Source organism: Hevea brasiliensis, chromosome 2, assembly GCF_030052815.1.
Source record: "Hevea brasiliensis isolate MT/VB/25A 57/8 chromosome 2, ASM3005281v1, whole genome shotgun sequence".
NCBI classification, from domain to species: Eukaryota; Viridiplantae; Streptophyta; class Magnoliopsida; order Malpighiales; family Euphorbiaceae; genus Hevea; species Hevea brasiliensis.
This window is the reverse complement of record NC_079494.1, coordinates 107,626,212-107,695,943: the sequence shown is the minus strand read 5'-3', so window position 1 is coordinate 107,695,943 and position 69,732 is coordinate 107,626,212. Positions and strand designations below refer to the sequence as shown.

The 69,732-nt window shown below is 33.4% G+C and overlaps 8 protein-coding genes and 1 pseudogene across 23 annotated transcripts; 4 read left to right on the top strand and 5 right to left on the bottom strand.

The window, feature by feature from the left end:
• Positions 1–5,814: 5,814 nt before the first annotated feature.
• LOC110643336 (peroxidase 31-like) lies at positions 5,815–6,966 on the top strand. Its single transcript, XM_021795688.2, has one exon. It carries the CDS (start codon positions 5,888–5,890, stop codon positions 6,875–6,877), a length of 990 nt encoding a protein of 329 aa, XP_021651380.2. The 5' UTR covers positions 5,815–5,887; the 3' UTR covers positions 6,878–6,966.
• A 1,254-nt stretch (positions 6,967–8,220) lies between these two features.
• On the bottom strand, positions 8,221–15,287 carry LOC110643338 (chaperone protein dnaJ 16). Of its 4 annotated transcripts, none has more exons than XR_002492617.2 (13): positions 14,688–15,287; positions 13,265–13,388; positions 12,955–13,037; positions 12,734–12,845; positions 12,551–12,655; positions 10,760–10,810; positions 9,739–9,828; positions 9,537–9,645; positions 9,285–9,433; positions 9,151–9,204; positions 8,821–9,048; positions 8,640–8,738; positions 8,221–8,473 (listed from the first exon to the last, which is right to left on the bottom strand). XR_002492617.2 is itself a non-coding variant. In XM_021795690.2 (12 exons), exons 1-11 carry the CDS (start codon positions 14,822–14,824, stop codon positions 8,833–8,835), a joined length of 1,230 nt encoding a protein of 409 aa, XP_021651382.2. In that variant the 5' UTR covers positions 14,825–15,287; the 3' UTR covers positions 8,221–8,738; positions 8,821–8,832. The 4 variants fall into 4 exon arrangements, 2 of the variants coding, with proteins under 2 accessions (XP_021651382.2, XP_021651381.2); XR_002492616.2 differs by having other exon boundaries at positions 8,828–9,048; positions 14,688–15,286; XM_021795690.2 differs by having other exon boundaries at positions 8,221–8,738.
• Positions 15,288–20,130: 4,843 nt separating this feature from the next.
• Positions 20,131–22,234, bottom strand: LOC110643321 (vacuolar protein sorting-associated protein 25-like). Its single transcript, XM_058138084.1, has 3 exons — positions 22,120–22,234; positions 21,957–22,032; positions 20,131–20,384 (listed from the first exon to the last, which is right to left on the bottom strand). Exons 2-3 carry the CDS (start codon positions 22,000–22,002, stop codon positions 20,263–20,265), a joined length of 168 nt encoding a protein of 55 aa, XP_057994067.1. The 5' UTR covers positions 22,003–22,032; positions 22,120–22,234; the 3' UTR covers positions 20,131–20,262.
• Positions 22,235–24,605: 2,371 nt separating this feature from the next.
• Positions 24,606–35,610, top strand: LOC110643326 (phosphomevalonate kinase, peroxisomal). 3 transcript variants are annotated; one of them, XM_021795673.2, is made up of 11 exons: positions 24,606–24,728; positions 24,924–24,972; positions 25,292–25,442; positions 25,742–25,839; positions 26,070–26,179; positions 26,266–26,318; positions 26,735–27,106; positions 32,425–32,529; positions 33,077–33,304; positions 34,443–34,565; positions 35,229–35,610. In XM_021795673.2, the coding sequence occupies exons 2-11, from the start codon at positions 24,965–24,967 to the stop codon at positions 35,490–35,492; spliced, it is 1,512 nt and encodes a 503-aa protein (XP_021651365.2). In that variant the 5' UTR covers positions 24,606–24,728; positions 24,924–24,964; the 3' UTR covers positions 35,493–35,610. The 3 variants fall into 3 exon arrangements, with proteins under 3 accessions (XP_021651365.2, XP_021651367.2, XP_021651366.2); XM_021795674.2 differs by having other exon boundaries at positions 24,617–24,728; positions 24,875–24,972; XM_021795675.2 differs by lacking the exon at positions 34,443–34,565.
• A 5,261-nt stretch (positions 35,611–40,871) lies between these two features.
• LOC110643327 (probable galacturonosyltransferase-like 9) lies at positions 40,872–42,755 on the top strand. The gene has a single exon (XM_021795676.2). It carries the CDS (start codon positions 41,275–41,277, stop codon positions 42,436–42,438), a length of 1,164 nt encoding a protein of 387 aa, XP_021651368.2. The 5' UTR covers positions 40,872–41,274; the 3' UTR covers positions 42,439–42,755.
• A 1,735-nt stretch (positions 42,756–44,490) lies between these two features.
• Positions 44,491–45,620, bottom strand: LOC110643337 (germin-like protein subfamily 1 member 1; annotated as a pseudogene).
• An 837-nt stretch (positions 45,621–46,457) lies between these two features.
• Positions 46,458–51,642, top strand: LOC110643325 (protein WVD2-like 7). 9 transcript variants are annotated; one of them, XM_021795667.2, is made up of 9 exons: positions 46,459–46,634; positions 47,304–47,421; positions 47,634–48,296; positions 48,429–48,854; positions 48,961–49,025; positions 49,853–49,949; positions 50,075–50,146; positions 50,368–50,475; positions 51,209–51,642. In XM_021795667.2, the coding sequence occupies exons 2-9, from the start codon at positions 47,380–47,382 to the stop codon at positions 51,233–51,235; spliced, it is 1,500 nt and encodes a 499-aa protein (XP_021651359.2). In that variant the 5' UTR covers positions 46,459–46,634; positions 47,304–47,379; the 3' UTR covers positions 51,236–51,642. The 9 variants fall into 9 exon arrangements, with proteins under 9 accessions (XP_057994054.1, XP_021651359.2, XP_021651358.2 ...); XM_021795666.2 differs by having other exon boundaries at positions 50,365–50,475; XM_058138071.1 differs by lacking the exon at positions 50,368–50,475 and having other exon boundaries at positions 46,458–46,634.
• A 3,029-nt stretch (positions 51,643–54,671) lies between these two features.
• On the bottom strand, positions 54,672–57,806 carry LOC110643316 (formin-like protein 4). The gene is made up of 3 exons (XM_058138057.1): positions 56,669–57,806; positions 56,247–56,629; positions 54,672–56,150 (listed from the first exon to the last, which is right to left on the bottom strand). Exons 1-3 carry the CDS (start codon positions 57,563–57,565, stop codon positions 54,824–54,826), a joined length of 2,607 nt encoding a protein of 868 aa, XP_057994040.1. The 5' UTR covers positions 57,566–57,806; the 3' UTR covers positions 54,672–54,823.
• A 7,628-nt stretch (positions 57,807–65,434) lies between these two features.
• Positions 65,435–66,996, bottom strand: LOC110643344 (two-component response regulator ARR5). 3 transcript variants are annotated; one of them, XM_021795699.2, is made up of 6 exons: positions 66,783–66,996; positions 66,533–66,687; positions 66,365–66,444; positions 66,174–66,251; positions 66,017–66,087; positions 65,435–65,920 (listed from the first exon to the last, which is right to left on the bottom strand). In XM_021795699.2, the coding sequence occupies exons 2-6, from the start codon at positions 66,669–66,671 to the stop codon at positions 65,545–65,547; spliced, it is 744 nt and encodes a 247-aa protein (XP_021651391.2). In that variant the 5' UTR covers positions 66,672–66,687; positions 66,783–66,996; the 3' UTR covers positions 65,435–65,544. The 3 variants fall into 3 exon arrangements, with proteins under 3 accessions (XP_021651391.2, XP_021651389.2, XP_021651390.2); XM_021795697.2 differs by lacking the exon at positions 66,783–66,996 and having other exon boundaries at positions 66,533–66,776; XM_021795698.2 differs by lacking the exon at positions 66,783–66,996 and having other exon boundaries at positions 65,435–65,928; positions 66,017–66,070; positions 66,533–66,776.
• Between the last annotated feature and the right edge of the window lie 2,736 nt (positions 66,997–69,732).

Below are 69,732 nucleotides of genomic sequence, written 5' to 3'. Positions count from 1 at the left end.
TTTATATTTAAATCTTTTTAATTTTTTACATTATAAACTAAATAAATGATTTATAAAAAATTTATAGTAATTTGATAATACTTAGGATGAACAGGAATACTCAGGATGAATTGGAATTTAACTAAAATTGCTTCAAATCAAAATCGAGTTAAATTATGAGGCCGTCTAAACCTATGATTTCAATCTGAAACTCTAACCGGTCCATGATCAAATCTATTTGTAATCGTGGTACTAAATTCATTTGAAAATATACAAATCATGTAGTGTGATATTTTGCCAAAGATAAAATATTTCATTAATAATAAAAATAAATTTTGAAGTCCAATACATCACAACACAAACAACTAGACCGATGAGTTTGAAACAAATAAATATATTTTCTCATACAAAAAAAATAATGCTTTAATGGGACTCAAACCCTTAATCAAGATGTGCATTTTAAAACAAAAAAAAAATCATATGAACAAGAGCAACAGTACAACACCTTTAAATTATATCTATCAAATTACTTTATCACTAGAAAACAAATTAGGATTAGCAACTGACCTAATCGGTTGTTAATCCATTAAAATCGGCTGCTAATAAATTTAGCAATCGATTCAGTCATTTGCAATGAGTCTGATTGTAAACAGCAACCGACAAACAAATCGGTCGCAAATAGTAATGGAAACCAAATCAATTGCTAAATTAATTAAACTTTAAAAATAAAATTTTTGTAAAAAATTATCAGTTGTCAGTAACAACTAAAATTTATTGCTAAATAGCAACTGAAATATAATCAGTTAAAAAAAATTTAGTGTCTTCAATTTTATAATTTTACAACCATTTTGTAAATCGGTTGTTATTTACAACTAATTTAGCAATTGAAAAATCGATTGCTAATTTAAAAAAAATATATAAAAAAATAAATTTTCAAATAAAAAATAAAAATTTAAATAAATAAAATTTTTAAAATTACTAAAATAATAAATTATTAATAAAAATTAATATAAATATACTATAAAAAATTACTAATAATAACAATTATAAAAAATATTAACAAAAAATTAAATATAAAAACATATTTATAAGATAAATTACTAAAAAATTACCATATATATATATATATATTATAACAAGAAAATTACTAAAAATTAATACTATGGATAATTTACTAATAAAAAAATATTTGTACAAATATTTTTATTTTATGTAAAAGAAAAATAAATTAAATAAAAAAGATGAGAAAGAAAAATAAGATGAAGAAGAAAAAACAAAGAGAAAGAAAAGGATAAAAAAAATAAATGAGAAAGAAAAAGATGATGAAGAAAATAGATGAGAAAAAAGAAAATAGATGAGAAAGAAAAAGACGATGAAGAAGAATATATGAAAAAAAATAATAAAAAAATAGATAAGAAAGAAAAAATATGAAGAAATATGTTAAAAAAGAAAAGATGATAAATAAAAAAGATGAGCATGTGTCACGACCCAAAATTCTAAATCGTGACCGGCGCATAATTTAAGTATTCTTAAATCATGCAAGCCTTATCAGAGTATCTTGAATGAATATATTGTCACTTACTAATCCCAAAAATAGACAAAATCCAAATAAACAAAATGCTGAATAAATATCATAATTATCCCATAGGTAAACTGCGGAGTCTCTACAGATTTCAATAAAAACTCAAATTGTTCAATAAACTAAATTAATTATTAGCCCGAGAAAACATGAATTCGGGCATACCATGAGAACAAATCAAAGTTGTCCCTCTCCAGAAAATGGACTGAATATTTGGATCAGCTGCAGAGTTCTACTGATCTGAAACAGATAACAGACAGAGAAAACGTGGTTTGAGCTAGATGCTCAGTGAATGATAATTATAGCACACAACGGAATAGGAACAGGCAGACGCTTGATTAATTTCACAATAAATTTTCTATTCAATAAAATCATGCTCATGCTGTCAAAATCATTAATAAAATAACTTCATAAAACATATATATATAAAAGAAAATTCATTCAATAAAAATTTTAGGGTACAGTGCACCAGGGTGATGATACCCCACATCACCAAAGGCCAGATGGTAAGCGCGCTACCAGATATCAGATACCTTCCTCCTCCTTCACAGATATCAATGCATATGATACTAATGCAAACCATAAACTGCAATGATGCATGACTCGACAATGCAACCTAATACCGTGATAGTCCACACGGCGGGGCCAGATAACAGAAACAGATACTGGGCACAGGTACCAATTCAAAATAGAAAATCAATTTGTACAAATCAATCAAAATCAATAAAAACTTTTAGATAGCAAATAATAACTGATACTGCAATTCCAATAGTATATTTCAATAGTTTCAGAGAGTCAATAAAATCAAATCAATCTCAAATCAATTCAGTAACACATCGGTAAATTTTATAGTCAAATATCAATCAATATAAATACATTAAAGGCCTGTTCCCGGAATCCTAATGGGTCTAATGCAGAGATAGTTGACAAAATCAATTATTTAGTCAAAATCGAAATAAAATTCAATAATAAAATAAAACTCTAGAAAATCACATAAAATAATTGTTAAAATATTAATTTAAAATTTCATTTAATAACAAACTTAATGCTAAGAAATTTTAAAAGGGACTAAAACGGTGCCATGTACTATAATTACCACTCACCTGGAACCTCCAAAATAATAGCTAGATTCAATAAAAAAGAGACAATTTCAGCTGACAGAATAAATATTTGAATCTCCTACATACCCAAAATATAAAAGAAAAATATTAAATAATAATAAAATAAATTAATTTTAATATATATATATATATATAAACCTTGGACGGACGTGGGCGAACAGGTACAAGGACGTGGATGAATAATGGATTATATATATATATATATATATATATAAACCTTGGACGGAACAGATACAAGGACGTCGACAGTGATTCAAATGTCGACAGGGATTCAAATGTTTTTATATATATATAAAATAATTTTAATATATATAATCTAAAATCAAAGTTATCGTTTCACAGTAATTATGATCAACCTAATTCAGTATCAATAGTCAAAGAGAAGAAATAAATTTCTAGAGTAGTTGTAACAAATCGAGGAAAGAAAATAAAATCAAATTCACCCATTATTAAATAAGGAATGAGAATTTTTACCTTGAAAATAGAATCGAATGTGATGAATGGAGAAGTAAAAATTTAGGGATTCTCTGTTGAGAGTTTTTGATAGAGGTGACAACCAGGTTTTGAGAGCAAAGTTTAGCAGAAGAGATGATTAGGGTATATATATTTATTTCAAGAGTTCTATTAGGTGTAGAATGGGATAAGAGTTATTATTGAAATGGGTTGTTCAGATTGCATATATATATTTAATTTCAAAAATAATATATATATCTAAAAATAAATAAGCAGACCATCCAATAAAATATATATATTTTTTTATAAATATATTAAATTATTGTTAGCTAATTAAAATAAAATAATAATAAATAATAAATGTATATGAGTTTTCACAGCATGAAAAAAAAAGAAGAAAATGAGAGAAAATTGAAGAAAAAGAGAAAAAATAAGTAGTGGGAAAAAAATAAATAGTAGTTTATATAAGCGAATTAGCAACTGATTATTGGTTACTAATTTCTTTTAAAAATTAGGCGAGAATATTTGGGGGAAAAATTTTATAACCAATTTGCAATTGATTGCAAAATCTATTATTAATAGTAACTGATTTCAATTGATTGTAGAAATTGATTGCTGTTAGCAACTGATTTGTAAATTAATTACAAATCAAAATTAAAAAAAAATTAAAAATGGTTGAGAATTCTGGGAGAAAAAATTAATTGTAAAATCGGTTGCAAATAAAAAAAGAAAAAATTTGAGCAAAAATTTTTGAAAAAAAATTTAGCAACCAATTTACAATTGATTGTAAAAATCAGTTACTATTAGCAATCGACAAAAAATCGATTGTAAATAACAATCGATTTTAGCAATCGATTGCAAATCGAATGCTAAATTTTGCAACCAATTATAGATCGGTTGCTAACTCTAGAGTCAATTAAAATAATTATTTATTTAACAATCGATTCCCTTAATCGGTTGTGGTTAACAAACAATTTTAAAATCGATTGTTATTAGCAATAAATTTTAGTAATCGATTTCTTAATCGGTTACTAATTGTATATTTAAAATTTTTCTAATATCGATTAGCAACTATTTAGCAATCAATTATAAATTAATTACTATTAACAATCGATTTTAGTAACCAGTTATAAATTGATTGCTAATAACAACCAATTTAACAATTGATTTTTTAATAAATAACTAAATTTTTTTAAAATTAATTATTTTAATAAAAAAATTAAAATAATAAATCGATTGTAAAATTAGTCGCTAATAATAATCAATTTCAATTAATTATAAAACTGATTTTTTTTAGGTGTATCTTTTTCGTATCTTAAAATCAAAAAGCAAATAATCCAATAGTTACCTTGGTTAAATGGCTTTTCTATTTTCAGAGCTTCACAAGAATAATTATGGATAGAAGTGATGATAAATTTTGTTTTTATAAATTATAAAATTGTTTCAAGAAGTTGTGGAGACAATATTCTGAATTACAGCATATATTATCATATAGATAATTTTTTTATTGCGTTCACATATTCACTTTAAATATTCTAAAGGATGAAAAAAAATATATTTGTTACTAGAAATATATTTTATTTCTTGAAAGAAAAGCTAGCTATGAGTGGTGTTCTAAAGAAAATATATAACATTTTTTTATAACATGAAAAATAAAATTTTAGAAATTAAATATAGGCTCCCTGGAAAACACTGGTTTTGAATTTTGAGATATATGGAAACCTCCTCTAAAATAATAAAATATAGAGTTTCAAATTTGAGCTCATCCAATAGAAATTCATTAATGAAATTATAGAATTCTCTTTCCCTCTCGTTTTCGTTGTTTCCTTGGCCTAGGGCTTTCGTCCCTTCCTTCTACTGTTTAGCAGCCTCCTCTGTCCCTTAAGGGAAGGGAGGCATCCTCCTTCACCTGATAATGGGTTCGTCTCATCCCCTATTTTGGGCGGTATTTATAGATATGACGTTTTTGGTGTTTTGCAAGTCCAAAGCTTGAATCGATGAAGAGTTTCAGCTTGGGCCTGAATAACCTTGTCACTGGCTGCATGTGTGTTTTCTAGAGGTTGTAGAAATTTCTATGGTGGGTAAGAAAGCCTTATGTGTTGGTGTGTGATCCTTTGGTTTTAATTATGGCTTGAGAAACAATCGTCTAGTGGAGTTACTCATGGGGTGCAATCTGGGAGATTGGTCTGGAAGGAGTGAGTGGGACGTCAAAGGATCCTTCCACTGATATTTTCTGCTTGTCTTGGTCGCAATGCAAAGTTTCTTTGGACTACCTGCAAATTTATCCATTCACCATCTTAGCTCTGGGTCCTTTTGTTAAATTCGAAGAGAGTGGTGGTCAAAATTACTAATCTTCACCATAGTTTTTAAATTTGAGGGCTTCTGCACTTAACTTTGTAATTTTATTACTCTAACAGTGTATTTCTTCCATGTTGATTTGTGGACATAAATAATAAATCAATTCACATAAATGATATATCGTATATTTTTATCATTTTCTCGATATCGTTACTAACACATTATAATTAAAGATGTTAAAAGATTTATAGAGAAAAAATAATCTATTCTTAAAATTCTAATTTTATCAACAAAAGGGAGCCAATTATTTATTAGATCTTTGTCCAAATTCGTGTCATTCTTTTCCTTTAAAGCCTCTTTTCCACACAAATCCCCCTCTTTTCTCCACTTAGCCAACAAAAATCTCCCATGTTCCCTTCACATCCTTCTCTATTCTCATTCTCACAAACCATCATCCATGGCAGCTCCTCCTCTCCTCCTCCTCGCATTTCTCACGTTCCTTCCATTTTCATTTTCCCAATCCAAACTCTCCCCTGACTATTACAGTAAAACATGCCCACAGTTCCAAGAGACAATGGGACATGTGGTCTCCGAGAAGCAATCTACTTCTCCCAACACTGCCGCTGCTGTTCTCCGCCTCTTCTTCCACGACTGTGCGGTGGAAGGCTGTGACGGTTCCATCCTTATCTCCTCCACATCCTTCAACAAAGCCGAACGCGATGCTGAGCCGAACCTGCTCCTCCCAGGGGATGCATTTGACGTTGTCGTTCGTGCAAAAACCGCCCTCGAACTCCAATGCCCTGGCATTGTCTCATGCTCTGACATTCTTGCCACCGCCGTCCGCGACCTCGTTTCCATGGTGGGTGGCCCTAAGTACAGCGTGCCTCTAGGCCGAAAAGACGGCCTCGAATCCAACGCTGCCCGTGTTGAAGGCAATCTTCCCTCACCCACAATGCCACTTTCCAAGATCATATCTCTTTATGCTTCAAAAGGGTTTTCAGTGCAAGAAATGGTCGCTTTAGCTGGTGCTCGAACAATAGGGTTTTCCCAATGTAAAGAGTTTAGCAATAGGCTTTTCAACTTCAGCAAATCTTCTGATTCAGACCCTGCATATTCCCACAAGTACGCAGAAGCGCTAAAGAAACTATGCGCTAATTACACCCAAGACCCCTCCATGAGTGCTTACAATGACGTGATGACCCCAGAAAAATTCGATAATATGTATTACCAGAACTTGCAGAAAGGGTTAGGGTTGCTTTCAGTGGATCAGGACCTGGCTGTGGATGAGAGGACCAAGCCCTTCGTCGACTTGTACGCCTCAAATAGTACCGCATTTTTTCAAGATTTTGCGCTTGCAATGGAGAAACTCAGCGTTTATAAGGTCAAGACGGATAGGGAAGGAGAGGTGAGGCGCAGGTGTGATCATTTTAACAATGTTAATCTTTAATTAATTGATTATATTTGAAGGTTCGATTATAAATTAATAATAATATAGGATTGTTTGTCATTTATTAATTTTTCTGGTTTATATTTAATAATATGCAGAATTTTGAATATGCTTTTCAAGGTGACTATGCTTATGCTCTAAATTTTATTGATGTAAGATTATCACTCTTTTATTGATCTGTCAATGTGCTGAAGAAGCTTCAGCTAAAATTGGGCAGATTCAAGAAATATTTGCAAGTTAATTGGAAACTTTAACCAATGTTGAGATTATATATATATATATATATATCGTAACTGACTTGTGACTTTGACTTCATAATGCATAAGGATCAATCGACAGCAGGCTTTGCCATAAATACATATTGGTTTTATTTGGCGGGTAGATTTACAATTTGATAGATGTTGCAATAATTTGTTCCTTGATTCGGAATGGGAAGTGCAAAAATGAAAAAAATTGTGCTTCCATGGATCGATTTAGAAATATGTAGAATAGCTCGAGGACTGTTAATACTGTTGTTCCCAATTTCCCATCCCGTAGAAAACATGACTCTTGCCACTTTGCTGAACATGACTCTACCACTTCGCTGTATCTTTGTGTCTCAACTCTCAGGGATGGGATTTGAACTAGAGATAATCACTATTTGGTTTGAACTGAATAAATCAAATCAAATTTAATTTATTTTTAAAATATTTAGATTTAATTTTAAATTTTAAAAATTTTAATTATTTTGATTCTATTTTAAAGAGAAAAAAGTTGATTGAACTAAACTAAATCAAATTGCTTTATTATATATATATATATATATATATATATATTATAGATTAATAATTATTAGATTCAAATCAAAATCAGACAAAATAACTTGAAAATCAAGTATAAATAAAAATAAAACCAATTAAAGCCCAAAAACCGATCAATTTGAACTAAACTGAGCCAAATTAGAATAGTTTGATTTGATTTATTTTTTTATACATTTTAATTCAGTTTAATTTTTAAAATATGATAATTCAGTTTTAACAATTCGATTTAGTTTTTACCACTCAGCCCCATCCTGAATGAGTTTAGAATGCATAAATGAAACCCCCAATTCTACCAGCCAGCAGCCATGGATTTTTGACATCAGAACCTCTAGTGCAAATATGGTAAGCAAACAAGAGATCCTATCATCATTTTGAAGCCTAGGCTAGCACCAAGTCTACCACCCTACTTCCATGAAAACGAAAAGCTGGTATTATGAGGAAAGTATGCTAACTCAGTGCCTAAATACTTAGATTAAAAAGTTTTACCTTCATAAAATCTTGTAATCAAAAGAATTCAATTCTTACGAGGGTAAAAATCTGGCCTTGTGAAAATGGTAAATCACATCAATGCCGTTGAGTAACAAAACCACAAGTAAAAGAACGAAAATGGTCACCTCCTGTGCAATAACAATGCTAGAAATTATCAAAGGTGAAGTAAGTGGCCTATTGTCCAGCGCTCCAAAGTTACAAAACATGTCAACATATAAAAAGTGTCAACTCTTTCCTTTTCCCATTAGCTGATGAACGGGTCTTCATGAGCAAGTTATGCAAATTTACAGATATGCTTGCTTACAATCTGAGCAACAAGGAACACGAGAATGACTGATACAGTAAAAAAAAAAAAAAAAAAGGAATTTTACAACAGCAATGAACTGCTGTGATCCTTCAAAAAGCTGGTGAAATGGAGCATTTCCACAGCAACAATGATTTGCACTTAAAGCAAGGTCAAGGAATTACTTAACCTCATAATTTGTTGCAGAGCATCGAACCATCAGAACAAATTAATGAGTGCAGACACAGATATTATATCCCATGTATATGACTCCGCTTTCTCCATCCGTCTAGATGATATCAAAACAGTAAAATTAGAACACTTTTAAATGTAAATACAAAAGATATAATGACAACAAGCATATATCCTACATTTTACCATATTTAGCAAGGCTTTCTCTTGTCAACTTTTAGGTGGATATTGAACCATTTCTTTTTCTTAGTTCTATCCCTTATTGAAGGTTTCTTATCTCTCAATGGTCCATCTTTGCTCTCTCTGAAGGGGCCCTTAACCCTGCTCTTACTTGTACTCCGCTTCATTGGTGGAGCAATTGTGTATGAGGCATGAATTTCATTCCTTTGTTTAAGAAGCTCATCAATCTGCAAAAAATAAAAAAGATTATAGATCAGAGATGATCAATTCACTTAATCTTTGGTGATCCTACAGCACATAGAAACACAACTTTCACTGGTCAAACTCACCTCTTGCATTTCTTGTGCATATCTACCAGTCATTTCTGTAAATTGTGCCAACACCTGTCAAAATTCCATGTTAATATTAGCAAAAATAAAGGTGATTATAATATGGATATACGCTGCTCAAGTTAAGCACAGACCTCCCTGTATTCAGTTTCGAACTTGGATATCTCTACCCTTTTAGCAAGAATTTGAGCTTCAACATCTCTAAGTTTTTCCTTTTCTTCTGCAAAAGGTGCAGCACAGAGAGATTCTATCGAGTAGCTTGCACTCTTAAAAAAATTGTCACCTGGAAGCAAAGAGCCAGAATAAGAAGACTGCAGTCAATTTCATCCAAAAACATAATGAAGAACCTTAGCGACTGAAAAGAGCAATAAAACCTTATAACTGACCATAGACAGCAAAAACATGGTTGCCAGCCTTCAGTTCAGTTATTTCACAAGGCTGAAAACCTTCCAATTTCTTGAAGAAGGCAGCATCAGGATCCTTTGCGGCTGCAATCTGAAGCCACAACATTCCAAAAAACAAATGGAGAACAATGAGTGACATATATGAAAAGGTGATCGCAATTCTTTTACAATGTCACCAGCTCACCGAGTTGACCGTGTGATCCAACCGATAAACAGGAAATCGAAGGAAATACATTCCAGCTGATGTAACCTTTCCAGTTTTGGTACTGTCCTCCTACATCCAAAAATTATGAAGAAAAGGTTAAAAATAAGTAAACTGAATTTGTTATGACATCTAGGACATAGTTAAGAGTCATCTCAGGACAAGTGTCATCATTTCAATGAAAAATTTTAATGTTGTTATTATTCGTATTGTGATACCACAAGTCCCACATGAAAAGAGACTATTGAGATCATCTGTATATATGAGCCTTTGGGCCCTAGTCAAGCAAACTCCCATCCCTATTGTGAGACCTAATCCAAATAAATGAAAGAAATTTTCAAGTTTACCAGATTGAAGAGGAAAATTTTGACCTTAAAAAAAGCCACAAACAACTTCTAACTGGGGAACCAAGAAAAAGAAATGCTACGTAATTTTTTATTGGATAACCAGTGAAGAACTTGAATTTTATTTGATGATTGACAAATTAACACAAGTTCTGAATTTGCGTATAAATCTACACTGGGCCTTCACATTTTTTGCATAGAAGAGAAGTGAACAAATGTGCAGGACAAGGGAGTTCCTGCTACAACCAAAAAGAGACAGAAAGAACAAACATATCTCTAAGGGGCCAAAACCATCAGATAAAGTATGCAAAAGACCAAATGTAGGCAGAAGATTCCCACAAAAAACCTTCTGGACAGCAATGCCTCTTTTGACAAAGAATTATCCATCTTAACTGGGGATCTAGATAACTGACACTTCACAAAAGAAGAAAACTCAAAATCTCTTTAGTGCTGAGCAGAAGTCTATGCATCCAGACGATACTCTTCTAACAAATGCACATTTGCAGAGATCTCCAATTTAATGGTTTAGACATAACACATGAAGAGACCCCTAACATTCTTTAAGATCCATCTAGTAGTAGAATAAATGAAAATACATTAACTGTGGGATTCTGACTTCAAAAAGTAAAATCTAAAACCAACAAGGGAGTGCTTTGTACCTGTAGAGCGAGGCTCAGTCCACCATTTCCTTCCTGATCAAAATACAACAACTGTGGAAAGAAAATCAATCGGTAAGACTATTGGCCATTGCCCATGGATAGGGGAAAAAAAGTATAACTAGAGTCATTAAAGAATCAGATAAGAACTCAGCTAGTATAAAACTAGTAGAAACCATTTGAAAATGGAAGAAAAATTTTTGGGTATCTGAAAATTGACAGGATCAGTAGTTGAGAAGTTAGCCAATCAATGCACCAGTAGTCAGAAGAATAAAAATTTACACCCTCTCTGCAAAGCAGGGTTAGGCTGTGTACATCAACCCTCCCAATAGCCCACAAGTGTGGGATGCCTCAAGCACTGGATCACCCTTATATGAACTGAACAAAGTAATAATAATAATAATGAAATATGCTCTCACAATACAAAGGCACTGGAAAACTAAGCTATTAAAGAGAATAATGTGTCCTTCAGAATTCTAAGCCACATCCCATAAAACCATGCAGTCTCATTTCCTCCTCATAAGGAAAGAAAATTATGGCAAATGCCCATTAGACACAAAGAATAGCAGAAATAGTGGAAACTTTCAATGAACCCAACACTGCCAAGGGCCAAGCAAAATACAACAAGAGACCCATGAACTCAAGAAAAATGTTTCAGTAAAATTCTTTCTGCATCGCATAAGGTAGCTTTATACCTTCCTTTTCTTTTCCTTTCTACAAAGAACAGCTAAGGTGGTGGTCACCCCAGTTACCTACTTTTTTTTATACACTGCCTGTAAGAGACCAGATTTCATGCAATTGTACTGAGAAGTGGATCACAATGCCAAAACTCACAAACCCCCAAAGTCCTGCTAATCAATCAGACTTAATCCAGCTACACTGATTATTATATGCAAGGCCTTATTACAAATGTGCCACTCATAGAGGGCCAGAAAATAATGGACTTAGATTTAAAATTCTCAGTGTCATTTGACAAAACTTCAAGAAATAAATCCACTAAAACCAGATCACAGCAGCTCTCACCCTGCACTTTGCACCATTACATCCAACAATATGCTTCACCTGCTTTGTGTTTTAGATGATGTTCCTAACCATCTAATTCTCACTTATCAAGATATTCCACAAACATAAGGTTCCAATTCACCATAAATTCAGAATAAGAGCACATATTCCTGAAGACACCTTTCTTTACATGTCTTAATTTGAATAATGCAGACAGTTCTTATTTCAAAGCCGCCAAATATAAATTTTCTGTTCCATGGTCAAATGCATTTTCAGACCTCAAATCACTAACATCATTTCTAGCCGTATATGTTTCATAGTAGCTTTCCAATAAAATAGCCCTTACCTGCCCACAAAGATCTATGATAAAAGCAACCACACAATTAAACAACCTTGCTAACAAATTCTCAGAAGCCATATCCTCAAAGGCTCAAAGTGACATCCTTAATCAGCAGAGGCCTCCATGCATCTTAGAATCATAAGCTGACACTAAACTTACTCCAATATTCCAATCAAGACTCAAGAGTGGACCTATTACATGATCTCAAAGAGTGACATGTTTCAAGAACCACAAAAGTTACAATAAGGATCAGTCTATCCCTCAGCCATGCATATTTAGACCCTCTTCCCTCAGAAATAATAAGATCCATTGCCCTAAGAATATCCATATGGCATAAAAAAAAAAAAAAAAAAGTAGGAAAGACGTCAATTTTGTGCATATCCAACTTCAGTTAAGAAGGCAGTTCTGATAAAATGCTCATACCAAATGTTTATAAATTAATTCATGCAAACCTTGAACTTGCTTTTGTCAGAGGATTGCACTCGACAGACAAAGCCATTCATTGCTTCCTCTTCTGTTATTGTGACAGAATAGAAGTGAGCACATTGCTTTTCAACCTGATTAAAAATGTAAAAATTTCCAATGAGCCCTAACACATTACTAAAATTGAATTGTTCAGAATTCAAATACCTAACCTTCCTAGAAAGAGGTTGCCCCAATGGAAGTGGATGAATAGAGACCACGCCATTAAGTGCCTCCTCCAAGACAGTTGCTGATACAGTGGTCTTAATAGGCACACCAAGTTTACTATTATGTAAAAAACAGTGAACCTCAGAAATCAACAAATAAAAACAATAAAATGGGGTGAGAGAGAATCCAGTCAATGATTGAAAGTCAAAAATTCATATTAATCTACCTAAAAAGTGCTGCAAACATAGTGTTCACAGTGCCCAAGCTTGAAAGGTCTAGCTCCAAGTCTTGATTTTCAGATTCAACAGCCTGCTAACAGCAATAAGATCATGCTTAACACTAAACTGTCATATAAAACATACACAAACTTAATTATATGAATTCTACCAGATACTAACAAATGCTGTCAGCAATTAGTATGTCACTATGTCTGAAACCTCGACTCAGAAGGTATAAACCATGTAGTTCTGGAAAGAACACAAATGACCTTATATCATCAGAATTCTAAATGTTACTTATCTGCCCTGATAACTCACCTCAAAACCAGCTGAGTCATATTGGCGTCGTTTGTCCGAATCAGACAAGATATTATAGGAAAATGTAACTTCTTTAAACATATCAGCAGCTTCTGGATCATTTGCATTCTTGTCAGGATGGTATCTGAAATAGTACATTATTAGCATTTAAAAACACTCGGACCCAGTTTAGCAAAGGGAGAAAATTAAGATGAGACAGGAAACAAAACATTTATAAATTAAAAATACTTAACACGAGATCCATCACATTGTCTGAAAACAATAAATGATTATATAAACCATTTTCCTTTCACTTGAGCTTCAGTAGTAGTTGCATAGGTTTTACTTTGCAGTTTGCCACATCACGTAACAAGCTCCTGCAACAACACTTATCGACCAACCTTATATCTCAATGCAACTGTAAATTTTGATTTTGGCCTTTTTTTTCCACTTATTTCATCATGTAAAAACTTTTCTATTTTCATGCTATGTTTAGGCTAGCAAGCATACCATATTCAGTTAAATTGGACACATTAGCAGTGCTGTGGCTTTGGAATTGAAAAAGTGCTCTTTTTCGTCAGCAAATTTCACTGATCTTCCGCTGGTAGCAACACCATAAAAATTCGTAATGTCTATGTCATTTGCGTAAAGCTGTCTTAGGAACATCTTCCTTCCTACTCCTCAGCTGATGATAGCCCTCACGTAAACCAAAATATTTTAGATAAATCAAGTTTCATTTCTGCAGTGACTAACCAATATTCATATTCTTGAGTTTAAAAATCTCATAAAATCATTTGGCATATTCGCCCATTGTAAGCATTGCTAAGCTTCTCTAAAGAGCACAACATCAGTAACACGTCCATTACTCTCCAATTAGTCTTCCACAACCCATGCAGGCCCAACATCACGAATCCATCGTTCCCTTCTAATCCTGGGCAGTTAGCAAACATTATTTCCCAGTTTCCACATTCAGTAAAAACTACGAAATCCCAGATCAGTGTTAATTCTGTCTTGCCACATCTAGGCGAAGCCAGCAAACTCAAACTGATTTATTGCCGACGGGTCATCTACACTTGCTTCTATCAAACGAGTGAAATGGAGCTAAAATTTTAATTGCCAATCTCTCACCACCATTTTTAACTTACAATCGGCAATTCGAGAGTGAAGAACAGCTACGAAGTTACCAAATACAGAAAATCGACTACTTTTTCTTTCCTAAAATTTATAATAGCTCTTCATCTCGATGGAACATCCAACTTATATAATAAAAACAAATAACCGATTTCATTTCCAACACCGATCCATTCAATAACAAGCTTTAAACAGTTCAATCAAAAAAATATAAAAAGCCTTCAAAAAAGAAAAAGCCAAAAAAAAAAAAAGCAAACAAATAAGAATAAAAGTTCACCAAAAAGAAAAGACACCAAAAAAAAAATGGACATACTTGAGAGCCATTTTGCGGTACGCGCTCTTGATTTCCTGGTCGGTGGAGTTCCTGGAGACGCCAAGGACCTCGTATGGGTCCCGCCGGAGCTGCTTTGCCTCATCATGCTTCTCCGGCCTCGACCGACGAGCCGGCATTTCCGAATCAAACGGTAAAATTTCAATTCAAATAATTTAAAAAAAAAAAAACTAAAAATCTCAACAAACGCCTTAAGTTTCACAAAAAAAAAAAAAAAAAAATCTCAGAACTCGTTTCAAATTCCTATAGACTTTCCAAGAAAATTGTTGATCTGGGAAAGAGAGTTAAAAACGCAAGAAACCCCAGGGAGAGGAAGACTCCATGGGACCTCCTGAGCTGGAACTTTGAGAGAGAGGAAATAAGCGAGAAAATGGAGGGGAAATTAGGTGTAAAATTTTATTGCTTTGCAGCCTTCCTCAAAATTTTCAAAAAACGGATATCCTTTTCGATGAAGAGCGCTGGGTGCGTAGTGTGCACGCGGAGGTCTCTGAGTGTTGATATGATTACTGCTGATATCTTGTGGAATTGGCATCGGACGAGATACCTTACTTGCCCTTGTGGCTCCGCTTAACCGTTAACAACCCTTTTCGTTAGTTATGAAAATGATTTAATTTCTACTTTCCACTCGTATTGGACTCTCAATGGAACTCAAGGACTACCCGCTTTGAAAAAAGTTGAAAATAAATTTTTTAAAAAAAATTAAAAATAACAATTAATATTCATATATATAAATTTTTATACAAATAATTTAATATTCTTATATATAAATTTTTATATAAATACTTAAAATATTTTTTATTTTTAAAAATAAAATAAATTTAAAAGATAGCTTTAAATTATAAAATTTTGTATAGCTTTAAATTATAAAATTTTGTTTTCTACCTATTTTTCAAATGGAAAAAAATTTTTATAACTAAAACTACATTATAACTTTCTTAATTAAAATTAAATAATTATTTACAATTATATTATTGTAATAATAAAAAATTAATTATTTTAAAAAATAATAGCGCATACTAGAATTTTTTAAAGTAAATTAAGTTTTTAAATACATTTTATAATAATTTTTTTAATTTTTAAATTAGAATAATATTTTTTATTATTAATAAGTGAACATATTTTTTTATTTTTTTCAAAATAAATATTAAAATTTTCTCTTAAAATAAAAATAAAAAATTATTTTTTATAAATTATAATTTTGAAATTTCCTTTGACAATAAAAATACTACCTCTCTCCAATAAGCATACAGTAGGATTGTGAAATAAAAATAGGCAATTGACTTTGATCAAAGTGTAAGTGAATTCTATTATTATTTGGTTGAAAATAAAGTAAATATTATTTTGTTATAAAAAAATAATATGATTTAATAAAATTTTATAATTTATTTTATTAAATTTTTATAAAATAATTTTTTTATAAAATCATTAATTACAAAGAAATTATTAACATAATAAAAAATTTAAATAAAAAACATATATAATATTTTTAATAATATTATAAATAAAATATACTTATTTAGTATTTTATATTTAATATCTATTATTTTAATTAAAATTTAAGATGCTATGAAATAAGTAATTTTATAATAAATTAGAAAAAAAAAATTACTTATTAAAAAATAAATTATAATTTAATTCATAAAATTTAATAAAATTTATAATTTAATATCTATATTTTTAAAAAATAATTAATTTAATCTCTAAAATTTTATATAATTTATAATTTAACTCCCCATGTTAATTAGCTTAATAAAATTCTAATAATAAAAATTTAATTATAAGTTTTGTCAAATTTTAAATACAAATTTTATTAAATATTATATCTTAAATTATAATTTATCTCTTAAAAAAATAAATATTGGTTTAAAAAAAAAATAAACACGTGCGACCATAACAAAGGGCACAGAGTGATTGTTAATGCTCACGGGCAGAGGCGCGTGCAATAAAAGAGGGCGGAAGTTGGCCTTGCCGATGAAGAGTTCAGGTTGGGCTGCGCAATGTGCACAGAGGAGCAAGATAAGAATGGCCGTCACCGTATGAGGGTAGAAATTAGACAGTAGAAATTTAGAAAGGGATTTTGAATTTTGGTAGAGAGAGTGGGAAAGATTGGATTTGGCGTAATCAAAGCTGAAAAGCTAATTCATTGAAATCGCAATCAGTGGGAGTTGGAACCTAAATTATTATTTGCTCATCATCACTTTCCCTTTTTTTCAAAAAAAAAAAAAACCACAAATAAATATATATATATATATATATATATGAAAAATTAATTATATTTGCATACTCAAAAAAGTTTTTTTTTTGGTTTTCATTGTTTTGAATTATAAGCTATTTTTTATTTTAAAATAATAATTTATTTATTTATTAATTTTTTAATATATTTATATTTAATATATATTTAAAAAATAAAATTTATTAATTTTAAAAATTGGTAATATGAAGTATTTAAATTTTAATGAAATAATTTAAATAAAAGTTATATTAAGAAAATATTAAATTAAATTTATTACTTTAATTTCTTTTATTTAAAATTATTTGTCACTTCTAAAAGATAATGAGTTTTTTTTTTTTAGTTTTTCTCTTTATTTTTACTAAATATAATAAATATTTATAAAATGAGTAATTCTGTGATATAAAAAATAATTTAATTAATTATTAATATATTTTTAAAAAATAAAATTATTTAATATTTTTAAATTATTTTGCAAAATTTAAATGTACAGATAAAAAGGAATGAAGGGAGTAATTTAGAATCGGATACCAAAGTTGGCCATAATTACTTAATTAGGTTGATTTTTAGTGCATTTTGAGGATTTATATTTTTATAAAACAACTATAAAAGAGTGCCTTACGTCCTTGCATTTGCTGTTATTAGTTGTCTCTTCCAGTTTTGACAAATCTTAATTTGGACCCATTAATAGGTTCTTTTTGTAAAGTTTGGGACATTAATTATAATGAATGGTTGCTTAGCAATGATTTCATAGGGTTAATTAAAAGCTAATGTCTTATGGTTTATTCAACTTTTGGATACTTCATCTCTCAATCATAGGCCTCAATGATACAAAATCAATTGGGTGGAGCAGGTGAGATTAGAGAGTGTTGATGACAATTTTTATTATTATCATCAATTATTTTATATATATTTATAATAAAATGTGCATATAGTTGTGTTTCTTAAGAGAATTAGCAGGAGGATTAAAAAAAAATTAAAAATAATAATAATAGTAATTCATTCTCTTTTTAACCTTAGCATGTAATTAAAGCTGATTGTTAAGTAAAGGCAAAAAGAATATGGTAGCGATGCTCAATAGGATTTCTTATTTTATGGATAAAAGCAAAGTTTATTCAGGATCAAAGATTTCCTAGGATTTGGTTGAAGAAAATGGAATTCATTTGTAATAAGTAAGAATGAAGGAAACATGAAGAGAAAAAGAAAAGGCGAATGTGAATACCATGTGGGGCTATATAAAAAAAAACAGAGCTATCTTTCCATTGTGTTGAATTTTGTTGTCTAGTCTTGAATTGATGTAATGATATTAGGCTAGGATGCTTGCTCACTGCCTTGAAACTGGGACAGAAAGCTGACCCAACACCTAACCAATATGGGATCTCATTTAGCTGTCTTTGACATCAAATGACAAAGATATAACACCAAGTTCATAATTATTCCTTCCATGAAATAATCACTTCATTTTTGTTTTTTTAATCTTTAATTTAGTTTCCTGTTAGTAACACCAATCAGTGATGGTGACATTTTGTTTCATAAATAGCTTATACCACTGAACAGAAAAAGACCAGAGATTATTTTAATTTAATGGTGAAAAAAAAAGTGTACAAAGCATTTAAATGAATGAATAAATTCAAAAGGTCACTTGTTGAAGCAGCCTGGTAAAATTTCATGGAGAATGAACCTATAATTAGTTTAGCTCATAGAACAATGGAGCAACTTCAATCTACTATTGGTTGTTTAACATTTTATTATCTACTAATTTACCACTGGGAAGTGGAAAAATCATTTTGTATTCACTGACAAGAGTTGGTGTAATTGATACTTCATTGCTGCTTCATTGTCGAGGTAATTTGCCTTCCTATGGAGGATTTGAAAGAGAAGGATGATGAATCCTTACTTTATTAGTACTATTTGCTGTCTCAATAGCCATGAAAGATTGCTGTCATATTCCGAGCGAACACTACTATTTCAGCATCACCACCTGCACCGCATGATTGCAATTGGAAGTTGTAGTGGACAGCTCTAATACCATTGATACAAACTTAGAAGAACCAAACCCCAAAAGTTAACTATTGAGGTTGAGGAGCCAAGTTCATATATAGCCCACATTAAAATCTCATACTGTTCACATTGAATAGAACATAAGTTTTCTTGCAATGGGATTGTAACAGTGTTCTAGTAAGTGGTAGAACTAGCAGATGAGACAAGTACTTGTCTGAAGTAGAGTTTAAGCACATAAATTACCCGTCAAAAAGCTCTCTCCATCAAAAGTCAAGCTCGCTCCTGCACACCACCACCATTCTATAAAGAAAAAAAGGCTACCCTCAGCCTGCAGCTTCTCCTAGTGCCAGAAGAGGTGAGTTTTTGCTTTTGATAATCTTGGAAACAATATTCAATTGCCTTTGAATTCCCACTTTCATCACGGCCTTCTCCATAAAACCCACAAAACAGCCTGCAGAATACTTCATGATCCTCTATATTAGCAGTATCCTTGGTGAAAGCAGATCACTCATGCCCTGGCAATAGCCAATTTTCAGTGTCTTAAGTAGGCTTCAAGAATAGCAACTAATTAGGAAGCATGGAAACTCCTGCAGGGCTCCAGATTATCGTAGTGCTTTAACCCAACAGCATCCGCAGGGCAGCGTGCTCTGTTCTCTCTGATACTGATATCACAAACACCAATTGGAGGTGCTCTTGTTCCTTCCAGGTTGTTGGTCACCTTAGTCCTCACCAACTCATATCTTTTGTTGGATCAATTGTCAAAAAACAGGGGTTTATATATATAAACCACAAAATTGTTGTATAAGGCTTGAAAAATGGCAAATTGTTGTTTGACAGTTTTTTTCATATATTTTCATACGATTATGGTAGAAGGCATTATTTGACAATTTAAAGATACTAGTTTAAAGCTTGAACCACATTCCAAACTCTTTCCATTTATCAGTTATACTATCTTCTGCGTCAGTTCCGAGGCTCAAATAAGCAAAACAGCTCAAAACAAAATTGCCCATGGAGTGCTTCACCTTGACGGGTTAATTTAAATAACAAAATAACAAAAAAAGAAGCAAATATTCAAGAAGCTGATGGAACTCTTCTCTGAATTAAAAAAAAAAAAAAAAGACCTCAGAAATAATACATATGGAGCCTTCAGTTCACTGCCACCCAGAGCACATCAAAAAGAAAGGAGCCACCATCTAAAAGAGTCGAAAAATTCATATCTGAAGATAATAATTTAATTGATCAAGTCCACAAAGGGCAATCAGCATAGTTATAATTAATTATCATACACAGAAAGAAAGTATCTTCTTCAATTAGACAGTTGAAACATTACACACAGAATTTCACACCTTCATCATCGGTTGAACTTCCTTTAAAGATTGCAAGCTTCCCTTTTTGTTCTAGTAGTTTCAATGCCCTCATCAAAATTGTATGATCTATCCTGCGAAGCTCTGAGGTTTAGCAGAGATGAATTTAGTCAAAATATGTAAAACATGATGCTTAACACACAATACTCATGTCAGGTGAAGCTTGAGTGGACTGGGTATCTGTGCAGGGGGAGCGAGTGAGAGATATTCTTGATACTGACAAGAAAATGATATTGGAAACTATTTCCATTCAATTATTTTATGTAAAGTTTAAGATTTAGGATCAATATTTAGAATTACCATGAGAAAAACGTAGTTTTATAATTATTAAATTTTGAAGATGTACTATGATTGATTGCAAATGATTCAAGTTCTAAGACAAGTGGTTACTTGTGTTTTTGTTCTCTTGGTTTTGTTTTTCATCACAATGATCCTGCAGTACAGATTTTCAGGACCTAGGCCAAAGAAGAAGCAAAATCTTAACTGCAAATTTTTCATCAGAAAAGGCATCAATAGAAATGCTGCCAGCTTTTAGGTGTCTGTATTAGGGCTGAGCAGAATTCGGTTCAAACCGAAAAACCGAACCAAACCGAGTCAATTCGGTTCAATCCGTTTGGTTTTAAAATTTGTTCGGTTCGGTTCGGTTTTACATTATAAAAATTTTGGTTATTTCAGTTCGGTTCGGTTTTAAAGAGAAAAAAATCGGTTAAACCGAACAGAACCGAATAGTAATTTATATAGTCAAATCAAACTAAATCGAACCGAATCGATTTTTGAATTGATTTATTTTTATAGAAAATTTATGAATTATATTTAATTTTATATATATTAATTGTTTAATTTCATTGATTAATAGTTATTAGGTTCAAACCAAAGTTAAAATTAGACCAAATAACTTGAAAATCAAGTCTAAAATTAAAAAATCAATAAAAAATCAAACTGATCGGTTTAAACCGAACCGAACCGAAATAGAGCGGTTCGGTTCGATTCTATTTTTCACCCATTTCAGTTCGGTTTCTAAAATTTACGGTTCGGTTTTTATAATTTAATTCGGTTCGGTTTGGTTTGGTTCGGTTTGAACTGAATGCTCACCCCTTGTCAGTATGTATGTACTCAACTCAACCAGACTTTAACATGAATTAGTTAAGGTCAGCAATAAACTCCTTTTTCTCCATTATAACATCCCAAGAGTACATCAAAAAATTCAAAACAGCTGCAACATATTTTCCTCCTTTTTAAGCTAAAAATGGTTTTACCATTAACTTCTTGAGATGATACTATTCTATGTTCTCTACTTCTGTACTACATTCAACGAGGAGATGATATTCTCTCTCTCTCTCTCTGCCCTTTCCTCCTTTTTTTTTTTTTTTTTTTGATAGGAGCATGAGGTGATGCCTTAAAGTAAGAAATTAAAAGACAAAATCACAAGCAGAGGAATTCAGCTCCCCTGTAAAGGAGGTACAACCCTACAGGCCCCATCAATTAATTATAAATTCATACATAAAGAACTTATTTAAAATAAGAGGGAGTGGAGTTGTGGCAGGTAAGAGAGAATGCATAATGATCCTACACTTACACTAAATGAAATCATCAAGCAAAGCAATTTCCAAAAATAATTTTTGAAATCCCTTTCATCAAAGGATCCACAAATTTTACCTGTTGCCCGAGATTCAATTCCTGAACGTAATTCCTCAATAGTCATAACACCATCCTCTAACCCATTGTCCTTCACCTGAAAAGATAAGCAAGTATATCATATGGACATATTGAAACACAAATCCAAATGCAGAGTTCACTATTGAAAACACAACTGACTCACAAAACGTAAAATAATGTCAGCCCAATCTTGAATGCGATGCCACAGAATGAAGCATTTCCTATGTCCTTTATCTACCCATTCTGCACGGCCTGTTAAATATGGAATATAATGGATTATGAATTTTTAATTATTGTAGTTACAACCTTTTTTTTTCCTAAGAAAGTTCACAAAATTAAAGGAAGAAAAAAGTTCAAAAACGGACCATATGATTACACATATTACCACTTCAAGGACATTTTTTCCCACAGCATTGTTACCAGCAAAAGAAAGGAAAATGGAAGAAGATTGATTGTGTGCCAATTAGAGAACAAGTAGCATTGTTACCACAAAAGATCAAGAAATTCCAGACAAAAAGGAATCTTTAGATGCCATGGTTAAAGAGAAAGAAGACTTTCCCTGAAAAAGAGAAAGTGGCGGAGATCATATGATATGGGAAAAAGTGAAAGTTTAAGCTTGTGCCCTTACGATACCAGGAGTGAAAGATTAAGAATAGAAATCAACCTTTGACTTGCTTTAATACCTATTCGCGTGAAAAGAATGGGAATGAGAAATTAAGAATGTACAATCATTCATTACATGATTTTCATTACATGATTATGTTTTCCACATGCCTCATGTTGATTCAGAGGAGTAGCCTTTAGATTCTGCACGACCAGCTACACGGGGCATGTGGGAGTCCCTGAAAGTCTCGGCGTGTTTTCTCCAAAATCTCTGCTTACACGACCCGCCACACGGGGCATGTGGAGGCCTATGAAACTTTCGGCGTGTTTTGTTCCGAAGTCTCTATTTACACGACCCAGTGTGAATTTACATGCCTCATGTTGATTTCTGTTGGTAACTTTTATCTTCACACGACCTTCAGCACGGGCATATTGAGGCCCTTGAAAGTCTCGGCTGGTCTTCTCCTTTAAGCAAATTTCCTTCACTTTTCACACTACTTTAAGCTTCAAAATCACTTTGAATTTCTTCTATATGGACCTTTTTGCCTTTAAACCTTATTAAAACCTATCAAAAATATTAAAATTCCAAAAATCAAATATAATGAAACTAAAATTAACAAATTAACTAAAATAAGCATTAAAAACATAAAATTACTTAACTAAAAAGGCAAAATGGATGCAAAAATACCCTAAAATATCTATATAAAATGGGTTTATCAATCACCGTTGGATTATAAATTCCTAAAGATTCATTCCTTCATCTTAAGAACTCCAAAGATTCCATAAATCCTTCATTTAAATCATGAAAACTCCAAATATAATGGTTTTGTAGGCATAGTGTCATTGCCACAAGAGTCTACAAACTGACCACATATAGTCAGAACCTAATGAAGATATATTAACTTACTTTCAATCACAGGATTAGAGAACAAAGGAAATTCTTCTTCCAATTCAATAACAAATATTTTCTGTGTTTTACAATAATCAACGATAATATCCTTCCACAGCTGTACTTGCTTCTCTCGAGTGTCCCTAGCTGGGCAAACTATGAACGATGACAACAAATGTGGCAGCAGAAAATTATTATGTGAAAATTAGAAACAAGAATAGGAAAGCAAAGTAGCAAAAAATGAAAATGTGGCACCCAACTCCAACACATGAATACAGAAAGAGAGAACAAATATACTCTGCTACAAAAAAATTGATCATTGATAATCCACCAAACTAGAGAGCGGCAGAAGGGCAGGAGAATACGTGAAGTATGGTGGGTAATTGAAGAACTGGGGAAGTTTGAAATCACCCAATTTCTGCATCTCTTTGGTGCTCTCTCTAGAACAGAAAGCTACAAGTGCATCACTGAAAATCAATAAAAAGATTTCTCCTTTGGCTGCAGCATAATCACAATAAGTACAAAGATCAAACCAAACTGAGATTACAATATTTATTAACTTTTCAAATGGTTTGTGCTTTAACTTTCACGGACGAGGTTACACCCCTTAGCAAAGAACAACCATACTTCTTAAACACAAAAATCGAAGCTTTGCTTCAAGGAAATTCCACAAATACAGAAACACAATTCTCACCTTTCCCCCTCCTTGTTTCCTAACAGAGAGGAAACAGGGTTTTAATGATTAGAAGGTTTCGATTTGGCCCCAGCCCCAGGCTATCAGATAGCGAAACGACAGACTCGATCGCCGTTTAAAGCGTTCGAACACAAACGGGAAGTAGACAAACGAAAAGGGACGAGAGAAGAAGAGAGCTCCTCTTCTCTCCAGTTATTTTGATGGCGATGGAAGTAATCGGCGATCAGATAGCGACCCAACAAACTTGATAGCAGTTCATTTCTAATGAACCGTGCCATGGAGTTCAGTATTCACTATTCAGAGGCTTTGTTCCCGAACAAAACATAATCTTAAGGTTGTAATTGGAATAAAAAGAATTTTTGGGTTGATTATGAAAATAAATGAAAATATTAGGGATTTTTATGTAATTAATGGTAAAGCGACAAATAACGGCGGCAACAGTAGGTAGGAGGCCCTTCTCTTGGGAAAATTATAGAAAGAAAGTTTTGACTTTTTTAACGTTAAGACCAAAGAGACACAAGTGCGAGCTGATCTTCGTCCTCTTCGCTGGATCTTCACTCTCCGCATCTGCTTCCATTACTTGCCTGTAACTCTCTGCCGCTACTACCTCCCCTCTATTTCTCTCTTTTTATAAATTCATTTCTCTACACAATATTGAAATTGAGAAATAATTCACAAAATCAATCTGTGACTTCAATTTCATTTTAATCTCTCTCAAATCTTCTTTTCCAGTATCAAATTTTGTCACTTTGAACAGAGCTAATAAAAAATCGGATTGCAGATTTCAGAAATTAACAGAGGCAGAGAGAGAGAAAAGACGCAATGGCTGTGTAAGTTCGATTCCCAAACTTTCAGTGGCTAAGTATTTTTTATTTCTTTCTTTTTCTTTTACTTTTGGTACTCATTTTCTATAGTGACTACTTTGTCTTAATTTGGACTAATTTTATGATCATTGCAACCACTCGAGCAGAAAATATTTCTAAACATATTTGTTTCATGATCAACCAGATAAAGATTCATTTCTAGTTCCCATTTTCAATAATATCTGTTATTTCTATGTTTTTTTCTTCGAACCATATTGTTTTTAAGTTATTCCTTTATCTGGGTTTTGTTATTTGATATTTGGTGTTGCTGATGTTAATACCACAGAGTTGCTTCTGCTCCGGGTAAGGTGTTGATGACTGGGGGTTACCTCATATTGGAAAGACCCAATGCAGGGATTGTACTCAGCACAAATGCTCGATTCTATGCCATTGTGAAGCCTATTTACGATGAAATCAAACCTGATAGTTGGGCATGGGTCTGTCTGATTCTTCTACATTTTCTCTTTATGCATATCTGAGAGTATGTGATTTGATTGTGTTTGTTTGCATATTTAAACTACATCAAGCGAATTGGATTTTTCTTTTTTTGGTTTGTCCATGTAAGTGCATGCTTTAAACACTTTTTAAAAGTTGTATTATATGTCCAATAAGTCTATGAAACTTATCTTCACGATGGTCTTAGATTTAAAGATCAGTTTGATGTGCGTTTTATTGAAGATTATTTTTACAGCATTATGAAATTCTTTTTGAATTATCTGTTCGTTGTATGTTTCAGGCATGGACTGATGTGAAATTAACATCTCCCCAACTAGCAAGGGAAAGCTTGTACAAATTGTCACTGAAAAATTTAGCTCTTCAGTGTGTCTCTTCAAGGCAAGTTTGGTCTTTTATTGTAATTTAAGGTTACTAATACTCGAATTATTATCTTTTGGATTCACCTTTACCTGCATATCTTTGCTTTTGAATTCAGCATCAAGGACATTTAGGGTTTGTAGTGAAAACTATGCCCAGTTCAAATGGGCCATAGTGATAATCATTGAGAAAACATATGGATAGAATTTAGAATTACGATGTGATGTTAACTGTTGGCTAAAATTTTTCAGTGCATCAAGGAACCCTTTTGTGGAACAAGCAGTGCAATTTGCTGTAGCAGCTGCACATGCAACACTTGACAAAGATAAGAAGAATGTCTTAAACAAGCTACTCTTGCAAGGTAATGTTTCATGTTCTCTTTACATTCTAGGGAAATGAACACTAGGGCTTTGAGAATCTGATGGTTCAGCTGGGTTGGTCATGCAGGTCTTGATATTACAATATTAGGTACCAATGACTTCTATTCATACCGAAATGAGGTATTTGCCCTTCTTTTGGTTGTTTAAAGTTGTTTCATTTATATGAATAATCTTTTGGAGGCATCTTTCAACTTCGTGTGAGTGGATGTATATCTCTTTTATCACATATTATACCCTTTTGTTTATTGGCTCTTCTTAATACTTATTTCTTTCACCATGATAAACTGTAACTATCAATTAGGTGGTCTTCGAGACATTCAATTTGCTTTTTCTAACGTCACATCATCTGACAACATATAATACTTTATAATAGCCAACAATTTTTTTTTAATTTCTTGAAGATGAGTATAAAAATTTTTCACATGCATTTGCTTTTGAAGTATGAGTTGCCCATATAATTTTCAGGCTTTTGTTGCATAGATTTCATTCTGTTTATTTTACCCAAATATCATTAATGTATTGCTTTTTTTTTGCAGATTGAAGCATGTGGACTCCCTTTGACACCAGAATCATTGGCTGCACTTCCTTCTTTTTCCTCAATCACCTTCAATGTAGAGGAAGCAAATGGACAAAACTGCAAGCCTGAGGTAGCTAAAACTGGATTGGGTTCATCAGCAGCAATGACCACTGCTGTAGTTGCTGCTTTACTTCATCACCTTGGATTAGTTGATCTTTCATCCTCTTGTAAAGAGAAGAAATTTTCTGATCTTGATTTGGTACATATAATAGCCCAAACTGCCCATTGTATTGCACAAGGGAAAGTCGGCAGTGGATTTGATGTTAGTTCTGCAGTTTATGGCAGTCATCGTTATGTGCGCTTCTCTCCAGAAGTGCTTTCCTCTGCTCAGGTTTGTTTCCCATTATTGTTTTATTATATTCACAGAGAGATTACATCACGATAGCATGATCAAAGTTAAATGTGCAAGATAATTGATCGTTGCTGGGAGTGGTCAATAGAGGTAGCCCTGTCGCTTACCTTACAGTCTACAGTTCCTTCTTGAGATTGATATATTTAAGGGTCTTTCACAATTCTACATTTCTAAAAGAGAGCTTTATGGGATCAGTTTTAAAATTTGTGTCACAATTGAGGATTGAATAAGGTAGAGTGGATTTGCAAGATGGAAGTGCCACATGTGAAGACAAGTTGTCTGAGTGGAAATTGAGATGGTTTACATGCACATTGTAGACCAACAAATGTACTGAAACGAAAGGTCAAGCATACTGAAGTTGCAAAGCGAGTAACATGAGAAGTTGGCCTAGGATGACATGGGGTGAAGTGGTAAAAAGGTCTTAGCAACTCTTGTAACACTCTAGGTCTAACTAGCCCAAAAAACTTTAAAGCTCAAAGCACTTGGTCCAAAATGGTTAACCAAGTTATTTTAGTAGTTAGGGCCTCGGGCACATAAACCATTTTACTCCTTTATCCCTGAAAGATGTGGGACTTCACAATATCACCCACTTTTGCAATGTACTGATCGCAATCCATACTGTGCTAATATATTGTGTCGTGCTAGGTATAATTGCTAAACTAGGACCCATTATTGGGTATTGTGGTTCACTAGTAACTCAGGCAGCTCCTCATTGTCTCTGACTACGTATAGCAATTTCCTCGTACACCCACTAGCTCTGCACAATTGTCTAATCAAGTTTTGATACCAATTGTAACATGCCAAATGCATCTTATCTGAATAATTTTCAAACACAAACCACTCAATTCAAAATGGCTAACCCAAATTACTTTAATTTTTAGGGCCTAGTGTATATAAACCCTTTTACTCTATTATTTCCAAACGATGTTGGACATCACAACTTTAGATCTTTGTTCTGTAAAACCACATGGCATTAACTTAAATCAACTCAACTCAACTCAACTAAGCCTTTATCCCAAAAATTTGGGGTTGGCTATATGGATTCGCTTTTTCCACTCTGAACGATTTTGGGTTAAATCCTCAGAAATGTGTAATGCTTCTAAGTCATGTTATACTACTCTCCTCCAAGTCAATTTAGGTCTACCCTTTTTTTCTTTCTATCCTCTAACCTAATGTGCTCTACTTGTCTAACTGGAGCCTCCGTATGTCTACGCTTCACATGACCAAATCACCTTAATCTCCCTTCTCTCAACTTATCTTCAATTGGCACCACTTCTACCTTTTCTCTAATACTTTCATTACGGACTTTATCTAATCTAGTATGGCCACTCATCCACCTTAACATTCTCATCTCTGCAACTCTTATCTTAGATGCATACGACTCTTTCAGTGCCCAACACTCACTACTATATAACATAGCCGGTCGTATGGCTGTACGGTAAAATTTTCTTTTTAATTTATTGAGAATCTTACGATCACATAAAACTCTCGTGGCATGTCTCCACTTCAACCATCCGGCTTTAATCCTATGACTAACATCCTCCTCACATCTCCCATCTACTTGAAGGACTAAGCCTAGATATTTAAAGTGATTACTTTGGAATAGTACCACTCCATTCAAATTAACTCCTTCCCTATCACCAGTTTGGCCTTCACTGAACTTGCAATGCATGTATTCTGTCTTCGTTCTACTTAACTTAAAACCCTTTAACTCTAGAGTATTTCTCCAAAGTTCTAGCTTCCTATTGACTCCTCGTGTCTCATCTATCAGAACAATATCATCCGCAAACATCATGCACCAAGCAGTACTCTCTTGTATATGTTTCGTCAGTTCATCTAAAACTAATGTAAAAAGGTAAGGGCTTATGGCTGATCCTTGGTGTAATCCAATTGAGATCGGAAAATCTCTTGTGTCCTCTCCCACTGTGCGCACAATAGTAGTTGCTCCTTCATACATATCTTTCAATACTTGTATGTACCTAATAGATACCCTCTTTTGTTCTAACACATTCCATAAGACCTCTCTTGGAACACTATCATAAGCCTTCTCCAAATCAATAAAAACCATGTGTAGATCTTTCTTCACATCTCTATATTTCTCCATCAAGCTTCTAATGAGAAAGATCGCTTCCATAGTTGAACGACCGGGCATGAAACCAAATTGATTGAGAGAGATAGAAGTATCATGACATAATCGATGCTCCACAACTCTCTCCCATAACTTCATAGTATGGCTCATGAGTTTAATTCCCCTATAGTTTGAGCAACTCTGTATGTCTCCCTTATTTTTAAAAATAGGTACTAAAATACTCTTCCTCCATTCATCAGGCATTTTCTTTGAGTTTAGAATCTTATTAAATAATTTAGTTAACCATGCCACTCCCATATCTCCCAAATACTTCCACACTTCAATTGGTATTTCATCGGGTCCACAGGCTTTACCCACTTTCATTCTCTTAAGTGCTTTCTTTACTTCTAAAAATCTAATCCTTCTAGTATAATTTGCATTCTTTTCTATTGTTCTATAATCTATATTCACGCTATTTTCATTTTGACTATTATTAAAGAGATCATTAAAATAATTTCTCCATCTTTCTTTAATGTCCTCATCTTTCACCAATACTTTTCCTTCTTTATCCTTAATGCACCTAACTTGATTGAGATCTTGACATTTCCTTTCTCTACTCCTTGCTAATCTATAAATATCTTTCTCCCCTTCTTTAGTTCCAAGTTTCTCATATAACTTTTCAAAGGCCTGTGCTCTTGCTTGACTAATCGCCTTTTTGCCTCTTTCTTTGCTATCTTGTACTGTTCATATGCCTCATTATTATCACATTTAGGTAATTTCTTATACCATTCCCTTTTTCTCTTCAACGCTTTTGTACTTCCTCATTCCACCACCATCTCTCTTTTGAGGGTGGTCCATGTCCTTTAGACTCTCCAAGTACTTTTCTAGCTACTTCTCTAATCTTTGATGCCATCTGTATCCACATATCATTGGCCTCCATATCTAGCTTCCATACTTCAGACTCGAGAAGCTCATTTTTGAACTTCACTTGCTTTACTCCTTTGAACTCCCACCACTTTGTTCGAGCTACACTATTTCTTCTGACCTTACTTGAATTGTTCCTAAACTTGACATCCAAGACCACCAACCTATGTTGACTTGTTAAAGCCTCTCCTGGAATGACCTTGCAATCATTGCAAAGAGCTCTATTTGTCTTCCTGGTTAAGAGGAAGTCGATTTGGCTTCTATGTTGCCCACTTTTGAAAGTCACTAAATGTGACTCTCTTTTTATAAAGTAGGTATTTGCTAGTATTAGGTCGTATGCCATAGCAAAATCCAGGATGCTTTTTCCCTTCTCATTTCGACTGCCAAAACCAAAACCTCCATGAACATTCTCATAACCTTGTCTATCACTTCCTACATGTCCATTCAAATTTCCACCAATGAAAACATTCTCTTCATTCGGTATGCTTTGCATTAAATCATCCATATCTTCCCAAAACCTTTGTTTACTCTCACTGTCTAGTCCTATTTGTGGGGTATAAGCACTAACTATATTTATTGTTTCTCCTTCTAGTACTAGCTTTACTAGTATAATTCTATCTCCTACTCTTTTCACAGCTACTACTGCGTCTTTCAATGTTCTGTCTATGATTATACCCACTCCGTTCTTGTTTCTCTCATTTCCGGTAAACCACAATTTGTACCCTGAATTACCCACTTCCTTACTTTTCTCTCCTACCCATTTAGTCTCTTGAATGCAAGCAATATTCACCCTTCTCCTTTCCAAGGTATCCACAAGCTCCATTAATTTTCCTGTAAGTGATCCAACATTCCAAGTACCAACCCTGATCCTCCTCCTATCCTGCTCCTTCCTAATTGGTCTCCTTCTATGATATCTTCTATTGTTTTCTATGTCTATCTTGTGTTCTGTTCCACTATTTGTTCTACTATCTGTTCTATGGACTAACTTCTTTACCCACGCCCGTCCATGATGTGGGAACCCTTGCTCACTTAACACCACACCCGGGCGCTGGCATGGCGCGTCGCTTTCGGTGAACGCCCTACACCCTTGCATATTTATCACTACACCCGGGCTCCGATGTAGCGCGTCGTTAGTAGAGGACGCCCCAACGTTTATATCTTTTGAATCCATATCATAGGGTGTGACGAAATTTTTACGCTACCGCAACCCTCCTCCTTTATCCGGGCTTGGGACCGGCTAAGCGCAAACTACTTAGGCGGAGTTTAAAACCACATGGCATTGAGTGAAAAAAAAATTTTATATAGCTGATTCCAACTAGATTGGAGTTACGGCTTAGTTGAGGAAATTTAAGGAAGTTTATTTTTAGTCTTGCATTTGTATGCATCAAATGCTACTTGTTACTAAATGAGTAGTTTGCCATTGTTGTTGGAGTTGCCGTTGAGAAAACACATCCTTAAATATGTTACTTAGAGGGTACTAAAAATTGGTTTAAAAGATAAATTTGACATGTTTTAGTCTCCAAAACAGCTATACAGTTTTTCAATTTTTCTTTTCAACAGCATCTAAAATGATGTTTTTTTTAAAAAAAAAACAGCTTTTTGGCCTTCTAGCAAGCAACTTTTTGGCTTTCCAACCACAATCCCAAATGGAGCCTTAAATAGGCATGATATATAATTTTGGACAGCCCACCGCATCTGGTCAGTCTTTTTATTTTTTTATTTTTATTTTATTTTTCCGGAAGGGCTTTGCTTCTTTTTTAAATTGAAGTGTTGAAAGTTGAAACCTTTCGGATAAGTTTTAGCACATGCTTTGTTATCTGCAGATTCATTTTGAGGCTTGGTCATTGGGTTCTTGGCAATTCACGAGTTTCCCAGCCTTTTAGATTTCAGTATATGTTTATATTTTAGTTTCTTACATTCCAAGTAATTTTCACATTCTGAATGATAGATCTTTGAAAAGAAGATACTGAGTAGTGTCCCCATCATATCATTTATCTTATTAAGCTGTCTCATGGACTAATTCTTCACTCTTCAAAAAATAATACTCATTTGGTTTGTTATAATTGAAAGTTTTACTCCTAGAATCTCACCACTGAGTAATTCCTGACTGCAAGCAGATTTTGGATTTAAAAATAAATAAATGAACATGCCCTGTCATTGTTTCTCAACTTTTATGTAGCTATAGATGTTAAATTTTTTATCTTTAAAACAGTATCCTTGGAACTTTTAGAACAATTATGTGCAAAACATGAAAACTTCCGCCATTATTTATTTTCTTTTAATTTCTCCCTGTAAAACATTACAGGATGCTGGGAAAGGAATTCCATTACAGGAAGTCATTTCTAACATCCTAAAAGGAAAATGGGACCATGAGAGGACTATGTTTTCCTTGCCACCATTGATGAGCCTGGTAAGCATCCCTAGACGAGTGTGTATTTACAATTATTTATGTGTTTGTTTATACCAAGCAGGCTGTAATGATTTAATGATGAAGGTCCCACCCATTCACCTATTATATTTTTTATCCATCTCTTTCTCAATAACACACAGACACTCTCTCTTTCTCTCTTTGTCACACACACACACATATATTGTGCCTTCCCCTTCTGGTGGACATTTATTTCTCAAAATCTCATTTGGGTGTTATTTATATTGATGACATACTCTCTTCATCTTTCATTGTAGATTCTATTCCTATATTACATAGCATGTTTCGATGTTTCATTCTAAGAAACTTGAGCTTCCCTGTTGTATATTTCTACATATATGAAGATTGCATGATCCAATAATGATCTAAAGACACATTGGAAGGAACACAATCAAAAGAAAACATTATGAATTTAGCATGGAATTAGCTTTTGATTTTAAATAACAATTTTGAGTTTCGTTAAGCTTTTCATCATAAGTGAAAAAACATGGTGGGTGTTTGCTAATGATAATTATGATACTTTCTGAAGCTACTAGGTGAGCCAGGAACTGGAGGATCTTCCACGCCATCAATGGTAGGTGCTGTAAAGAAATGGCAGAAGTCTGATACTCAGAAATCCCAAGAAACATGGAGAAAGTTGTCAGAGGCAAATTCAGCACTTGAAACGCAATTCAATATTTTAAGCAAGCTCGCAGAAGAACATTGGGACGCGTATAAATGTGTGATAGACAGTTGCAGCACAAAAAACTCAGAGAAGGTATTTTCCTGGGCTCATTGTTTTCCTATCTACAGTGATAGTAGATTTAAAAAATAATTACCTATTGAGCGTTCATCATAATAAAACAACCACAACTAAGCCTTAATCCCCCCCGAGAAAAAATCATATAAACAAATGGAAATTATATTTCAATGGATTTGTGGGATAAGATCATAAGAAGTGTGCTAGTAATTAGTAGAATTCTAGAATTTTATTTTATTTTATTTGCATCACTGCATTAGACATCACTTCAGTGTGGAAGTAAAAGATCCATTTACTTGACCAAAGAAAGGCTCCATTTTTCATCTCTATTCCTTCTCTCCATTTTCCACTACAATTCTCTACAGGAAAATAAAGAAAATGTCACTTGTTGAAATGGAAAAAGTGTTTGATGATAAGATCATAAGAAGTGAGCTAGTAATTAGTAGAATTGTAGAAATTTTTTTTTTTTAATTTATTTTCAAGTCTAGAATTTTTATTTCATTATCACATTAGACATCACTTCAGTGTGGAAGATAAAAGGTCCATTTACTTGAAGAAAATTAGGCTTCATTTTTTATCTATATTTCTTCTCTCCATTTTCCAATTCAATTCTCTATAGGAAATACATAAAATGTCAATTGTTGAAATTGGAAAAGTAAAACTACAAAAGGTCTTCAGAGTATTTAAAATGGCTGATGAAAGAGTATTGTAGCAATGTGTACAAGTCACCTAATTATTATATCATTATCACCAATTAACTCAAATTTTGACTTTTTCCCATTAGATGTTGATATTTAATTGTTAACTACTTGATCACAATTAAAATTGCACTTGTTCAAATTTTAGCAAAATCAAAATTGCATTAATGCCGTAAAATAACATACACAATAGGAAGTCTTTTCAATTTCCCAAAAAAATAAAATGCCTGGTGCCGGTTCTGAGTACCCATGCCTCTTGCCATGAAATGATATTCACTCCTGGCAAGTCTGTTGATGGGGGGAGACAAAGATTCTGCTATTTGGTTGATTCATGCCATCAAGTGTGATTTTTTTTTTTTTAACTTGTTTTATTTAGTCTTTAATCATTTTGTAAGCGGTGAGATTCCTTCATATCTTCCTATATTCATTTTGGGACAATCCACATGTTGCATGAACAGTGGATTGAGCAGGCAACTGAACCCAGCCGAGAAGCAGTTGTTAAAGCATTATTAGGATCAAGAAATGCCATGCTTCAGATCAGAAATTACATGCGCCAGATGGGTGAGGCTGCAGGTGTTCCGGTATGTTCAGTTAATTAGTCTCATTTCTTTTTTTTTTTTCCTTATTTTTCCATTTCCACCTAAGATGCTTACAGTGATGGTGAATAAAGATATGTAAGATAATAATTTGCTCTTGTACATTAATATCTCTTAGTTTTACTGCTTTACAACAAGATGCTTCGCTGCTTACAGTTACATAGATGACAAACAGAAAGAGAAGTAGGACAATAATGTCCTCTTGTACAAATTAATGTTTCTGAGTTGCAAGTTTTACTTGCTATAAACTCACTTCAATATCTCATGTTACTAAAAATCAGTGAAAAACTGTTAGTCTCCATCTATTTTGGCCACTCTAATGTAAGATGTAGCAAGAGCTTGACCAGATCATGGGTCTATTTGCCAGCCAGCCCAAAACTAAAAATGATGGGCTTGGGGAAGGGTTATCCCAGGCCCAGTCCAACCATTTATAGGAGTCAAAGTTTCTGTCAGCCCATCAATTCTCTCTGTTCTGTTGTTGGTTTGAAAGGTACAGGCAAGATTTGGCGTGCTCCTAACCCTCCTAAATTAGTTATGAAGTCCTAATGTATTCCAAATAATAATAAGGGAAGGATCATTTTTGTTTTGTGCATTACCATCTGTTTCTTTTGTCTGTTAATGAATATCTTTAACTTGCAAAATTTCCAGATAGAGCCTGAATCACAGACTCGACTTTTGGATACTACTATGAATATGGATGGAGTCTTGTTGGCTGGAGTTCCTGGAGCAGGTGGGTTTGATGCAGTCTTCGCTGTTACCTTAGGGGACTCTGGTGCCAATGTGGCAAAAGCTTGGAGTTCACTCAATGTTCTGGCCCTGTTGGTTAGAGAAGACCCTAATGGTGTTTTGTTAGAAAGAGGCGATCCAAGAACCAAGGAAATCACAACAGCTGTTTCTGCAGTTCATATTTGAGCAAAAGGCATATCATTCAGTCGTAGTTGATAAACTATGCCCACCATCACAAAGGTGGGAAATGCAATCTGTCAAAGGAACTCTCAATTGACAATCAATAGATTTGCTTTTTGGAATATGGTATACTGTATAATAAATGAGTTTCCATTTCAAGAAAAGATCATCAGACAAAGAAGACTGTTAATCAAACATTCTTTTAATATGCCATCACCAAAATTAACCATATAACTTGAATGAAGAAAATAAAAATGTTATGTGGGATGGGGAAGAACAAGTTGAAGTCTTTTTGTATTTGTTTTGGTGGAAGGTCAAATAAGTAAAGCGGTGGGGGCGCCAACGGCCCAACGGTCGAATCATGTTCATATTCACGGTGTGAAGTTGCTTCCGTGCAAGACTCACGCTTTTGTTTCAAGGGCGGCCCAGATCAAAGTTTTTGAGCAAATTTGATGGCTTTGGTTCAGAAGTTGATTCTTCCTTGCAATCACATTCTTCTCTTCTCCTCCTGTCCTGTCTGCGCTTAGGGGGTGGGCCCAGCTACAAGAGAAAAGGGTCCCAGTTTTCAAAACTTTAATCCACGTGCCCCGCACGGCACTACAACTGCAACAGAACAGAGCTGCTTGTTTTATTCCCACGTGGAAAAGTACTTCTTTTTAAAGAAATATCACGTGCAGACAAAACGCCACCGTCCTGCTCCGTGGTTTTGGCTTCATTCAATCAAAACCACCTTGTTAGGTTGGGAGAGTATCCAATGCCAAGCTCATAAACCACACCAACTTCTCACCTTCCAACAATTTTCATTTATTAAATTATTAATTAGATAATTAATTATTCCCATAATTTTTACTGTTCCATACAGACGGAGCCAATCTTGTTGGAATTACAAAAGGCAGGTGTTTTAATTGCATTAAACCAAACGATGTCTTGGACTTGGAGAAATTAAAAAAAAAAAAAAGATTTTATTTATGGCAAGTTGGTTGATGCTCAGAATCTCATTCCTCACCAAATTCTGATGAACAGCAACTATAATAGCTTCACCTGACTTCACTCCTTAATATATAATTCATTTTCAATGTGATAAAATATGAGAAAAGGGTTGTTTTTATCAGGGATTTGTTAGTGGCTTCATAATTTTAAAAGTCCACAGACCTAATGAGCATGTATTGTCCCTCTATAAAATTCTACTACTTTCTTCTTCTTCTTTTTTAAAGCTGGTTTGAATGGTACACTCTGTACATGTAACCACCGTCCATTCTAAGTAGTTGTTGTTGGTAATGCCACTATGTATAGATTTAATATGGTCATTCTTCTAAGTTCTAACATGAAATGATGCCACAACTCTTTTTTTTTTTTTTAATTGAGTGTTTATATGGTAGTGTAAAATTTATCATACTTTTTATATTCAAATTCATTTTATGATTTTAATATTAATAAATTAAATCCTATTAAGATATCTAAATTTGATATATCATGAATTAAAAACTCATATAATAAATGAATATTATTATACATTTTATATATCACAGTAAGTAGGAGAGAGTATTCAGTCGGTTCAATTTCGAACTGAACCGAACTCTAAAAACTAAAAAACCGAATCACTTAAAAAAAGTAAACCGAATCAAATTGATTATTTAAGAATAATCGAACCGAATTAATTCGAAAAATAACGGTTCGGTTCGGTTTCGTTATGTTAAACTAAAAATATTTTAGGTTAATTTATATTCTCTAAACTGGACTTCAATAGATAATTGGACTGAATAAAGACTTTGAAACTTATATATATTGGGATGAAAAATTACTTTAGTCATTTTACTATTTGATTTAATTAATTTTAATCGATAAAAAATTAAACCGAATCGAAAATTGAATATACTAAAAATTTCAAATTAAACCGTACTTATAAAACTAAAAAATTAAACTGATAAAATTAAAATGGCTCAATTCAATTTGATTTTTCACATGTCAAAATTGAAAATTGCACAGGTCTAAACAGTAAGCAAAAAAAGTTGACCGCGTATTATTGTTGGAGAGTTGGCAAAAGTGAGTTCAAAACTCGTAATCATACGCCTCATTTGGCAATCATACCACGCAAAGCCCACATCATCAATTGTGCTTTTCACATTTTTTTTTTTTTTTTTTTTTTTAAAGCTGGCGAACGTAACTAATTGTTAGCCTCTTCTGGTGCAATATTAATATGCATTATTTTCTTTAAAAAGAAAAAGGATGATTTAATCCAATTTGAGATAAAAATATTATTTTTCATTAGCAAAAAAGAGTGTTGCAAATATAAATTTGTATTTAAATTTGTCAGGCAACATATAAAATATCATATAGGAGACTTTTGACTCAATTTTATGATAAAAATATATATAAATATATATAGGAGACTTTTGACTCAATTTTATGATATATATATATATATATATATATATAATTCCAATTGAAAATAGGGTGATGTTCATTTCGTAACCAGAATTTTTTTTTTTTTTTTAATTTTGCAAAATGTAAATCAAATTTCTGGTTAGGCAACTTACCAAATCAAACTTAATATTAGATGGTTGATGTGTTGTATTCCTTTTTTTTTTTTTTTTGCATAATAACCACTGATCTTGGGCTGGTCGTACCCATTGTTGTTAAGATTGTGATTTGAATCCTTAATTATTTGGGAGAAAAATTTCCAATCAGACAATCAACTAGAATTTGTTAATTAGTGATTCTAAAATATGTTTAGGGTTTTGATTCCGGATCATTAATATAAACTTTAATTTATCAGGATTTAAAGTGCTTGTCACACTTATTTTCATGAGTCGCAATTGGTGTGAGGATTAAGGCTTAGTTACTTTCCTTATATGTAGTTTCATATAGGAAGTATTCCTTGATGTTACCTAAGATTCCTGGGTTGATAAATGATCTGAATATTACCTACAACAGAAAAAAGGAAGTGAGGTTGGTGGCTTAATCATGATCACTCCAAATGACTAAAGCAAATATTAAAAGAAATCTAAATATAGAATTGCATACTTTAAGTATTGTTATGAGTCATATTTATAAAGTAAAGGATAATACCTTTTCAGCTCTAATTGAAATTTCACTAGCTAATACAAACTCATTTTTCTTTGTGTTTTACAGAGGTATTACTTACTATGTCTTATATTACTGACGAAAATATAACACATACTTTTAGCATGTAATCGATTCTTAAGACATACTCAATTATTCTCTTTTGTCTTAACACTTTCCAATTATACCAAACACCCATCCTTTATCCAGACAAACATTTTGTCTGAACACATTATGAACTGTCTAAACACTAAGTGTCTTATTTGAACACTTTATCTCTTAATCGATCACTTTGTCTTCATAGGTAGTTAATCCTTTTTCTAAACTTAAAAATCCGAATCGCTTGTCATTTAATTCAAGAATTTGGGTCATGCTATATTACTATTCTAGCTCATTTCTGTTTCTATACACCTGCGCACTAGTGAATTGAGTTAATGAGTTTATGAAAAACTTAATATTACATATTAATATAATCTCACCTTTATTTCCCCCTAAAGATAAAGGTAGATTCATTAGAAATATGCATTACAGATAATATAAACATGGGCTTTGATCTAGTTTCTGTCCTCTTTAGCTTGCTGATAAGACATTGATTCAAGAAATGGCTAAAGCTGGTGTTCAATATATATATATTGAATCTACTTGGAATTGGGGCAGATATGAGGAATTTTATAGCAGGAAAGAAGATGAGATGTTCAGTCTGCAGAACTCGGATAATCTAAGAATTTAAAATGAAGAATGGGAGATAGATAGAGGAGAGACAAAAATTGAGAGAGAGAGTAAGAGAGATGAAAAGGGACAAGTGGAGCAATAAAAAAAAAAAAAGGAAGAGAAGAGAAGAGAAGAGAGAAAGGGGAAGAGTAGGGAGGGAAAAAGAAAGAGAAAAATTAATAAATTTTTTATGATTATAAAAGTAAAACATTTATTCTGTATAATTTTAATGATAAAATATATAAAAAAATTAGATGAATAAATTATTTTATTAACTAAATCAAATGATATAAATTAATTAACATATTTTCCAAAATAAAAGAATTCTTTGAATTAAAACAGTGGATGAACAAATAGAGAAAACATAAATAAAATAAAATAAATACATTTTTTGTTTGAAGACAAATACAGAGTATGTGGGCGTATAGTCTACAGTACACAGAAGACGAAAGAGAGAAGCAATATAGGGTGGGGAGCACGTGACCACGTGGGAGACGATCCATAAAATGGTGGGGCAGTAGATGTGCCAGGCTAGATCACAGCCGTCAACGTCAAAATCAGGAATAGAGAACAGCTGTTTGCTTGGACGGCACAGCTGTCATTGCGCTAGTGGAGGTAAAGAATATTTCTTGTCCCAAGGAAATGATTTGGAATTCCCTCTCTCCTCCTCCTCCTCCTCCTCCCGCTTCCTCTCCTATTACACATAATTATAAATATTTTTCTCCAAAAATGGTAATAAATTATATTTCTATATTGATTTTGTGTATTTAATATTATTTTTTTAAAATAAAAAAAGTTCTCATAAAAAATACTATCACCCACTCTCTATTCTGTTACTTCATTTTAAATCTATTTTTTCTCTTTAAAATATGAATTTATTTTTTATAAAATAAACGGAATATAAATATTATCATTGGCTGTTATGTTTTAACATTGATGAGTATTATTATGTTTAATAGGGAAGGAAATGTGAGATGAACCTTTAACTTGTAGACTAAGATAATGGACTTTTTTTTTTTTTGACGAGTGTCACTTTAACTTGTAATAGTAGACATTGTCTATTTGTCTTAAATAATTAATGAATGCTCTCCTATATTATTTGAGGAGATTGCCATATTTTTACTCCATTTACTTCACACATGTTCTCCTTTCATTGCAAGGGAATCAATTAGATATTAGAATAATAATTTTCATTATTAATTTGATTTTTTTAATTATCAAAGATAGATAATTAAATTTAATATTTAAAATTACTATTTCATGAAATCAAACAAAATTAATCCTAATCAGTAAAATTTTGGTAAATAAAATTTGGAGCTTCTATTTGATGCTCTAAGAGCACGTACTTTTATAATTCATTAAATAATAAATTTTTTTTAAATATATAATACACTAAAAAATATAACACAGAAGTTTTCAAAAAAAAAAATGACACAGAAAATATCTTGTAATTTTCCCAAATTTTGAACTCTACATTCCATACAAACAAACAAATACCGAAATAGCAACCCAATCACACGCGCACCAAAACGCGTGGCATTAAACACTTACAGTGCATTCTATACCTTTCTTGCAAGTAGTTTTCCCAAACTGGTCACTTTCCCTCTGTGACACTTGAGAGAGAGAGAGAGAGAGAGAGAGAGAGAGAGATCTAATATATAGGCTTCGGATACCCCTATCTCTTTCGTTGTCACTCTCCCTCCCTCTCTCTGTCTGCGTCTCTCGGAGAGGAAAAGGAAAGAACGCGTTTTCTTGGAAATGAAAACACCAAGAACGAGAAACTTGTAAGCCGTGTTTATCTTTCTCATTCTTCTGAATCTTTTTATTTCCATTTCAATTACACATTTTACATTTGCGCCCCTTTAATTGCTTTCCTCATTCTTGCTACCAATCTCTTCACTTCCTTCCGCTTCAAATGCCAATAAATGTTATATAACAACCATTAATAGTCTGTATATCGCTTTCACCCATCAATTGAACCCATCTTCTGTTTAATCGGCATTCAATAATCACAATGGGTCGTTTCTGGACGCTCCCTGTTGTTTTGTTCATTTTGTTTTCCGTTCTTTATGCTCCTCTCTGCCTCGGGATTCGTTCTATACCGGGGAGGGATTTGAACGCTGGTGATGGTTTTGAAATGGTTGGGCTCCGATTCGCAGAGGCGCCGGACTACCGTAATGGGATGGAATGCCCGGTGTCAGGCAATGGGCAGTTTGTGTCTTCTTGTGACCCTTCTTTGGTTCACGTAGCCGTGACACTGGACTCGGAGTATCTTCGCGGGTCAATCGCCGCTGTACACTCCGTTCTAAAACACGCTTCCTGCCCTGAAAACGTGTTCTTCCATTTTATTGCGGCGGAGTTCGATCCGGCGAGTCCGCGAGTTCTGAGCCAACTCGTTCGATCCACTTTCCCTTCACTCCGTTTCAAGGTTTATATATTCAGAGAAGACACCGTAATCAATCTAATCTCTTCATCAATTCGTCAAGCCCTAGAAAACCCATTAAATTACGCAAGAAACTATCTCGGGGATATCCTAGATCCCTGCGTTGACCGAGTCATCTACCTCGACTCCGATGTGGTTGTTGTGGACGATATATACAAGCTTTGGAATACAACCCTTGCTGGGTCAAGAATCATTGGCGCACCTGAATATTGCCACGCCAATTTCACCAAGTATTTCACTGATGGGTTTTGGTCTGACCCTGTTCTTTCTCGGGTTTTCTCAGCTAGGAAGCCTTGTTACTTCAATACTGGGGTAATGGTGATGGATTTGGTAAGGTGGAGAGAGGGGAATTACAGGAGGAGAATCGAGAACTGGATGGAGGTACAGAGGAAGAGGAGGATTTACGAGTTGGGTTCACTGCCACCGTTTTTATTGGTGTTCGCCGGTAACGTTGAGGCAATTGATCACCGCTGGAACCAACACGGCCTCGGCGGGGATAATGTGAGAGGAAGCTGCAGGTCACTGCATCCTGGTCCAGTTAGCTTGCTGCATTGGAGTGGGAAAGGGAAGCCTTGGGTTAGGCTTGACGGCAAGAAGCCTTGTCCTCTTGATCATCTGTGGGAGCCTTATGATCTATACAAAGGTTATGAGAACTCTAGAACGAAGGATCAGTCTCTGGGATTTTTAAGTTCTTCTCAATCTACAACAACAATGGGTTACTCGAGTTATTTGTGATTCTTTTATTATTATTTTTTTTTCAATTCTTTTCCAATTTTTAGTTTATGCATTTCAAGAAATTCTTGCCTAGATGTGTACAGATTATTATCCAGATGGATTTGGCACTTGGTGGGTGGGGAGGGGAAGATTTGTGGGTTTTATTTTTTTTAGCTAATATTCTTGACAAATTCATGTGCTTACGGTGCTAGATTTCAGTTCCTTATTTTAGGGTTCCATTGCTATGGAACAATTTTGGTGGGATGATGATTTCTTTGTATGTAATGAAATTATTGGAATAGATAATAGAAGAATAAAATGCGGTTATTTACTGTTCATTCAATTTCTTCTTCTTCAAATAAATTTCTAAGTGTTGCAATTGTATTGCAGTTGGTTTGTAAGTTATGATTGGTAAGGAGAAAAAGCTGAGGAGAAATAGAAAGCAATGAAGGAACAATGTCCTATTTTTCTCCTATATTTTCCAATATAGTTCAATTTAGCCTATGTTTTTTTATTTTTGAGTTAAATTAGTCCTTAAATTTTCATTAAAACTCAAATTGTCCCAAAATTATTATGCATGAAATCCACAGCCTTTTCAAGGCGCGTGAGAAATTGTTTTTTTTCTTTTATTTTAATTTATATTTTTAATTTATAATGAATTTAAATTTAAATTTAAATTTAAATAATTATATAAAATATAAATAGAGTTTTTTATATTTATAATTTTAATTAATTATAAGTACAATTATTTTATTTTTCTATTTTTAGTAATTATATGAAAATATAAAATTATATTTTTATATTTTATTTTAGTTAATTATAATTAATTATAATTATTTTTATTTTTATTTTTATTTTGAATTAATTATATGAAAGTATGAAACTATTATTTATTATTTATTTTTAAGTAATTATATGAAAATAATATTTTTTATATTTTTAATTTTAGTTAGTTAACACTTATTATAATTTTTTGAATTTTAATTAGTTATATTAAAATATAAATATAATATTTTTTATACTTCTTAATTTAATTATTTGTAAATATAACAAATTTGGTTTTTAATTTCAATTTTAATTTTATAAATTTACTTAATTATATGAGAGTATAAAAATAGCATTTTTTATTTTTAATTTCAATTAATTATTTTTAAAATAATATTTTATTATTAAAAATAAAAATTTATTAAATATTTATTTAATTGGTGTGTATCTCACTTTTTAATGATTAGACTATTTTAAATTTTAATAAAAATTTAAAAATTAATTTAATTTAAAAATAAAAAATAAATTAAATTAACCTTTCTTAAAAAGTAAAAAGAGAAAATTGAAAATTATTCCAAGCAATGAATAATGTCTATTTCAAGGGGCTCTGGACCTTAGCAGCCTGACATGCTCATTTCTACAAATATTTTTCAGCTAATTTGAGGACCCACGGAGAGGGGTAAGCTCTGAGCTTATTCTCATTCTTAGTGCAACTTCTCTGATTTCAATTGGAGGAGCCTTACACGTTGGTAATTCAGTTCTAGAAGCTGTACGAGAGGGGGAGCTTTCCAATATTGAACAAATTCTATCCAATAGACCTTGACTTGCAATTTCTTTTTTGCCTGAACACTTGTCATGCTATGTAAATTTGTGTGTCAAGCCATTACAGGTAGAATACTCGCATGGACCCAGTGGCTATATTTGCTTGACGTAAACGTGTGCCTTTCTAAAGCTTTTTGCCAGATGCAGCATTGGTGATGGTGGACGAGAGTTTTCATGCTCCATTTGCCTATGCCATAACCCATTTTTCTACGGAAAGAAACATAAAAATTGTTGTAAAGTGGAGACACAATCCAGGGTATTAGATGTGGAGGTCATGATTGGATTTACCAGAATTTGTTATCAAACTTTTTTTGTTTGGGAACATGTATGTGCTGTGCAGGTCAAACAAGGTATAGGCTGGTATTGGATGGGAAAGGGAATTAAATTATCACCACTATCAATAAAATAAAAGCATTTTGTTCTCTCTTTATACTCTTACAACTACATGTTTATAAAATTTATATAGTATATTATCAATCTCTTTTCCTTCTTTGAGTTCAAATTTACTCTTTCTGTACACAGCCTTAACAAAGCAATATGCACAATTAAGCTCCAAAAATATTCATTATTTTCATAGAATAAGAGACATGTTATGGGCTCTCAGAACTGCCCTAAGATGCACAGGATGTAATACACTCGCATTACATGGGCATTGTCGATGGTCACAGTCACATTGCTCTCTACTCTTATTAGACTTGCTCGCGGCATAATTATCCTCCAAGGTTTTTACGGATCTTCACGACCTCTTGGGTGGTAATTTGAAATGCTTTCTTCACAACATCATCTGGAATGTGGGGATTTGATGTGAAAGCTGCAATAGAAGCTATTTGGGCACCAGGATTTTGGCTGCTAAACCCAGAAACAGCTAGTGCTGTGCTGGTTTCATTGAGTCTACATTAAACAGAAAAAGAATTAATCCTTTAGGAAACACAAATGATTCCCCAGCCCGCAATTGTTGGGAATACAAACGATTAGAAGTATCAACAAAGCCCACAAGGATTGAACCCTTAAGGCAAATAGTTACTTCCGAGGCCCGTGGGTTCGAATGAGGTGGCACAATTCCATTCGCTGCAATATCAACCCGGGCCAGGAATAGGCCCAAGGTGTTTATTCCTGGTAAATTAGCTACAGTAGTGAGTGTGACGTTGAAGCCGATAGGGTTGGCTCTAGTGTTCCCAGCCTTGGCGAGGGCCGATGTGGTGAAATGGGCAGTAGTTGCGAGGTTTGGGTTGATACATGGTACACCATTCAAGTAAAAAGAGAGTTTTGTATCAGCAATGCAGTAATCTTGAGGAGAGTCTGGGTCCGGTTCGGCTAGGCCCAATAAAAGGTCCAGGGCTCGGAATACGTGCGGCATGGAAGAGGTGGTTTTCATGCTGGCTTTGTTCATGTGAGAGATTTTTTTTTTTTTTCCTTTCCAGTTTAGAGGTAAATTTGGTATAAGTAAATATTTGTTATGCTTATATAGTAGATGGTAGATGGTGATGTTAAGTAAGATGAAAAATATCTGTAGGATATTGAGTAGCTTAAGAGCATTGAGGAGAAATCACCAAGGCAAGTTAAGTGAATCAAAGATTTAGTTGGCCTGAGCCCACATGAATCTAATCAATAATATCAGGTGGATAGAAATTTTAATTATATTGCATTTGCATGTACATTGGTGATAGTCTTAAGATTGCCTTCAAAGCAATAGCTAAGCTTTCTCGGGTAACTACCTGGTACTGTATAATTCCATCCTCAATAAGCTCATTGGACTTGGCCCATTTGATCCCAGTATCACAGTGTAGTCCAAAATGATGGGAAAGAGACTGCACTTAATTATATAATATCAGGAGAGGAGAGAATTCTTAGTGCATATAAAGCAAATTCAGTGTCATGGACCGAAAGTAAAATATCTATAATGATAGATTAATTTAAGATTCCTAGCTACAATAAATTTGATCATTAAAAACATTATAATTAAAATAAATATGGAATAGAGTTTTAGATTTCAACAAATCTATAAAAATCAACTCAAATATTTGATAATAAATGTTTTCATTGAGTTGTATGAAGAAAAACAAGGGAATAATTTCTTTCACAAGAGCTCACCAACAAGAAATATTATTATAAAAGAAAAAAAAATTTCAAATAACTAAAATATAAAGTAAAGAAAATGAACATAATTAATTTATAAGTAATATTTTATATGATCTCATGTGATTTATTTATTCAACTAATTTAAAATTTTGAAATATATGAAAAAAGTTAATGCCAATGTACATAAACGACATGATCAGTCAGTGTGAAACGACATGTTTAATCTCCAATTTTTGGACTTTTTTGTTTTTGTGGAGATGAAGTTTTTTCCGTTAGAAGAAATAATTAAAGAATAGTTGGTGGGTGGGTCCTGAAAAGTCCTAAGCTGGCAGTGGCTGGATGATATTTTAATCTCTTCTCTTGTCTCTCTCTGCCTTGCTTGACTCTCACTCTCAAGTCTCATCTCTATCTCCATTCACTGTCCGAGTGCTACTTTTCCATGGTGGGCCTTCTTTCCCCATCTGTTTTTCATGGGTGATCTGATGATCACTGTGCGTTGCCTTTTCTATGGATTCTTGACTGATTATAAAGAGAAATCTGAATTCTAAAAGGTAATGATGATAGATAAATTTCAATTAATTATAGTCATACCATTAGTTGTGATTTCTCTGTCCAATCGATGTGTCTTCTTTGTTTTCTTCAATACCCCATTACTTGTGCCAACTAATCTTTAATTACCCTTTAAACATTTGCTTCAGTTTTCATCTTTTTGGTGTTTTTGTTCTTTTCAAATTTTGGTTTTCTAATGGCATAAATCTAAAGTGAAGTCTCAATTATTCGACTTATTCAGTTTTTATTTTACTAAAAACAATTATGGAAACAAAAAGCTAAATCATTTTAAGAAAAAATTTTATGGGTTGTTGTCTGAACTTTTTGATTATGCCCTTTCTCTCTCTTTTAAGGTAATTTTGTTGTCTTGATGATTGGATTTATGATTTGGTAGCTTCCAAAAGTACCAGAAACAGTAGGGCGCCCATTACTGTGAAAAGGTGAAGTGATAAAAGGAATATAGGAGAAAATTTTGTTTGGGGGGGCGGGGGGTGGAGAGAGAGAGATTAGACTGGTCTCTTTGCTATGAAACACAATCACATGCCCATCCATGTTTTTCCATGTTTACTGCTTGCATTTTTTCAAGCCTTCTTTTTTATCTCCCTTGTGAATATCTTACTCTTAATCATTGTAAGTGGGATAAAATGAATTCATGGTAATGCTAATGGCAGGCCATAGCGTGCTCAGTTTGTGTTCTAGACTTCTAGTGTGGTAGCTCTGGTGATTTAGCTCTTCTGTTGAGTGTTAATGGGCGAATCAATAATGGCTGCCTCAAGTGATGAAGATAAGGTACTCTTATTATTTGTCACTTGATCTGTAAAAAGTGGCCTTTTTTTGTCAAGTTCCGTTTCCCTTTATTGTTTTCTTGGATTTGTTTTATTCTGAAATAGATTATCGATTGATTTCCGATACATGATTGCAAGATTCCCATGCTATTTGTGTAACTATGAGTTGTCATTCTGTTTATTGCTTGGATTTTGGTTTGTGTGTTACATGAACAGATGGGGGAGACAGCTGCTTCAGATCGTGCCCTTGAAGTGTCGGTTTCATTTGGTAGATTTGAGAATGATTCATTGTCTTGGGAGAAATGGTCATCTTTCTCACAGAATAAGTACATGGAGGAAGTTGAGAAGTGTGCCACACCTGGATCTGTAGCTAAGAAAAAGGCTTACTTTGAAGCCCATTACAAAAAGATTGCTGCCAGAAAGGCTGAGCAGCTGGGTCAGGAGAAGCAAATGGAACATGACTTGCTAGGGTCAAATGATCAAAATGGTGGAGATCCCATTGGAAAAGCTTGTGGGACAGATCCTGAATCTCATATACCCAATGGCCAAAGCCAAACTTCTGCTGAAGGGACTGGGCAAGAAACCAAATTGGATAGTTTGTTGGGTTCTGGCCATGTTGGTGAGGTTGATGAAGATGCTGCAATCAATGTGGAAGGTCAAGGCTCATTGATTGAAAGAGTGGAAGAACTGGGTATCAGACTAGATGGTCCCACACTAGACAAGCCAGAAGAAGTTGCTTTAGTTAAAGAAGATGAGACATTGTACACAGCGTCTCAGGAAATAAAGGACTCGCCAGAGAAGTTGGACAAAGAGACACAAAGGATTCCTGTAATTAAAGAGGAAAATGTGAAGTTAGATCATTGGAAGGAGTATCAAAAGGTGAACAATTTCACTATGAACTCATTGATTCTTGTAGAGAAATTCTTAACTGTGAAGTTTGCTCTCTGCATCTCTTGAATTGGTTCTTTTCTATATTGGTGTCTCATAAATTTTGTTGCTTTTTCCATATAGACTTCTGCAATGAGTAAGATTAGAGACGTGACAAGGATAAAGAAAAAACCAGCATCACCTGTATCTAAATCACCCCAGATTTCCACCTCAAAGGTCCCAAAGACAATGCCAACTTCTAGCACATTGTCCACATCACGGCCTTCAACAAAGAAAATAACTGGTTCATGCTTAGCAAAGAGTAAAAATCCTTCCATGGGAGAAAGCAAGAAAGTGGCTCCTAAATCTTTGCACTTGTCTCTTAGTTTGGATTCTCCAAATTCTGATCCAGCTGCTCTTGCATCAGCTCCTATGACAACTACTCGAAAATCATTTATTATGGAGAAAATGAAGGATAAGGACATTGTCAAACGAGCATTCAAGACATTCCAAAACAATTTCAGCCAGTTGAAGGCTTCTGCTGAAGAGAGATCTTTGGGAGCAAAGCAGGTTTGACATCTAATTAGGTTTATCCATAGGAAGGGACCTTTTAATTCTACTGCATAACTATTCATGTTTTGCCTGTTGAATGTCAAATCTCAATTTGCTTTGTCAGGTGCTCGCAAAGGGGACAGAAGTTAAGGTTTCCAATTCTATGACTCCACGAAAAGAGAATGCAGGGTAATATCTTGGATGCTTTACCCTGTATGAATGCAAATACCATTGCTTGCATGCATTTGCGCAGTCATGTAATAGTTGTATTGCTTGAATATGATACTTGTGCATTGATGTTACATTTTTGTTATGTGTCTGGACTTGTTCACTTCCATTCAGCTTTGAAGTTTAAGTTGTTTCTTTGTTTAACAATATAATTATGTAAGTAATTGAATGTTAAAAGGCCTCTATGGTAGGGAGTAGATTTTTTTATCTTTTTAGGAAATATGCATGTTGATTTTTGCTTTCTTATTAAATGGTTTTCAATTATAAATTTTTACCTTCTTGTCAGTCTGAACTTTAGTAAATGTTTTGTTTACCTTATTTCTATTTTATATCACCAGTACTGATTAGGCAGCTTTTAATATACTCTAGACTTGGTAATCAATTATACAATCAGAGAATCTTAACCACTTTCTTTCTCAATTGGTGTTGCCTCCTTTTTAAAAACCCACGATTATTGAAGGTCATCCATTTGCCTTCTATAAGTGGCTCTTTTCCGATTCATCATCTCAATGTTCTTTGTAGCTATACCCATTTATGGATATTTTATTTTGTCATCTTTCCAACATTACATTAAATCATGAATAGCTATTTAGCAATTCATGAAAAGTTTCCTGTAACTTACAGGTCTGCTCAACTGAGACAAAATTTAACGGTTACATCTTTACTTAATTTATATAGTCATCATAATGAATAAAGGCTTTCAATCAATCTTGTAGTGCCCCTAAGCTAAGATTATTTGCGATTTCCTTTTCTGGAAAGTTAAAAGTTACGTCGAAAATTTTTTATAGGTCTTTCAAAGCAGCTAATATGGATAAAAAAACTGCTAAGGCAGCCCCATCTTCTTTTGGCTTGAAAAGTGATGAAAGGGCAGAGAAAAGGAAAGAGGTATCCATTGGACCCTGTTTCTCATGGACATAAAAATAATTTGATAATGCTTTAGATAACTTGAAGATATAGTAATTTTCCATTGTCCATTTAAAGTTGGGATCTCTTTTGCAATTTTGTCTCAGTTTTCTAAGAAACTGGAAGAGAAATCAAAAGCAAAAGAGGCTGAGAGTACATGCCTCCAAACAAAATCAAAGGTATGCTTCAACTTTCTAACATTTTGCATTGATAAGGGCCTGTCAATGTGGTCCAAACAAGAAAGTTTACAAATGCACGTGTGTATTTTCTGGTTAAGGTTTGCTTGGGTGATTGGATGTTCCCTGCATGTTACTATCACAGGACAGGATCATAAACAATACAATCATATGGTTTAATGAAATGATTGGCATGTTTTGACATTTTATGCTGATCATAGCAGGAAAAAGAGGTGGAGACTAGAAAGCTAAGACAGAGCCTTAATTTCAAAGCCACACCCATGCCAGGTTTTTATCGGGGACAAAAATTGTCAAAAAGCCCTTTAGATAAGGTATGCCATATCTGTCAGTCCTGTTCACATTCACAACAGAATGTTTAAAAGAAGCGATCCCTTTCATCTTTGTCAAAAAGTAAGATTCAATTTTTTTTCCATATTGCATTAAAACTTCTGGAACAATAGGATTTTGCAAATCATGTAAAAAAAAATTGGATTATTATCATGTCTAATGTCAAGCTAATAATGAAAATGAAAGAATTGATTGAAAGTAATTTCATTATAGGTATCTGTTCAATCTTCTTGACCATCTTCTTTGATGCAAGTCAACTTTGTATCAGGCTCTATGCCAACTTAATTCTTGACCATCTTCAATGTCTAATTTGAGGAATGGATAAAATGGTCTAATCTTTAGGATGAAACGTTTAGATCCCAGTTGTTTCGGGATGAGGGGTTATGTTGTGTAATCCAAGGGCCAATGTACCTCCAAGTCCTGATGGATACAGTGGAAAAAAATAAAAAAATAGCCCCTCTTTTCTTAATTCATGTTTATGACTGAAGGAGTAGGTATACATGCTTAAGCATCGCGTTTTACCTTTTGGTTATTCTTCCCTAAATTTCTTTCAATCATATTCCCACTAGTGAACTCCTAACAGATGCTGGCCAATTTTTGATAGCTACCTTGATAATTAGAGAGAAATAAAAAAGTTATGTGTATTTCAATTGATGTTGTTGTCATTATTAAAAGAAAACTTGCACATATGCAAGTGATCTATGATGGTATATGCAGGAGGGTTCCAAGACACTTGGGATATAGAAGCATTCATCATCTACCGAGAATAGAAGATTAAGTGAACAGCAGTTGGCGTACCACCTGCTTTGGTCTGCTACTGCTTCGGAAGCTGCATATATGGGCAAGGATGGAAGAACTGTTATTCCTGTTAGAATAGTCTCATCAGGCAAACAGAGAAATACCACTGATTAGTCACCATCTGTATACTGAGTTGCTGAAAAAAATAAAAGAAAAGACATATCACAGAGCATGTTGTCTAGATAGGCATGTTAATAATGTGTCAGGACAGAGTTTGAGATGATTTCTATCGTTTCTGCCTCTCCTGGTACATGTTCCGGAGAAATTTGTCATGCAAGAATAGAAATGTATGAACCTTGTAATTGTTGGAAACATTTATTTTCAAGGGCATTAATGTTTGATGGTTTTGTAAACCCAATGATTTCTGTTACTATTGTCATTTTCTGTGCGCGGCAGGTCAATATAACCTCCGCTACGTCAATAGAAGCCTCCAGTACTCTGTATATAAGAGCATCGATAGAAGGATAAATCTGCCATATTTGCCGTAACCTTTCCCTATTTTACAGGTCATACGGCCAACACGGGATGGACACTAGGGTCGGAGGGGACTCAGGGGAGCATGGGAAAAATTTTAACGAAAGTCGCAAAAATTTTAACGCATTCTTTTTTCTAATTAAATTTTCAATATTTATTTTTAAAATTTATTATTATTATTATTATTATTATTATAAAGTAGATAAAATTTTCTTTAAAATTCTCATGTAAAATTTATTCTTAACACTGTCACATGACATGATGTTTATCATAAAAAATTAATTATTTTATAATTAATAGTTTTGAGGTATTTATTTTCTTTTAATTATTGTTATTATTATTATTATTATTATTATTATCTCAATTTTTATAATTTAAATAATTATTTTATTTATTAATAAATTACCAAAATTCAATACTTCAATAATTAAATTTATTATATTATTTTTTTAGTTTATAAAAAATATAATTAATATTTTTCTTTAATGCTCGTGTTTGTATCTCACAATATTTATATATTTTTGTTATGGATCTATTTATATATACACATAAAGTAGGTAAAATTTCTCTTAGAGTTGTGATGTAGCACTTATTCTTGGTATTGACACGTAGTGTTTACCATATAAAGACTAATTTAGTTATAATTAATAACTATTTTCATTCATATTAGGTATTTAATTTTTTTTTTATTTTTCTTTTAACTATTTTTATTATTATCATTATTATCTTAATTTTAATAATTTAAATGATTAATTTTTTTATTAATTAACTATTTAAACTCAAAGCCTCAAAAGTAAATTTATTATATTATTTTTTTAATTTATTGAAGATATAATTAATGTTTTTTCTTTTAATGCTTATGCATGTATCTCTTGTATTTATATTTTTTAGGGTAAATTATTATTTATTTTTATATTTTAATAAAATTAATTATTTGATCTCTGTATTTTTTAAAATACCTTATTTAGTTCATGTATTTTATTTTTGTTAAACTATTTAATTTCTCCGTTAATTTTTCTGCTAGTAAATACTGGTCAAACTACTATTTAGTCTTTAAATCTTAGTAAAAAATAATTAATTAATCCCTATATTTTAAAAAAATATATTAATTAGTTCTTATAATTTGACTTCATTAAATATTTAATTCCATAATTATTTTTTATACCTAAATTATTATAATCATCACTCTCTTATTTCTCTATTATCTTCCCTTATTTCTCTCTTATTATTTATTTTTTTTTCCTATTCACACCTTCCTCCCTCTCATTCTCTCTTTGTTTCCATTCACTGATAAAAATAGTACAAGCTATCTATATAAAAAAATCAATCAATTTTCTTAAATTTGTAGGTAATCAAAGAAAATTATTTCCAAGTAAAAAAAAACACAAAATTAATGTTCAAGGAATTGAAAATTTAAAAAAATATATAAATTCATATTTAATCTCTGTATAGTAAAATTTTTATTTTTATCCAATAATATATTTTTCAAAATACTATATTTTTTAAAATACTAATGAATTAGTTTCACCAAAATAAAGGAACTAAATATTAGTGTTTTTCAAAATATAAAGATCAACTAATTAGTTTTCTTAGAATAGATGAACTAAATAGTAATTTAAATAGTATGAATGATGAAAATTTTGACGGAGGGAATAAATAGTTTAATAAAAGTAAAATACATGACTAAATAGTATATTTTTCAAAATATAGGAATTATGTAGTTAGTTTCGTTAAAATACAGGGACTAAATAATAATTTTTTCATCTTTTTATTATAAATATATCTATCAATGCATAGTTCTTATCCTTGATCTTGCCCCTGTCACTTAGCATATACAAATTAATTTCTTTGTAATTAAGAAAAATTACTATTTAGTTCTTGCATTTTAATAAAACTAACTAATTAGTCACTTTATTTTGAAAAATATAATTTTTAGTCCCCTATTTTTAGTTCGTTAAACTATTTAATTTCTTCATTAAATTTTTTGTTAATTAATAAATTTTAGTCTAGTCAAACTGCTATTTAATTTTTTTATTTTATTAAATTTATTTAGTCGAAATTGATATAAAAAGGTATGTTTAATTATAAGGGGGTGTTTGCTATGAGTTCAACCTCTTATTAATATTATCTGGATACTTAAAAAGATTAAGTTAACTTTTAACTTGATTAATATTTATACTCTTATCCTCTTAAGAGGTTAAATATTAACCTTAGAGATTAGGTTAATAATTATCCCTTTTAGAAATTAAAAAACTTGTAAGAATAACATTTAATTCTTAATTTTTTTACCTTTTACCAAACACATTCTAAATCATTTTAGGGTTTAAATGACTATTTAGAAATACTTAAAAAGGCTTAAAGAGACCTTTGTGCTTATTTTTAATTTTGATTGATGGGTAAAATTGATACTAATTTTACAATCTAAGGTAAATTAGTCAAAATTAAAAGATTTAACATCGAAAAACCACATAAAGTTGAGGCTTTTTGTACATTAGGCCTTTGGTTAATAATGATGAGTCTTTTGCTTGGTCAAAGTTTCAATCAAAGAACCTGAAATTTTCAACATACCAACAAGCAAAATCATTAAGAAAAAGAAAGGAATTGATGATGCTTCCCTTGGCTGATATGTGTTTGTTTGCAACATTTTGTCGTATTCTTTTGGATCCTGTTGTGAATGCTTTCTAATAACCATCCATGCTGCTACCCATGAAATGTTGTGTATGGAAATTTATTTTCATTAATTTTAATCAATGGATGTTACAGAAATTATTAACAGAATGTCCAAAAAAAGAACTTAGCATTAGATTTTTTTTATTTTATTTTTTTTTTTTTTTTGTGGAGGATTGGATAATGAAAGATAATCCATCATATATAAGCTCTCCAAAGGTACCTACAAAGACTAATGAAATAGACTAGCAAAGCAAAAACTTGGAATCTATTCACTAAAACTTGCCAAGGTTTAGCAAACAATTCGATGATTTCAAAAATCACTCTCCTATGATTTTTTACACCTTGAATTTTTTGTACAACAACTATATACATTAGATGTTAAATATAAGCTCAAAAATCAGTGTCTGATCCACTTGAACTGCTACTAGATTTTTCCTGAAAGAAATGTTCAGGCAAGTTTGGGAACCTCACTGGCATCGGTGATGCTGCTGGTGACTTGGGTGAGGAGCCAAGACTTGAAGAGGGTGTTTTCCTTTTTTGGACATTTCGAGCAATTTCGACGCAGACGTGATCAACCATGTTTAGGAAGTCTTTAATTATGAGAAATAGTTGAAGTGGATGTGATTCTTTGTTCTTGGAAGCTCCTGTTTGATAATAGTCTGTTGTTTTCTTTACAAGCTCCATTGTCCTCATTTGCTCATCTTTCAAAACCTTAAGTTCTTCCTCTGCTGCTTCAATAAAACCTTTCATCTCTCTTGCAAATGCTCCTTCCCCATTATCAGCACACTGCGACGTGGTCATCCTAACTTCTGCTATGCGAGCTGTGAGAGCTGAGCAAGTGCCTGCAAAGGCCTCATAATCTATTTGGGCTGCTTTCTTTACATTAGAGAATTCAGAACTGAGACCTCCTACCATTGGTAATCCCAGCATTATATATTCCTTCTCCCTTTCCTCCCTTGATGCTACATTAGCTGAACTTATGCTGCTATTGCTGCTTCTGCTGCTATTGCTGCTTCGACTCAAGCTTCGGTTTCTGTTGATTACACAGCGTTTTCCCTCTGAACGGACAACCTCCTCAACAATAAATTGAAGTAGAGTAGTTTTTCCATTGGTGCTTTTAACATCGGATAACTTTCGAAGAGAAGTTAAATTGAATGCTTGTGCATTTCCTCTTGAAGTCCCTGCATTCAAGCGATTACCAGCCTTGAGGATTGCTTCTAAAAGTTTAATGAAGAGTCCTCTATTTCTAAGCTCCTTGCAGCCTAATTCAAGTGTTTGCAAAGATTCTTTGAACTGGAGGATCTCTGAATCATAATTTAGTCTGAAAAGCATAGCATCAAGGCGAGTAAAAGCTGATGGAACAGCTTTCAAGAGATTGTAGAGGAAAAACTCAGCATATGCAAGTCTACTGAGGTCTCCATCGAATTCAAGAATTTGAAATTCTTGTTCTTTGGTTGGAGCAATTCTCATTAGCTTTTCAAGTGTCTCTGCATTCAGACCTTGTCCATCAGTTAAGGAATCAAGTATTTCTTCCCGTGAGATGCCTAGAGATTTGAGCACAATTGCTATGTTCTGGGATTTCCTGACATCAAGAATAGCAATTTGTGCTGGTAGGCTTCCTTTCTGGTTCTTTGGATCGCTTATGACTCCTTCATTGGGGGATCTTCGGTTGGTGGCAACGTATCCAAACAGGGCTTCCATTAGATTGTCATCGAACCTGAGTTATGCATAGAGAAACTTTGAGAATCGACCGGAAAAGATAACAAACTACCATGTAAATTTTGTAAAACTCAAATGATAAATTACAATTTACCTGAAGGAGCCACCACCAATATTGTCCCACACCATGGAATGATCAGTATTCTTGTTTACTTTATCCCAATGCAATGGCTTCAGTTTTACCTGGCCATTCCCGTTTCCTGCCCTGCCTTCTCCAGTTGAAGACTCCCCTGGTTTACCCTTATTTGGCATCCCTTCAGCCACCGGAGGTATTTTTGAAGACGAAGCAAAACCAGCTGCCTTGGGTGGCGGAGGTGGGGGTGGCGTAGTACTTTTCTTTGCTGGGATTGGAGGTGGTGGAGGTGGAGGTGGTGTTGAATTATTTTTCTTTGCTGGGATTGGAGGTGGTGGAGGTGTTGCATTATTTTTCTTTGCTGGGATTGGAGGGGTTGGAGGTGGTGGTGGTGGTGCATTTTGCTTTGCTGGGATTGGAGGAGGCGGAGGTGTTGCAGGTGCTTGTTTAGCTGGAATTGCCATTGCAGGTGGTGGCGGCAGCGGAGACAGAGGTGGCGGCAGCGGCGGCAGAGGTGGCGCTGCTGATGGTGGTGGAAGGAGATGAGAAAGATTTGATGTTTGACTTGTTAAATTTGATTTTTCAATGGCCTTAACGACCATCTCAGATTGAGGATTAATGCTGGGGGCCATAAATCTGTCAGGACTACCAATTTCTGGCCCAACTTTATTATCCTGGGAAACGGATGACTTCCCTCGAAGTAAAGGAATTTCTTGTATGGGCTGAGAGTTCTTGCGCCGCCCATTTCTTGCTTGAGCCGTCTCACCATCATCATCGTCTTCTTCTGTGTCTTCTTTCTGAAAACTTTCATTCTTGTTTTCCTCTTCAAGTTTTCTCCAATAAAGCATATCCAACCCATTCTCATCAACAATCACACCCTTAAGACTACCATCAACTTGCGAAAACTTATCGTAATCAAGCACCGGAGGCGGAGGCTTCCCTCCACCAGAAATAGCATCTACTCTCTTTGTCCTGCGGCGTGCAACTACATACCTCTGGATGAAAAAGAAGAGCAAGGTGGCGACGACAAAAGTGCTCACCGCAGTAGCAGCTACTGCCTTGGCAACTGTTGTACTCGAGGAGGACCTGGGTTCCGGAAGAGGCAGTGCTGACGGTTGTGGAGAAGGTGATTTTCCAGGAGGCAAAAAAGAAGAGTTGGGTTTATTAGAATTGGCAGGTGAAGGTGCAGGAGACGGAGACGGAACTGGAAAAGGATAGAAAGTTTCAATATTCTGAGAATTGGATTGGCAAGAAGAGAAAGGAACAAGAGCATAGACGAAGAAGACGAAGAGAAGGTGGGAAAAGAAGCATGGGCAGCTCATGTTCAAGAGAAGAGCCATACCCACAGGGAAAACGAAGAATTTTTTTGATGAGTCAAAAAGATGGAAACAGAATTGGTTGTGGTGATAAAATTTTGGAAGATGAAGGAAAGTGGTTTGCCTTGCGGTGGGGTTGGTTTGCTTGACAAATTCAGAGAGTAGGCTGTTTCCATTTGGGTTCTGGTGAGGTGAGTTCCCACTATCAATATGGTCTCTTTCCAGGTCGTTTCTATTTTATTTGTTCGACAAACAAACAATACCCTTAAGCTATACAACAATGGAGAAGTATTATTTAGTCTAATATTTTAATAAAATTAATTATTTAATCTTAAAAATTATAATATTTAGTTTATATATTTTATTTTTATTAATTTTTTTATTAATAAAAAATTTAATTAAAAAAATTTTATTTTAATAAAATTAATTAGTCGATTTTTTATATTTTAAAAAATTTATTAATTAGTTTCATAATATAATTTTATTAACTATTTAATTTTTTCTGTTATTTTTTACATCTAAATTATATTTTCTCTTATCTTTTTTATTTCTCTCACACACACGTTTCTTTCACTCGATATCTACACCATTTTCTCTTTATTTTTCATAAATGTTAAAAGGTTAATTAATTTTTTTAAATTCTAAATAATTTATACGATAATATAAAAAATTATTTTTTAATAGTAAAAACATAAAAATTATAATAAAAAAATTAAATAAAAATACTTAAACAATTAAAAAAAATTAGATTTAATCTCTAAAAAAAATATAAAATTAATTAGTTCCTAAAATATAATAATTAAATAATAATATTTTTTAAAATACAGAAATTATTAATTAATTTTATTAAAATAAAAAAATTAAATAATTACTTGACATGTATTAATTAATAAAAAATTTGATATAAAAATTAAATAATTTAATGACGATAAAATATAAAATTAAATAATATATTTTAAAATATAGGTAGTAAGTAATTTTCTCTAAAATAACACATAGCGTGTTCGCTAATTGCGCACTTCCTATGTGGATGGAATGGGTAAATAGTTTACCCTGTCAGAGACAGAAATGGTAGGTGCATGGCAGTCGAGAGAGTTGAATAGGTGTATCTAACATTTGATTTAACTAAGAATTATCAAAGATAATTGATATTTACAGGTAATTAATAAAGTCAAAATGCACTATAATAATAGCAAGAGCCAATCTTCTAATCATTAGAAGCGAGAAGAATGAAACTTTCAAATCCAGAATGAAAATGAAAAGGTCCAAAGCACAATGGTTGAGCCAACTCCGGTCAAATTAGGTGATAATTCATAAAATATAGTGGTTGAGCAAAGGTGACAAAGTGGGTTCAGGTGCACCATCAGTTCTGACTTTTTGATATTGATTAATGCTTTCCATTGCATTCTGGTTGACAAAATTCTCTTTTTTCTTTATCTAGAATATAAAGAAGGTTTTGGTTAGTGGGTTGGAAATTGTAAGCAGTTGGAGTGCCGTAAAGCCAGGCCATTTCAAAATTGGGAAACCTGGACTGGGACATTGAAAATTGCTTGACAATGCTAATTTCCTTGCCTTACTGATGAACAGAATACACCAAACCCAACATTTTTTTCCAGGAACATATTAAGCACTGTTTGTCATCGCTATTATTGTTGAGAAAAATATTTTCCCATAATCTTATGAACGATAGGAATATTTGCTCTTGTTACTTTCATTTAAAAATCAACATTATTCTTAGTCAAGAATTTAGCGTGTAAAATAACTTAATATGCCTTGTAAGCTGTCATTATATAAAAGAAAAAAAAATTAAGTTAGCGTGTGGAAAACTATTAATTTATAACAAGGACGAACATGTCCATTTCATCTTCTCCACCATTTCCAATCCAACCGGCGAGCAAATTTGCGCATTGTATTGGGGTTGAGTTTTCATCTACCCAAACTAACTTCCAAACAGAACCAAAAAAAACTCACTCAGAGTATTGGAAAGGTAGCTGTTAATTGCTATTTATTTTGCATTTATTTAGGGCATTTGTTTAGGAATTTTTGTGTACATATCTGTTCTTACCTTTTGTTGTATAATTCTGATACAATTTTGGTTGTTTAGCTTGATTAGGAACCTATTTATTAGCTGTAATTTTTTTATATATATATATTTGATTTCTGGGGCAACAAACATCAGAATTCTTATTCCAAAATTTCTTATTTCTTTTACATGGTATCAGAGCCATGGCTGATGAAAAGAAAAATGAGAGTTCTGGATCAGGGAAGAAAATTTCTAGTTCTTACATACTGTATTCGATTGACAACCCAGGTAACTTGATTACCCAAGTTCAGTTGAAGGGCGAGAATTACAAAGAATGGGCGCAAGCTATGCGGACTGCATTGCGGGCCAAAAAGAAATATAGTTTTATTGATGGATCTGTCAAGCAACCAGCAGATGACTCACTGGAACTCGAAAATTGGTGGACGGTTAACTCTATGCTGGTTTCTTGGGTGTTTAACACCATTGAACCAACGCTTCGCTCGACCATCTCTCACATGGAGAACGTAAAGGATCTATGGGAGGATATTAAACAGAGGTTCTTGATTGGGAATGGTCCACGAATGCAACAACTGAGATCGAATCTGGAGAATTATAGACAGGAAGGTCAACCGATCGTGTCCTATTTCGGAAGACTCAAAACGTTGTGGGATGAAATAAACAATTATGATCAGATACCAATGTGTATCTGTGCAGGCTGCAGATGCAATCTTACCATTGAATTGGAAAGAAAGCGTGAAGAAGAGAAAGTTCATCAGTTTTTGATGGGCTTGGATGAAGAAGAATACGGAACAATGCGCTCTAATATTTTGAGCACTGAACCCTTGCCCAATTTGAATCGTGCCTATGCTATGGTTGTTCAGCAAGAGCGGGTGCAAACTTTGACACGAACCAAGGAAGAAAGAGGCAATCCTATGAGTTTTGCAATTCGGGCAGGTAATCGAAATTCAGGGGGGGATAAAGACAAATCCTCAATTTGTTCTAATTGCAACCGAGAGGGACATGATGCTGAAAGTTGTTTCCAGCTGATAGGTTATCCAGAATGGTGGGGTAATAGACCACGTGGAACTTCTGTTGGACGAGGAGGTGGTCAAAAGCGAGGTAATGGAGCAGGACGTAGCAAGGGAGGAGTTGCTCGTGCCAACGCCACACAAGCAACTGGAGTTGATGGTGGGCGTGGAATTGTGACAGATTCAAATCGAAAGGGTCTTAGTGGATTAAATGAAGAGCAGTGGGCTGCTTTGCTGGGCATGTTGAATTCTTGTCAGAATGGTGGCAATGAGAGGCTGACAGGTACGCAGAGGATATTTCCTTGGATTATTGACACAGGAGCTTCTCATCATATGACAGGAACGTTAGCATTTTGAGTGAATTGCATGATATTGTGCCATGCTCAGTTAGGTTACCTAATGGAGAAAAGACCTTGGTGGTGAAAGAAGGAACTGTGTTGCTTGGAGGAGACTTGAAATTGCAACAAGTCCTTTATATGCCAAATTTGAATTGCAATCTGATCTCTGTATCACAACTACTTAATGATTCAAATTTGGTTATTCAACTCACTAACAAAATTTGTGCTATACAAGACCTAAATTCGAGGAACCTGATTGGAGCAGGTGAGCAACGCAAGGGGCTGTACTTTCTCAAGGAAGTGACATCGATACATGCTTGCAAGGTAACTGATGTGGGGTCTTTTGAGCTTTGGCATAAGATAATGGGTCATCCTTCTTATAAAGTGGTAGAGTTAATTCCAGAAGTTGGTAGCATAGTTAGGAAAACTAATAAAACTTGTGAAGTTTGTTTTAGAGCAAAGCAAACAAGAGAGATTTTCTTTTCTAGTGACAATAAAGCTGATGGTTGTTTTGAATTGATACATTGTGATTTTTGGGGACCTTATAGAGTCCCAACTTCTTGTGGAGCAATTTACTTCTTAACAATTATTAATGATTACTCTCGTGCTATTTGGATATATTTGCTGAGTGGAAAATAAGAAGTAGCTTGTGTTTTTAAGAAATTTATTGTGATGGTTAAACGCCAATTTGAAAAAAACGTGAAAATTGTCAGAAGTGATAACGAAAGTGAATTTATGTGCTTGAAAGAATATTTTGATGAACAAGGGATATTGCATCAGACTTCCTGTGTAGGAACACCTCAACAAAATGGCCGAGTGGAAAGAAAACATCGCCATATTCTTAATGTGACAAGAGCCTTGCGTTTCTAAGCAAATTTACCCATAGAATTTTGGGGAGAATGTGTACTTGCAGCCGGGTATTTGATTAATAGGACTCCATCTATGTTATTAAATGGTAAAACCCCATATGAGATGCTCTTTGGGAAAGTACCTTCTTACAAACACGTTCGGATTTTCGGTTGTTTGTGCTATGCGTATAATTTGAATCGGGATAAAGATAAATTTGATAGTAGAAGTCGTAGGTGTATTTTTGTTGGGTATCCATTTGAAAAGAAGGGATGGAGATTGTATGATTTGGAAACTAAAGAATACTTTGTATCAAGAGACGTGGTATTCGCTAAAACAGAATTTCCATATGCAAATGAGAAAACAATGGGTGATGAACTCATTAAGAATGGAGTTGAGGAGTTGGGTGATGAAGTTGATGGTTTAGAAAACAACTTAGGAAAGGAGCACGATGAAAGTGTGGGTAGAGAAAGTGAGGTGAATCCTAAAACGAAAGAATTGATCCATGAAAACAGTGAGGGAGTGGATAGAGGTGAAGTTGTTGAAGAGCAACTAGGTAAGGGACAAAGGGCTAAGCAACCTAGTGTTCGTTTGAAGGATTATGTGACAAATGCCATCAAAACAAACCCCTCGGTATGCTCACCTTCCCAATCTGATTCCTCAAGTACGCCTTACTCTATAGCACATTATGTGGGTTATGATAAATTCTCTTCACAACACCGATGTTTTTTGGCAAACATTACTACAGGACATGAACCAAGCTCTTATGCAGAAGCAGTTAAGGATGAACGGTGAAGAGTGGCTATGAGAAAAGAAATACAGGCTTTGGAGGATAATGGTATATGGACAGTTGAAAATCTGCCATTTGGGAAGAAAGCAATAGGAAGCAAGTGGGTATACAAAATTAAATACAATTCTGATGAAAGTGTTGAATGATACAAGGCGCGATTAGTGATATTGGGAAATAATCAAGTTGAAGGCATAGATTATCAGGAGACTTTTGCTCCTACAGCAAAAATGGTTACTGTGCGCACCTTTCTTGCCATTGCGGCTGCAAAGAATTGGGAACTCCATCAGATGGATGTCCAAAATGCTTTCTTACATAGTGATTTACAGGAAGAGGTTTACATGAAGATGCCGCCTAGATTTGCTTCTCAATCACCAGGGAAGGTTTGTAAACTCCGGAAATCTCTACACGGTTTGCGGCAAGCACCTAGATGTTGGTTTGCGAAATTGGCTGCATCTCTGAAAGCTTATGGATTTCAGCAATCATATTCAGATTACTCTTTGTTCACTTTTCGAGCTGGGACTGTTCAATTGAATGTGCTTATTTATGTGGATGACCTTATTATCTCCAGCGATGATGTTTCTACTGTACAAAAATTCAAGAACTATTTGAGTCATTGCTTTCATATGAAAGACTTGGGGAAGCTGAAATTTTTCTTAGGGATTGAAGTAGCCAGAAACTCGAATGGTATTTTCTTGTGTCAACGTAAGTATGCGTTGGATGTAATTTCAGAAGTTGGATTATTGGGTTGCAAGCTGGCTAAAACTAACAAAATCACAAGCTGGCCCTTACCGAGAGTGATGATGTGGATGACCCTACTCAGTATAGGCGTTTGGTGGGACAGCTTATTTATCTAATAATAACTCGGCCCGAGTTGTCTTATTGTGTGCATATTCTTACTCAGTTCATGCAACAACCGAAGAAAACTCATTGGGAGGCAGATGTTAGAGTTGTGCATTATTTGAAAGGAAATCCAGGTCAGGGTATACTACTTTATGCCAATTGTGATCTCAAATTATCTGCTTACTGTGATTCTGATTGGGCTAACTATCCTTTGACGAGACGGTCTTTGACCGGTTATTTTGTTCCTTTGGGTGAATCCCCTATCTCGTGGAAGACTAAAAAGCAACAGACAGTGTCTCGCTCATCCGCTGAAGCTGAATATCGGTCTATGAGTACTACAACTTGTAAACTTAAATGGTTGAAAGGATTATTGAATTCTCTTGGTGTGGCGCAAACTGAACCTATGAATTTGTATTGTGATAGTCAGACAGCTTTGCATATAACTGCTAATCCTGTCTATCATGAACGTACCAAACATATTGAAGTGGACTGTCATTTTATCTGTGATGAGATATTGAATGGTAACATTCGAACAGATTATGTACGTAGTTCAATACAACTTGCGGATATCTTCACAAAGGCGTTGGGAAATAATCAGTTTGACTTTCTTCTTCGCAAGTTGGGTATTCGAGATCTCCATGCTCCAACTTGAGGGGGGTATTGGAAAGGCAGCTGTTAGCTGCCACTTATTTTGCATTTATTTAGGGCATTTGTTTAAGATTTTTTGTGTACATATCTGTTCTTACCTTTTGTTGTATGATTCTGATACAATTTTGATAGTTTAGTTTGATTAAGAACCTATTTGTTAGCTGTAATTTTTTTATATATATCTTTGATTTCTAGGACAATAAACATCAGAATTCTTATTCCAAAATTTCTTAATTCTTTTACACAGAGTTTTGTAAAATAAGCTAAAGAAAGACATTTGGGGGCCAACCCAAAATCAAGTTCAATTATATGTACAAGTGTGCAAGTTTCAACTATCTAAACAAGCATGAGAAAATTATTTACATGATTCGCAATTCGAAAACAAATGATGTTGCATGTGATGTGTCTTGGTTCTTGCCAAGAAAATTATTACCTATGACATTATTATATAGTATAATGTGTATCATATCACTTATGTATATTTAATGAAGTTTCTTAATATTTCTATGATCTCCAAAATATTTCTTTAAGATTAAAATAAATAAACAAATTAAACGAAAATAATAATAATAATAACTCTACTATATTGATAAATGAAAAATTGAGACCTTTCACTTTTTATATTTTTTAAAAGTGCATAAAAATCAATCTAATTCTAATTAAAATTGACATTTAACAGTTTAGAATATAATGATTAAATATCTACTTTGTGGTTTGTATTATCAAAATACATATTCATAACATTTTTTTGATGCATTGAAAGAAAATCTTTACGTATCTTGTGAACTAGAATGCATTAAATGCTAATTAATTTCTTTTTACTTGCATCTTGTAAACCGAAACGAAGTTCAAAAAAAAAAACGAAAAGAAAGTTAAATGCTAGAACTAGCAGTTAAACGCAAGGATCAAACCAAAAAAGCTCACTTGGTTGGCTAGGAAATAAATAACCTTTTCTTCAAGCAACTCACAATTTGTTCCACCACCCCACATCTCTCTTTCATGTAGGGGTCCAACGCACAAACCAAGATTATTAGGCCCCTTGATAGCAGAGCAAAGGCAAAGTATACTAGTTCTCTTAGGAGAGACAACCAGACAAAGGCTGTGGTTCCACCCAATACCCCACACCACCCAGCCCCTTCTTCTCAAGCGAACATCCCCAACAAATCATCCACAAACACAATCCCATTCCAAATATTCCTTCTAGCAGACAACCTGCGCAAGCACAACCCCATTTTACATTTGCCATTTGTCCATTTCCTAAACGCAAACCCACTTCATTCATCTTCATCGTTTTGATTAGCTGATTAATCGAGTATTCAAATTTAATATCGTACTAATCAACAACATAAACAAATGCACTAAAAAAGGCTAGAGCAAAAAAGCAACAAAAACCGTTAAATTAACGGAGAATTGCTGACATTGCAAAATTTTTTTTTTTTTAATTTGTAAAGTAAATAAAAATAGTTGGGTTTGATGAGGCAATAAAGGATCTAATCGGAGCTGCTCATTTTCAGCCGTCTGGTAGGAGAATCTAAGGAAGTGGGAGAACAAGGCGCCGAATATGACAGTATCGGCGGTGATGGTAACGGTGATAGACAGGGCGATGGAGACGATGGAGAAGATAGAGATGATGGTGACAGTGAAGGCGATGGTGATGATGATGAAAATAACATGGACAGTGGCGATGAAGAGAGATCGCAAGTCTCTCTTAACCTCCTCTTATTGTTGTTCTTGATGTTGTTGTTGTTGCCTATTTGTTGGTTCTTCACTCTGAACTCTCTGGCGGTCATGTAATCTCTTAATCGTTTCACGTCTGATAATTTCACCGGTTTTACTATGAAGTCCTCTGCTCCTTCCTCCAAACACCTGTTAAACTATAAACAAAGTTATTAATTTCACATTTCCAGGGAATTTGAGTTTTAGGCAGATGCAAACTAAGAGTGAGTTCAATTGATTAAATACCGGTCGATTCGAGCCATGACGTTCTCCGATGACATTATCACTACCGGAATTTCTCTGAAAGTGGACGATTCCTGCTTAGCACAGAAAATGAAATGGCAGGAACAGTTCTCTCTTGAGAATTCTGTTTAAAAACAGAGAAATTGATAAATGTTGATACCTTGATTTTCTTGAGCAACTCGTAACCAGTCATTCCAGGCATGCAGTAGTCTGTGATAATTAGATCCACCTTCAAGTCCTGAAACCATAAACAACTAAGCAATCAGAAGAGGATAATAAATTGGAGGATCAAATGAGAAGGCACAATTGAGCTCAATTAAGTGAAAAATAATAGAAGTTCAGTTCACTCACATCGAAACCAACAGACGAGCTCTTCTCTTCATCTAATCCCAGGAATTGCAGAGCTCTAATTCCACTATCCACTGCAGTCACTGTACCACAAAATTTCATTCAGAACCCAGTACCTAAAAAATTAAAAAGGGAAGTTGTAATTCTTAGAACAAAAATCAAGAGACCAACCTTTGCAACATGAGATTTTGAGCAAACGTTCAATGACTTTACGATCAACTAGACTATCATCCACTGCTAAAACGTGTACTTGTTCATCATCAGGAGGTGAGAGATCAAAGCCATCGATCTTCTCCGACCTCCAATGCATGGAAACGACGCCGTTCCTAGCCATAGCAGAAAAGAGAAGAACGTCAGATTCCGTAACTTGCGCAGGAAGCAGAGGCAACAACCGAAACCAGGCGCGTTAGAGGGATGGAACCTTGGCTTTTATACGATGAGTTGCTGTGTATCAGTGTCAATTAGCGTCCTACCGTCTCGTATCTCTCTCTCTCTCTCTCTCTCTCTCTCAAAATCAAATCTTTGCTTTCTCTCTCTAAGAAATTTGCTTTATTTATTAACAATAATTAATATTATAAAATTGAAGGCCTTAACGCTGAGATTCTGAAATCCACTTTGGCGCGAATGCGATCTCCAAATCGAGGCGAAAGAAACCCCAATATCTCGGCACATGTGTTCGTGTCTCGCGAGATTTAATTAGGTGGGTAAAGTGTATAAATATTGGGATGCGAGCTAGTGATTGGCAATGGTCGGGATGGATGAGGGAGTTGACCGCAGGTCAATGGATCCGAGTAGGGAAATGACATACACGGAACCCGAACCGACGGCATCAAAAAGAGTTGAAAGCAGAAAGCTTTTCTTTCTTCGACGGTCGGCATTTTAACAGCTATCTGTTTACAAATTTCCCTCACCACAGCACCGTTGCTTCGCTATTTGCTATAATAAAGACACGACAACAGAATCCCTTCGCTGCTCTTCTAAGCCAACTCTGATCCCTCATATCTTACCTTCCATGTGCTACCTCGTGCTCTGTTGCCACCGTCCTCTGTTTCCTTTTCATGGCAAACAATACAAAAAAAAAAAAAAAGTTATATTCTATTATCTTTTTAATTTAAAAAATGAATTAGTTAATTAATTTTAATAAATCATGAAAGATTTAATTGTGATTCATTCTGATTGTTAATTATATAATTAAGAGATGCAAAATCCTGATTTGAGATATTTAATCGTGACTTAAAATTTTATAATAAGAATATTGGTTTTTAGTATTTTACATTTTCCGGTGACAGTAAAACGGTGAAGTGGAACTGTAAAAAAGAAAAAAGGTATATCGCAGTGCGAAGGAAAATTCAAAGTAGCGAAGTGGAAATTGGCAGAAGCAGACGCGACAAGAGAAAGAGAATGAAGAGATTTGGGAGTCCCATAGAAATCTTTGGATGGGACCAAAACGGCCTTTTTCATGCTTGGACTTTTCCTTTGTTTTCTATATATTCATACCACTGCTCATCAAATCTTGGAAAATTATTTGTTATTTTCGGTGTATAATCATTTTTTCTTATATTTATATAGGATTTATCATTTATATTTCAAAAAATTCTACTTATTTATAATATATTATTGTTTTCAATAGTAAAAATTAAATTAAAATAATAAAAGAATTTTAATTTTATATAATTTTAATAGAATACTTAAATGCAAATAAAAAAAAATATTCTTGTAGTCTAACAGAATCGGTGTATGGCAGGACCCACAAATTTAAATTTCTTGAGTATTTGTGGGGTCATCACTGTATATATCTCGCAACTGTATCTTGATAATGTGTTTCAGTATGATGGGCCTTTGTATATATGGGGATCATTGGAGTCATGGCCGACCAACTGAATTAACTATACGGACAAGATCCGATCATCCATAAATATTAGGGTTGAAAGAGGATCATGGACTCTCTACGGCCACCGCTAGAAAAAGATGAAACTAGCTCTTGAATTTTATCTTCCAAGATCTTTTTTTTTTTTCTAAGAAATCCAAGAACACCTTTTTAAAGAAAAAAAAAAGTGAGAAATCAACTTTTTTTTTTTTCTTGAGAGATTTGGTTATGGCATCTCCTTTTGCAAAAATTAAGTCTTGATTTTGGGCATCTTTTTTTCTTGTTTCTTGTGGTGGCAACACCTTAGGAGCTACGGATCTTTCTCCCTTTTATCAAACAGCTAATCAGATCAAGAAATATTGAGATACCAAAACCCACATCTTTTCATATACTATAGAGGATTTTGAAGGGACAACAAAGGATATGCCAATAGTACTATTAATATGTTGATGTATAGATTAAGCACTAAGTAATGAATCCCTTTGATTTTGAAATCACTATAATTAATTAACGGTAAGATTTCATTAAGATAACGAAATTAGGTAAGAATTCATATGAAAATAAATTTAATAATAATTAAATTAAATATTTATACTATATATATGCAAAATTAATTAAAATGTATAATGATTAATAAATTTATTCTTATATAAGTTCGAGTACTTCGTATCAACACCACCTAATTAGGTATGACAGTGTAGGGGTGAGCATATTTCGATTCAAACAAAAAAATCGAATCGAATCAATTTGTTTCAATATGTTTGATTTTAAATTTTAATCAGTTTGATTCGATTTTATATTATAAAAATTTCAGTTATTTTAGTTCGATTCGATTTTGAAGATAAAAAAATTGATTAAACCAAACCAAACTGAATAATAATTTTATATATTCAATCAAATCAAATCGATTTTTGAATTGATTTATTTTTATGAGGAATTTATGAATTATATTTAATTATATATATATAAATTGTTTAATTTTATTGATTAATGGTTATTAGGTTCAAACCAAAGTCAAAATTATATCAAATAACTTGAAAATCAAGTCTAAATTAAAAAATCAATCAAAAATCAAAACAAATCGATTTAAATCTAACCGAATCGAAATAGAGCAATTCTATTTGATTTGGTTTTTATTAATTTTAATTCGGTTCGATTTTTAAAATATATAATTTAATTTTTATAATTTAATTCGATTCGATTCGAATTGGATGTTCACTCCTGTAATAGTATAGTGATTAATAAGAAATTATCTTTTTAATATTGATTATTGCCACGTTTAATGAGAATGAGGTCATTGATCCTCTCGTTTACGAAGGTGAATTTTGTTTAACCAATAAAACTAATAAATGTTGGGTTTGATTGGAGAGAAGTGGGGAAATGAAAAGAAGTACCCGAATCTGGCAAGCTTCACTTATTAATCTCAAATAGTAGATGATTGATTATATTAGTATTTTATTTTGGATGGGATCTCTTGAGGTCATCAAACCTAATAAGGAAGCAT

Coding starts and splice junctions, on each gene's coding strand:
- LOC110643321 (XM_058138084.1), bottom strand. CDS start 22,002: ATGACTATTGAGGAATTACGTTCAGGAATTGAATCTCGGGCAACAG. Junction 20,385..21,956: donor AATTGAATCTCGGGCAACAG/GTAAAATTTGTG, acceptor GCTAAACCTCAG/AGCTTCGCAGGATAGATCAT.
- LOC110643316 (XM_058138057.1), bottom strand. CDS start 57,565: ATGGCTCTTCTCTTGAACATGAGCTGCCCATGCTTCTTTTCCCACCTT. Junction 56,630..56,668: donor TGGCAATTCCAGCTAAACAA/GCACCTGCAACA, acceptor ATCCCAGCAAAG/CAAAATGCACCACCACCACC. Junction 56,151..56,246: donor ATTGGTGGTGGCTCCTTCAG/GTAAATTGTAAT, acceptor TGCATAACTCAG/GTTCGATGACAATCTAATGG.
- LOC110643327 (XM_021795676.2), top strand. CDS start 41,275: ATGGGTCGTTTCTGGACGCTCCCTGTTGTTTTGTTCATTTTGTTTTCC.
- LOC110643344 (XM_021795697.2), bottom strand. CDS start 66,695: ATGGCTAGGAACGGCGTCGTTTCCATGCATTGGAGGTCGGAGAAGATC. Junction 66,252..66,364: donor GCTCGTCTGTTGGTTTCGAT/GTGAGTGAACTG, acceptor TTATGGTTTCAG/GACTTGAAGGTGGATCTAAT. Junction 65,921..66,016: donor GTCATGGCTCGAATCGACCG/GTATTTAATCAA, acceptor ATAGTTTAACAG/GTGTTTGGAGGAAGGAGCAG.
- LOC110643336 (XM_021795688.2), top strand. CDS start 5,888: ATGGCAGCTCCTCCTCTCCTCCTCCTCGCATTTCTCACGTTCCTTCCA.
- LOC110643325 (XM_021795666.2), top strand. CDS start 47,380: ATGGGCGAATCAATAATGGCTGCCTCAAGTGATGAAGATAAG. Junction 48,297..48,428: donor ATTGGAAGGAGTATCAAAAG/GTGAACAATTTC, acceptor TTTTCCATATAG/ACTTCTGCAATGAGTAAGAT. Junction 49,026..49,852: donor CCACGAAAAGAGAATGCAGG/GTAATATCTTGG, acceptor AATTTTTTATAG/GTCTTTCAAAGCAGCTAATA.
- LOC110643326 (XM_021795673.2), top strand. Junction 26,319..26,734: donor TCTATTCATACCGAAATGAG/GTATTTGCCCTT, acceptor TTTTTTTTGCAG/ATTGAAGCATGTGGACTCCC. Junction 33,305..34,442: donor GCACAAAAAACTCAGAGAAG/GTATTTTCCTGG, acceptor TTGCATGAACAG/TGGATTGAGCAGGCAACTGA.
- LOC110643338 (XM_021795690.2), bottom strand. CDS start 14,824: ATGCCGGCTCGTCGGTCGAGGCCGGAGAAGCATGATGAGGCAAAGCAG. Junction 13,389..14,687: donor TACCGCAAAATGGCTCTCAA/GTATGTCCATTT, acceptor GTACTATTTCAG/ATACCATCCTGACAAGAATG. Junction 9,434..9,536: donor CCATGTTTTTGCTGTCTATG/GTCAGTTATAAG, acceptor CTTTGCTTCCAG/GTGACAATTTTTTTAAGAGT.